Source organism: Akebia trifoliata, chromosome 8 (assembly GCF_017979445.1).
Source record: "Akebia trifoliata isolate Shusen 1 chromosome 8, ASM1797944v1, whole genome shotgun sequence".
In the NCBI taxonomy this organism is placed as follows: Eukaryota; Viridiplantae; Streptophyta; class Magnoliopsida; order Ranunculales; family Lardizabalaceae; genus Akebia; species Akebia trifoliata.
In genome coordinates this window covers 46,175,651-46,235,625 of record NC_141382.1, presented here as the reverse complement: position 1 = coordinate 46,235,625, position 59,975 = coordinate 46,175,651, and the positions used below count along the sequence as shown (strand labels likewise).

The 59,975-nt window shown below is 36.3% G+C and overlaps 4 protein-coding genes and 1 non-coding gene across 5 annotated transcripts; 4 read left to right on the top strand and 1 right to left on the bottom strand.

Annotated features, from left to right (window-relative positions):
- The first annotated feature begins 399 nt into the window (after window positions 1-399).
- On the top strand, window positions 400-2,494 carry LOC147397208 (putative Peroxidase 48). The gene is made up of 4 exons (XM_086451018.1): window positions 400-753; window positions 865-1,053; window positions 1,121-1,286; window positions 1,783-2,494. The coding sequence occupies exons 1-4, from the start codon at window positions 463-465 to the stop codon at window positions 2,202-2,204; spliced, it is 1,068 nt and encodes a 355-aa protein (XP_086307144.1). The 5' UTR covers window positions 400-462; the 3' UTR covers window positions 2,205-2,494.
- A 659-nt stretch (window positions 2,495-3,153) lies between these two features.
- LOC147397207 (protein ROLLING AND ERECT LEAF 2-like) lies at window positions 3,154-12,858 on the bottom strand. Its single transcript, XM_086452733.1, has 4 exons — window positions 11,813-12,858; window positions 10,682-10,851; window positions 7,441-7,664; window positions 3,154-4,131 (listed from the first exon to the last, which is right to left on the bottom strand). Exons 1-4 carry the CDS (start codon window positions 12,777-12,779, stop codon window positions 3,327-3,329), a joined length of 2,166 nt encoding a protein of 721 aa, XP_086308859.1. The 5' UTR covers window positions 12,780-12,858; the 3' UTR covers window positions 3,154-3,326.
- On the top strand, window positions 6,346-48,138 carry LOC147397204 (protein NRT1/ PTR FAMILY 1.2-like). Its single transcript, XM_086452734.1, has 5 exons — window positions 6,346-6,353; window positions 44,974-45,080; window positions 45,195-45,412; window positions 45,515-46,035; window positions 47,108-48,138. The coding sequence occupies exons 2-5, from the start codon at window positions 44,990-44,992 to the stop codon at window positions 47,994-47,996; spliced, it is 1,719 nt and encodes a 572-aa protein (XP_086308860.1). The 5' UTR covers window positions 6,346-6,353; window positions 44,974-44,989; the 3' UTR covers window positions 47,997-48,138.
- TRNAR-ACG (transfer RNA arginine (anticodon ACG)) lies at window positions 14,724-14,797 on the top strand. Its single transcript has one exon. It is a non-coding gene; the product is annotated as a tRNA-Arg (tRNA).
- On the top strand, window positions 23,164-36,283 carry VTE1 (tocopherol cyclase, chloroplast / vitamin E deficient 1 (VTE1) / sucrose export defective 1 (SXD1)). The gene is made up of 10 exons (XM_086452732.1): window positions 23,164-23,709; window positions 23,906-24,150; window positions 25,322-25,401; window positions 27,089-27,165; window positions 31,532-31,701; window positions 32,605-32,702; window positions 34,159-34,263; window positions 34,733-34,849; window positions 35,114-35,263; window positions 35,885-36,283. Exons 1-10 carry the CDS (start codon window positions 23,399-23,401, stop codon window positions 36,059-36,061), a joined length of 1,530 nt encoding a protein of 509 aa, XP_086308858.1. The 5' UTR covers window positions 23,164-23,398; the 3' UTR covers window positions 36,062-36,283.
- Window positions 48,139-59,975: the final 11,837 nt, after the last annotated feature.

Sequence of the window (59,975 nt, the reverse complement as noted above, 5' to 3'; positions counted from 1 at the left end):
GAATCATTGAAGATAGGGTAGGATTTGTACGGTCACAAATGGCTACTAAGAAAACTTAAAAAGCTAGCATAAAGTGGTAGGGCCCACACAACCGCACATCTTCTACCACGTATCCCGATGAAATCAGTCTATGGATCCGTGCCCTTGCAACGTCAGCCGCGTATCCAATCGCGTACCATGACCGCGTGCATGCATCTGAGGTCCTACATCCGTTACATTTATAAGGCAGCACCCTATTACAGTAGAACTTAAAGCACGGAATCAAAGAAGGGTAAAAAATCTCCTCGGTTGACTGTCGTCGTTTTTAAGTTAGTTATTTCAGTTAAAAGGGCATTTACGTAATTTACTTATCTATCTCCGGCTTTTCTGAGCTTGAAATACAACTATTTTACCATTTCTACCCTTATCGTTCTTTTTCGGCTCTGTAGCTCAGTTTTCAAATTTACAAGAAAGAGAAGAAAAATGTGGGAGATTGCAAGGAAATGGAGTGTTTTGTTGGTTACAGTCTCTGTAATTGTCTCTCTTGGCAACCTTGAAGGCCAACCCAAGAAGGATTTTGCCTCTGATTCCTCAGTTTCATCTTCGAAGATCACACTAATCGATCCATCATCCACACTCGAATATGACTTCTATCGGGATTCCTGCCCTCAAGCCGAGCAAATTGTTCGATTAATGATCCAACACTCTCACAAAGTCCAACCCAATGTGGCTCCTATCCTCTTACGCTTACTCTTCCATGATTGCTTCGTTCAGGTAATCAATCTTGTTCTTTTTTTTTTTTTTTTGGATTTTTTGGTTATGGGTTCTTGTTAATTCTTTCAGATTTTGATTTGGGTTTGTTGTTTTAAATTGGGTTTGTTGCAGGGATGTGATGCATCGGTTCTTCTTGACGCCATTAATGGTGTTCAGGTTGAAAAAGATGTTCCACCAAATGAAACTTTAAAGGGTTTTGATATAATTGAAACAATCAAATCGAAGATTGAAGAAGTCTGTCCTGGAACAGTTTCATGTACCGATATTCTTGTTCTTGCAGCTAGAGAAGCAATTGTTTTGGTAATTCTTGAGTTTCTTGATGGGTTTTTGATTTCTTGGAATTTTTTATAATTGTTGGAAATAATAGGTTGGTGGTCCTTTCTACCCTCTTTATACTGGAAGGCGAGACAGTATTGTATCGTTCCCTGAGATCGCTTCCTATGAGCTTCCTTCGCCTCATGATGATCTCTCAAAAACCCTTACATCTTTCGCTAGTAGGGGATTCACTGAAAGAGATACCGTCGGCCTATTAGGTAATTATTTTAATGGTCTAATCTTTTTTGAGTGAAGAAATCTCCTTTATGTATGTTGGATTGAAATGGGTTTTTGATTATGTGCTCTTTTCTTTTGTTTGGATGATTCTTGTGGTTTTCGGTCCTAAAATGGGTGTTTGATTAAATTATGGTTCTAGCTCAATTAAACTCTGTTCTCCACACTGGATTAAGTTATCTTCTGTTCTTGAATTTTCAACATTATCGATCTTTTTTTTTGTCTTTCTATAGAAATCATTGTTCTCAATTTTGGGATTCAGAAATTTCATTTTGTTCATGAATTAGTCTGTTCAGGATATTTCATTTCATTATTCTTGTTTCTGGGCTAAAAATGGGTGTTTGATTGAACTATGGTTCTTGGTTAAATATCATTTGTTCTTAAATTTTCAAGGTTATTAATCTTGTTTTGTTCTCCCCATAGAAATCTATTGTTCTTCATTTTGGGGACTAAAAATGGGTGTTGTTTGATTGAAATCAGGTGCTCACAGTATAGGAATAATTCACTGTCGATTCATCCAGAACCGCCTTTACAACTTTGCAGGGAGTGGTGAACCAGACCCATCTCTCGAACCTGGATTCCTCAACCACATGAGATCGAGATGTAATAACAGCAGAAGAACAGGCTCGAGACATTCAGAGGGGCAAAGCATGGACATGGACTACGATGGGACGGGATTTGGTGGACATTACTACCGTAGTCTGATGCAAGGGAGAGGGATCCTTCACGCAGATCAGCAGTTGATGAACGGCGAAGGAACTGCAAGTTGGGTCCAAGCCTACGCATCGGATGGCTCCTTGTTCCGCCGGGACTTCTCCCAGGTGATGATGAAGCTGTCGACGCTCCGAGTCCTGACCGGACAATTGGGTCAGATCCGACTCAATTGCTCCAAGGTTGCCTAAGATGAAACAATTAGAGGGTTGGGTTTCCTATCAATGCCACCCATGGTAGTGGTTTTCTGCTCTTGATTTGCATGTATCTTCTGTTAGCTGGATTTTAGCTGTTGAGCATCTATTCAATTTTTTTTTTTGGATTAGTTTATTTGTTGATTTGAATGGTAGTGATTTGTCTAAAAAATTGATAATAGATTCAACCCATGATACGGATCCAATCCATCCATTGTTGTTTACCATTTTTAAAGGCGTGTGAGGATTACATCTCGAGAAACGCCTCATATCGAGGTTAAAAATGTCCTGAGGCACAAGGAAGAAATATCCAAAAGGTGTGAATTTTCTGTTAATTTTTTTAGCAATAAAAATCCACATTATAGTATTTAAATTCAAATATAAATTATAGTATATGCTAAGTAACTTCTTGAATTGATTTGCTTCACAAATAATTTTTGTAGATTGTAATATTATGCAGAGAAAGTTATCATTGAAAAAAATAGTATTTAGTTATATTGTTAAAATAAATTTAAATATTATTTTATGAAATATTTTTTTTCTTCCTAAAATAGAAAATATTAATATTTTGTATTATTATTAATGCAGCAAAATAAAAGTTGAAACCCAAAAATATGTGGTGACTATCCTGACTTTTTAATATTCTATGATTAATTATTAATATAATATATATTAATTATTTAAATTATCTGTGCATGTGATACCTACACATCGAGGCATTGACCAACCGAACACCTCGTTTCATGACTAAACAATCCGATTGTTAACGCCGAGGAAATTTCAGTAATAGCAGTGATGCTCCTGACCTCGCTGTTATAACGATCCGCTTTTCAAGTCATGCTTGGTATGATCGGTAATAATTAACTTTTCGTCTCTTTTATATTTAAATTTCAATAATTTTTTTTAAAAAAACTCTCTTAACAATTATCGCATGTGCAACAATACCTAGAAACGATAACAAATTTATTAAAAAGATAAATGGATGATTAAAACAACCATTTTTTTTCATATACATCAATGTTTGTACAATAATAATTTATTTATACCATCACAAACAAGAACCACAAGAATGACATGTTACAGTAAAACATAGAATTTATTTATAAAAAAAACATACACTCAAGACAGACTTCCGGCCACGTTATCTGGCTGCGCAACGGACTGCAATTTCTTGTACATTTCTGAACAAGCAAAAGAAAATTCCGACAATGCTCGGAAGAGCTCGGGTAAGTGAGTTTTAAGACTCCCCAATGATTTCTCCCTCACTTGCGTGCATAGCTTCTGGTGGAGTTTCGCCTCCTCTTCCAACCTAATCTTCAAGCTCTCAATCACAAACTTCTTCTCGGCAACTGGATCCTTGTGATTTGGGTCTTCGGACCTCTCTGGATCCACATCACCAGATTGGGTCCTGCGTTGCAAGTACTTCTTATGCCAGTCCTCAAATGCCCGGGTCTTGCGTCTTAACTCATTGCTGAGATCCTCACATATCATCTTCTGTTCCAATTCTTCCTGCTGATTCTGCTTTATAGCGTCCATGATGGCAGCAAAACTGAATATGGCATTCCTAGCCAAATCATCAGGAAGCTTCTCGAGATAATCATTCCAGGTGAGGAGGAGGGGCTGAATTGGTGGCCTAGGAATCCTTGGTGGAGATGATACTTTCTCCTTCAAGTTGCTCTCGATGGGGACCAAGTTCTGTTTCAACCAGTTGTTGAGAACTTTTACGTACTGTTTTTTATACTTCAAGAGGTTCTCGAAATGAGAATGCCAATCTTTAACAACAGTCCACAACTGGATTGTACGCTTGTGGTGTTCCTCGGATGTTTCCTTTGGGGATTGGGAGGTATCAAGGGCTTTGAGGTGTTCGACGATCTTCAGCTTGTTGTTGTGTTGCATATTCATGGCTTCCCACATTTTGGCCATCCTGTGGTTTCAAACAATTATTTTAGAGTTATGAGCAGCAGAGTATATTCCACACTTTTGAAGCTATACAAGCATATAACCAAACTTGGGATATCCCCCACTAGAGATGATAATCTTTACAACAACAACAAAAAGCCTTATACCATCCAGTAAGTTTATATTGTAAAGCTATGGATCTTTCTTTAGTTTTAATGTCATGCCCTGAAATGGAATTCTGAATGTGAAAATAATTTCTAAACAAACATTTGTTACAAATATAACTTCTTCTTTTTACCCTTTTTGTAGGCAAAACATTTAATGGAACTAATACTACAATAGGAAATTGAAGAATTAAAAGGGAGAAAAAAGATTTGAGAAGAAGGGGAAAACATATTACTCAGTGATGGCGCTTGAATATTAGGTTTGATTCTGCCAGTGATCGTGTGCTCAAACTTTTATTTCAGAAGAGGGAGCTTTTTATCGACAAAAAAAAAAAACCCTAAAATATCAAACATTGAAGATCAAAGAGAAAAAACCTGCATTCCGGTCTGTTGAGATTGAATTTTTGGAGTTGTCATCATGAACTCCTGACTCGTTTCTAAAATCACAAACCCTAACCCTAAGATCAAACATTAGTCAAAAGGAGACCAAGAAAATCAAAAGAAACTGATAACAGAGGGAAACCCTAACCCTAAGATGCTAGATGAACTCTAATGCCACTTCAGCTTATCATAATATGTCGATACAGAATAGGCATGTTGAAATAACCAGACATCCTCAGCTGTAACAATGCTTTTACGCCTTGGCAGAATCTTAATATCAGCAACTTGCTTCCCAGTTGCTACATATGCTTGGATGTGTTTGGGTTTTCCTCTTAAGGTTTACTTGAACAGAGAAGCTTATGCTTCACGTCTTTTGCGAGTCAAACAGCCCATTATGTGAAGTTATGCAAACAAATTTGCCCTTGTACTCAATGACTGGAGAGGAGGCAGATTTGATATGCCAACCAAGAAACATGCACTATCAAGGTTTAAAATCTCGGTTTGATGCAATGCTTTGGTAGGGAGAAAATCAAAACGGTCTTGACCATGACATTCTTAAACATTGAATGTTCCAGGGATCGAATGATTCATTCTTGTCTCAGCTGGAACAGGGATGTTCCATTGACATATTCTGAAACAGCAAAAACTTTGAACAATGTGCACACTTACAACTACACAGAACAATCCTGGACACAAGAAGCTTGAATCTTTGGATGCCAACCAACTAGCATAACCCTAAAGCCAGAGGTATATAAGGATCTCAACATGTGACCCTAGAGCAGAATATTGGATTAAGGTTTCTATCGTTAAAAGAAAGTAAAAGGAAACAAGAAATAAGTGAGGAGATCCAAGGGATCCCACAATTGCTGAAGTGCTGGAATGCTAAGTGTTTTTCCATTGAATACAACCGTAGGAAAATCCCTCATCTGCAGATGCCAGATCTGCCATGGAAAGATTATCCTCCCATTTACCATTAAATCACATCACCTTCTAAAGGGCCAAGCCCAAAGCACCCATTCAGATCTCCTCTCCAATCCATCGTTTTAAAACTCAACTCGAATGTCCATCGTTTCATATGACTCACAAGTCAACTCTGACAAAAATCAATATAAATAAATAGAAATACTACAATAGGTTAAAAATACTTTAAAATTAGAAAAAAAAAACAGAGCAATTGGACATCATTTTTTATGAAAGTGAAGGGGGACAAAACAAACGAATGCACACACACACACTAACATACATCTTTACTATTATAATGAGAGAAGGCGGAGTAGAGGTGGTTCAACACACAAAATTTGAGTGGTCTCATAAATCCCCCCACTTTTATATTCAAATTTAATATAATCAGGGTCATTTTGGTAAAAAAACCAAGAAAATTGCAACCCACGACTAATAATCACCTTGCTTACTTTTCAAAATTACAAAAGTATCCTTTTTTACTATGTAATCTTCATAAACTTTACTCGATATTTTAAATTACAAGTAAGCTCTTTTGATACATGTACGTTGGGAAGAGAGAGAGAGAGAAAGGGAGGGGGGAAGCCTAGTATAATATGGTGATGTTTAATTTCCTCAGATATTTTGTTTGCAAATAGTATCCTCCGACCTCCCTAACTTCTCTCTTCTTCTTATACAATCTATATTTCCCCTCTAGGGTTAAATGTAATAAACATTAGAGAGACCCAAGTTCTGAAAGAGATGCACAGTCGAATAAATTTGACCGAAATAAACCCATCTTGTACATTGTCATTGATTCGGCCAAGTTACTGAGTTGACTTGCCAGGATCGTCCTAAACGAGTCTTAGTACCAAGACTCAAAATTCAATTGAGTCGAGGTGACTTGGCGAGTTTTAAAACTATGCCCCAATCGTCTACCGAGAGAACAAACCTTGATTTTCAGCAAATTGGCTCTACAGGAGTACAAATCCTAACTGATCAGATCAAGGTATCAGGTAATCTAAATAAATTTTAGGATAATGAAACTAAGAGTTGTAACACTACTTTAATATTAATAATATTTTCACCAAATTTTAAAAATAGTTGCATACTTCGTTAAATATTATTTTAGTATGGAATATTTTTAATATTTTTGTTGGCAGGTAAAGAGTTGGTGGTTAGCAAGTGAAGTTGGGTTTGAGGAGGCTTGAACCTAGGAAGTGAGATTAACACTCCACACGTCTTACCAACTTAACTAAGGTGGCAATTCTCATTTTAGAATGGAATATTGAGGTACAGCCAAACAATATCCAACACATGCCCATGGTCATTTCCTGCCGACACAGGTTTCCATGATCCAGGTACCAAACATTAAAACCATGTTTCTACGGAAAATAATAATTAGGTCCAAGTGGATGTGTTTTTAGGGAACTTTAGATCAACCCATCAAAAGCAGTACAAAGGAAAGAAAGTTAAAACAAATTTGCAACCACAAGCATGCAATCTAGTATGTGTTCAGGAAGAAGTCAGCTCTCTGTAATGAGATGGACAAGAAGGTAATTGAAGGCACATGAATGCAAATGATAAAATGATACGACTTATCAAAAATAAAAATTGATCAAATGACATGTGATCTAGATGTTCAAGTAAGTGTAAATAAAGTTGGCTCCTTGGGATAATGCAATAGAAATGGAAAGGTAAGCACTAAGCACACATTTAATGCATAAAAAATGCCAAAACATGAAGAAACTAAGCGAAGGTTCATCAAAGAAAGATTGCAGCAGCAGCAGAAAAACGGTCCAAGAGTCCAGAAACAGAAACATAACATGCTTAGCATTTCAGAAACTTACCCGTTAACAAGGTCAAGAAGTTTTGGGTACAACTTATCATCACGTAATTGATTTATTTCTGAGACAGTTGAATCCATAGACTGCATGTCAACTATGTATCTCGTGTGCAAATGATTAACCGCTGCTTTTGTTTTCTCCAAGGCTTCAGGATTAGTGCCACGATCCTTTTGTTTATTCAGCAAACCAAGCCTTCTTTGATACTCGAATTTCATAAGCTCGCCTGCCTGTTCAGCATAATGAAAACTATGGTAAGATTTAGATGTATCGCAACTCAATAGCACGATCATATACAAGATTGGCACTTTTATGTCAATTTAGGTTATATTGTGTCTCTAAGGGCCTGTTTGCAAAGCTTTGGAATTCAGGTCCTAAAAAGTCTTGGACCCAAACATGGCTAGGATTAGCGTAGATAATTTTCCATCTTTAACCAGTCCCATATATAAGTATTGTCAATTTTAGGATAAATGGTTTTCAACTAAGTGGTATGTTGTCATAAATACTGTAAACCAAAGTTCCGATGATCTCTGTATGAGGACAGCCCAAACTTGCTTATCATTCTCACTGTGTTACTGCAAAGTTTTGAGCCCCTGCCAAAGCGCCTCCTGAAATTCCCCCAACCAATTCCAAAAATCACACCAAAATCTCCAAAAATTAAAACCAAGATTCAGAAGATCAGATAGTGAGAGAAACCACAAAAAAAAAAGTCAACTGAGCTTTCTTGTTTATCATCTCCTAATACTAAATGATTCAGACCGGATTTAGACTCCATGGAATGTATCTTCTCTGCTTGTTTGAAAAGAGGAGGGAGGGGCATGTCCACAATCTTCCACACCCCATTCGATAAAAAATCAGGAAACATACATAGAAACCTTTGAAAAAAATTCACAGATTCAAGTGAATAATCTTATTGTAGTCTTTAACAAGATCAAATGAGCCATAACCCAAGGATTTGCTTTTATCTATCACTGAAAGCTCAAAGAACCAGAGTAGGAAATTGAAGAGGTGAAAAAGGAAAGGTAGAAGAGCAGTGGTGAAGATGACATGGGATTTTGAGTGTGGACAGCAAGAACAGATTGAAGAGATGTTGCAGCAGCTTTTCGAAAGCAAGCAGATAACTGGTTTTGAGAGCCAAATGTGCAAAAAGCAGGTCCCTCAAAGCTATCAAGCACCAAAAAGATGAAATTGAACTTGTCTTGGCTGGCCAAATTTTGGGGTTTTAAACAGGCCCTAACTAAGAAAAAAGAAAAAGAGAAAAAGGGGGGGGGGGTACAAATACAACATAGGAGAATCGGAGATAAGACCATACAAGTTGAATGTCAAAAACCACATGCACATAAACAGCCAGTACCAGTAAACAATCTTTTTATCCTACTTCACCATCAGGGATAAACATGGTGTTGGCATCCCAAAATTATAACGGCGTAGATCGTGTCATAAGAAGATATGGTACCCCTTTACTGAGAAACCATGACTTGACTAATAATTAATGAGTAACACCTGCAAATGTACTAACAATCCCATGGCTCTCTGCCTGCCACTACAAAGGCACAATAGTTATGAAAGTTCAACCAAGAAAGGAATGACGAGTGGCTAAGCTGAGGAAATATTGATGCAAGAGAGATAAGCAAGGGAAATATGCAAGCAGAGAAATTGTAGTTCCTTCGGTTGTACAAACAAGGAGTGGAAACCGAAATTATGAGAAAATTAGTGACAAAAACTCTTCAAGAGACAACTAACCAAAAATAAAAGTAAAAAAAAAACAATCAAGTATATAATTGAATAATGTTGTGGGTTGCTCATGTTGCTTTTGTAAACATGGTGTTAAAACTGTTAAATAGTAGAATTTTTTTACTTATTTTAATGATTTATGACCTGGTGAAGTCAAGTTCGCCCAAAAACAACTAAGAAGTATTTAAGAAGACCCCCATCACTGGTAGCACCTTTGAAACTTTTCATTGGCAAAAACTGTTGCTTTGTAATTTCATGTTTCTTCCTTTCTTGCTAAGCCAAAAACCCCAATTTCCTTTCTTTACACCCTCACATGTGTGAAAATGAAGATAAATTATGTTATTGTTTTATTTATTAATTTTATTAGCTTTAAAGCCAACCCCATATCTTTGGGATAATGCATTGATGTGATGATGATGATGAATTTTATTAGCTTTAAAAACTAATTGCAATTTCTTTCCTTTTAGATTTCCGTCAACAGGATGGTATTCGTACTGTTTATGAAACTCCATAAGGTTGCTCATTCTCATATAATATGTTAGGTATATTTATCACACTTTTACTAATTTCCAGTAATATCAGTGCACATTTCTAAAGTTTTATCTTTGCAGCAAAATTCTCTAAGTTGGTGACCTGCGAGTTTTACAAAAATTGTCGATGTTGAATAAGAAATCCATCCATCAAGATTATTGTGGTCTAGGAATCCATCTGCTAGATAGGTTAGGTTCATTTTGGTTGACCTCAAGTATTTTTGGCACTACAGGTCAACTGCATTTTGAGAATCTAAGCATTTGGATGGATTATTAAACCTTGTACCATGCACCATCAGCAAAATGCAAACTCAGTATCCAGAGAAGCCTATAAGCAACTTGGAAAATTAAAGTTTGTCTAGAAATGAAGAGCAAATCAGAAAAGTTGAAAATTTTCTAAATATGACGTGGTAGTTTTCTCATCTTTCAAACAATTTACAAAAGAGAAGTAGGGGAATTTTTTTTTTTTTTTTTGGATAGAAAAAGTAAATTTATCTATCAAAAAGGAAAGGAAGCCGAAGAAACCTCCCAATATAAGGCAAGGGAAAGAAAAAGAAAAAAAAAAAAAGAGCTTCACCTTAAAAAAGGACAATTATTTGTTTCTTATACAAGACAGCTTTTTTATTGAAAATAAAATTTGCGATAGACAATGAATGACTAGTTATTGATCTAAATCATCTAAGAAAATATAATTTATGAAAATTCCCATCGTCGGAATCTAGCAATATAAAATATTGTAAAGAAAAATACAAAAGCCCTCGAATCACACGCTTAAAAAGACATGTCCTAATAGGAAAAGAGGTTTACTTCACAGTAGTTGCTAGTAGATCTACTACTTGATTTCCTAGCACTTCATTTCGACGATGCCCCTAAGCAAGGTTGTGAGTTCATTAAATAATAATAATAAACAAATAAAAGAAGATGAATGAAAATTGACGACAGATGGATGAAAAACTAAATGTCAAAAAAAAATTGTGACACACCTTAACTTCATCATAAAGCTTTTTTTCCCATGCTAGCAACTTATCCAACACAGTGGCAAGAGTTTCATTCTTATCAACATCATCATCCACATCTTCAGGATTTTGTAAACCTTGGAAGGACCTATTCCAAGTAATAACACGCATGAGCTTTGCAGAATGATCAATGTGTCCTGCAAAATAATAGTACATAACACATGTCAATATAAAAACTATCACATACTAGAGCTCTATTACTAAGACAGTTCAAAATGGGAGCCACACCCTAAGCATAATCCCAAATATTTAGGGTTGGCTAAACAAATCATGTTCCTCAATTCCACTTTGTCCGCCACTATTATTGACAGTTAGCTCATATCTGCTTTCACTGTCTCCACCCACGTCACACATTCTTTTGGGTCTTCCTCTTTCTCTTATGGGACCTTCAACATAAATATTTTTTCTAACTAGGGATTGTAATCAACATCCATTGAATGTGTTTGTGCCTGACATTTCACTTTATTGTAAAATGCCATATCCACAATTTTCCAAACCAGTGTTTTTTCCTCACTTTCCCCCTTTATTCCGTTTCAGAGGTTTCTTTCAGTTTCTTAGTGACAATAGGCGACGGTATTCTGCCTAAATAGTGTATTTTCCACAGTGCCCGTTTTTCCAATTATGAATCATGGCTAAGCGATCCTACTCCCATTAGACCCAATGCTCAAGTAGTTTGGCCAATAGTGGGCCAAGAAATATTGAATGGTGATATGGGCAAGGGTTTCCAAGGAATACAAATAACCTCTCGTTTTTTTCAGCTTTGGGGTTACATGAACAAAACAAAACATAAAATCAAAATACCTAAATGTGTGATTTCACCCAAAATTAATACAAGAATACTTTATTAAAATTACACATTATTGCAAACACTATATTTGTTTCCCCATTTTAAGTTCTCAAATGTTATTGAAGATCCTTTATTTGTTGTTATGAACCCTTCCCATATGCAATGTAAATGAGATGCTTGCTTAAGAATGATGGGCAAGAAATACTTAAACAAGGCCACAATTATTATTTAGCTGCAATTGTAATCTAAAAGCATTTTTTTTTCTTTTTAAATCAATTTGAATGTTGGGTTCAATCCAAAGCGTTAGGTACCTCGATTATCAGCAAAATTAGAGTGATAATGCAATCGATTTGCCTCGAGCAACTTCGAAACCTCATGGGCACTCTGCGATGCCTTGAGAAAAAACTCATCAAGTTCGTTAAGTATTTGCAACAAACTTACACTTGAAACACCTATAACCACTCTCTTATTACCCTCCACAGGCACACTAACAACCTGTTTAGACCTCTTCGGTGTTTTGGCCACCGCAGCCGGCTGGATCACCTTCTCTGTCTTCATCTGAGGCTCCTCCACCACATTACTACTACTACTACTACTACCAACACTCCTAATTCCACCATCAACATTTAATTTCTCCGATATCTTCTCCACCCGGCCACCATCGTTCTCATCCTTATTAACCCTAATTTCATCGGATTCGTTCAAATATGATCCAGGCATGTCTTGATGATTCGGAAAGAAGAAATCGAAAGTGCTCTCCCCCACCTCAAGTGGTGGCGGCGGCGGCGCCTCTTCTACAATTGCTCCTCCTCCGCCTCCGCCGCCGCCGCCGTCAATACCACTTTGACGGCTTCGGTGACGGCGATGGTGAGAAAGATCATGGCTTTGGGCATCAATTTCATCGGATTCAAGTTGAAGATCATCATCTTCTTCTTCTTGGATCGTGTCAGTGGGTTTTGGTTCGGGTATGGGGATGGATAATTCGGGCATGGTTGCGGCCCGTTGGAGAGGGGTGAATTCAGGGAGAGGGGGAGGTGGACGAGGGAGCGGAGGTGGAGGTGGAAGTGGGGCAGGTTGGGTTGTGGGTCGGATATCGATAACTTCGCCATGGCCGTAGTCGCTTAGAGCGGCTCCAGTGTTCTTGAGAGCCATAGTGTACGAAGAGTGAGCAGCCGCGAAGGCGTTGCGGCTCCTAACGGCTTCTTTCATGAATTGTTTTCGTTCTTTGCATCTTGAGACTGCTTCTTCGTTCTCGATTTTCGATTGTGAGCAACCCATAAATGGAGATGGCGTCTCTGGTTTTGGTTCAGCGAGAGAGAGAGAGAGAGGGGTTGGTTTGCTTAACTGAGAAGCTGATGGAAACCTCCCGATAAGTATTGAGAGGAAATTTCTAATGTTAACTGTCGTTGGACTTTAGTGTACAACTAACGGATGAGATATTTTTCAGTAGTTTTTGAGGAACCCATCTCGAGGAATATGCGGTCATCGCTATGAAATGTTTATTAGTCTATCAGATTTGGACATTTCTTCGTTGGGGCCCAGGAACGGTCAGTAAACCGATGGCAGGACACGTTAGATTCCGCCAATAGAAAGATCTTTTTAACTATTTAGAGAGGGAAAAAAAGATTTTTGTAAGGGCCAGCGACGTTGGACACTGTATGTCTAGCTGAGACTGGAGCACAAGAGTTTCTAAGGAATTTCAACGGAATATATATATAAATACATCATCCAAGTTTTGGTGAATATTTGGGAGACCGCACATTTTCAAACTAATGACATGTCCTTGACCTTAGTCTTCTATACTAGATTATTACTGACCTTGTTGACTTGTTATGATAATCCGAAACTGTATAAGTCCCTCTTATGTTCATAATTAATATTTGTATTTTATTTTTTAATTTTATGTCTTCTTGGAGGTATGGCTGAGTGGGCCTAGCAATAGCAAAATTAGGATAGGTTCTCGGATGTTGGGTAAGTGATTGAATCATCACCTTAAAATAAAAAGGATTGGTGTTGGTGCGATCTGATCCATTGTTGGGGATCAATCCAGAAGTCAACTACATCAAGGTTGAGAGGGCTCTAAACGTAAACTCTACTCGCTTTCAAAGTCTCGCACATGTATTACGCTCACTGGATTAAACTAAGAAAAATAATAATTACACTAACTAATCTACGACCACCGTAAGCTGAGTTGACTTCTTTTGTGCTTTAAGACCCTGTGATGGATGATTCATCATCTAATCGACAGTGGGATGTACAGGTCGATGAGCGAAATACTTAGTCGATGTATCACTAGCAATGTTTTTAATATGATTTTTTTTCCTCTTTGTTGAGATGCAAAAGGAACCCAGCAAACAGAGGCAAAAACGTTGTTTTCTTTTTGTTTGTTTCGAGAAAGATATTGATCAATTCTGATTTTTTTCTTCTTCTATCGAAAAAGAATAATCAATGTAATTGATCTAAAGAGGAAGAAGATTGTACCATAAGAGAAGCAAGGACAATGATGTCAACTTGACTCAAATATACAACATAGATACTAGCAATGCAATGTAGTTGGGACCCTCATGTTGATCCCAATGAATCAACCTTTCCTCAAAGGTAAATTTGTTTAGGAAAACAAGTGCAATAGAAAAGTCCCCCACTTCCCCACCTTGTTAGCATCTTTGATCCGAGATATGGGATTACTCCGTTTAATCTTTTTTAGTCTGGAACCGATTGGTAATGACCTACTTACCTAAAGGTAGGTCAAATAGACCCGAATTTCTAGTCATAGCCTAAAACACATTGAAACATTGATCCAGTAATTCCAGTGGCACGATGAGCAGTTCCAAGAGCAGCAATTGGTTTAGTAAAGAATAAGCGAAACATAATCAACTTGAATTCGAGACAACTATTTGAAATCTTAGTGAAACACTGGATTTGTTATCTCATGTCTGTTTTTCATGAAGGATGTTGAATTTGTCAGGTCCTTTGAATGGGAACGAGAACTCTAATCAAAAGTATGGAGACTTGGTGGAGAAAGAGAAAGCTCTACAACTAGTTTTCTCGAAGCCTCTTGCTCGTATCTCTTATCAAAAGGTGTTATTCGGTAATGCCTATCTAGCAAATCCTCCGCTAACCTAAGCGAGCATTTAAATATATGCCCTACGTTCAAATGGCTGAGGAGAGGAAAGGTTCCTTTGTGAGGGTACTCCCGGTAACAGATCCAGTGGAGACGGGATGGGGCCTGTAGCTCAGAGGATTAGAGCACGTGGCTACGAACCACGGTGTCGGGGGTTCGAATCCCTCCTCGCCCACAACCGGCCCAAAAGGGAAGGACCTTTCCTTTACCTCTGGGGGTAAACCCTTAATGTACAAAACTACATTATTGATGAAGTAGAACGCTCAATAGCAATACGACTTTTTGACTTAGCCTACTTTTGACGGGGTTATTGCATGGAATCAAACTTCACTCAGCACCTTATGATCCTTATCTCTTCTATTTCTTTCATAACTCCACTAAATTATCTATGGTAAATCCCTGGGTTTATGGATATTTTTTTAAACGAAAAGTAAGGCTTGAAATGCTTATTCGTGATTTTGTAGATGATAAAAATACTAAACTGTCTTCTTCTTTTTATAATAAAATAAGAATGATAGAAAAATTGGCATTCAATGCTCCTTCCATCTCAAACATTATGTGCAATGCAATTGAGCTTATAAAAAAGATTGATGTGTCATTGAATATTTGACATAACATGTTTTCAAAATCATGATACGTTGACGGAGTTTTATATGAGAGGTTGTACATAAAAATGACAAAATACCATCACATTCACAAATTCGCGCAAGATCTGTTGATTCACACAAGTGCGCACACACAAAAATCAAAGTATTTATTGTTAAGCATTGGTGGTAAATACTTATAGCGAATCTTATTATAACTAGATCAGTGGTGCCGGAAACATTATTTACGAAGAAGGTTACGAGCCAGTTATTGGGAGGTTTGGTAGTTTATACTTTTTGGTGGAAAAAGCTATTCGACTTTGTTGGGACAAATGAGTTGGGTTGGATAGACGTACAAGGGTTGTTCTTTTGGTAGTTTGAGGGACCACCTCTTTACCATCAAGAATATTTATCCATCTTAACCATACAGTTGATAGTTTAATGCTTGTATGTTCATTCTTTTTGGTGACTATCGGACAAGTTGTCTTGTTCTCATGACACCTAAGATATCTGTCATCTCGATTTTCTCTAAGAGACAATAACTTAAATACCCTCATCTTCAATCTTTATACAAAATTATTTGATTTTTCTCTCCAAAACTCATTATCTTCAACCTTTAGTGTGAAATTTTTACCTTCACCTATTAGTTTAAGATCCTAACTACTTCAACCTTCAAAACTCGTCAATTACACAATGGAGATTGGTTAGAGCTCATAATCTAAGAGGGCCGACCAACAAAATAACTAGTACTTGACCAAATGAAGAAAATAGAAACCACCTCTTCTGCTCATGTCCCTTCATCAAATAGATTTAGATCAATGTTCTCAAAAGATCCCTTACTTCTAGAGATCCTTCCTTGTAAGACTCCGAAATGGAGTGGATTATAAGAAATTGGAAGAGTAATAACTCAACCATTATGGTTAAAAAAAATAATTTTTGTGCATTCTTTTATCACATATGTACAAAAAGAGATCAAAGAATCTTCCAAAATGAATACTTGCTAGCTACTCGGGTAGAAAGATTAACTACCAATGATGTTCAAATCAGATTCTCTTACTTAAGGTTAAAGGTTGAAGACATGCCTTATTATAGGAAATTTTTTTATTCTTAGGCGATTAATATGGCATTCTATCACAAGGAGTGTATTAGATGTTAGTGGAAAAAAAGCCCCCTTGGAATTGGCACACTCTTAATACGGATGGATCTTTTAGAGGACTCCATGGGGGCCAAGGGGCCATTGTAAGGGATGATCAAGGGTCTCTTTTAACAGTTCATGCTAGCTGCATTATAGGAGACAATGTTCTAATGCATGAGCTTTGGGTTATTCAAGAAGGATTGAAGTTGGCTATCTCCTTACAAGTTAACAAGTTGTGTGTGGACTTTGATTTCAAACTTGTTGACCAATTTATCTCAAGTCAAGCAGTGATGTCTTGGTATGCAAGGAGGATGATCAACTCTATCATGGAGCTCTCAAGTTCTTTTCAATAGGTCAAATTCACATTCATCTATAGAAAGAGACAAACAAGACTACTGATTTCCTGGTGTCATGGTTTCGATCCTTTTAAAGTTCAACTTCGTTTCCTTCTAAGTTCCTAACTTAGTTTCTTACCATTGTAAATAAAGGTGCCTTGGTGTCACGGCCCTATTCTTTCGAAGCGGGGTCGTGCGGCGCAAGGGGGTCAAATCTACTTGCAAGCCTGTAAAATGATCGTACACCACACACACGTAGCTAGCAAACAAGTAAACGAGGCAACACGAGATAAAGCCCGAAGGCAACTTTGTTGATATAATATTGATTACACGGTGTAACGCGGTATAAAAGCAAATAGATGCGTTACAAGCAATTGATGATCCTATGACACGCGGGACCTTCCACGGAGCTGGGCTTCAAGGGCTTCAACAACGTGGGTGTAGGCCGGGGATTGGGACAGCACTGACACCCTTCCTACAAAGTGTATGCTAAGTCTTTACTAGATTTTCAGAAGGGAACATCAAAAGTAGAGGCCGGTCATACTCCCTTATTACTAAAATGCCACTAAGCTAACAAGGATGCCCTGGCACGGGGCTGACACGTACCCTAAGCTAACAGATATGCCCTGGTACGGGGGCTGACATGGCTTCATAACGAGCCTTACATAGTGTTACATAGGGGCTCCCGGGTGACTCCGGGGCGAGCTACACCTAAACTCTAGGTGTCAGAGTACATGGCCGTTACAGTCTCCCCCACCTATTCTGCAGACGTCCTCGTCGCATTGTCCCTGACAAACTCTTCAATCTTCTGCTTGAATGGTTGTAGGTTCTCTGCTCTTTCCCAGGTGGCTTCACATTCTGGCAAGTTCTTCCAAGTGACAAAGTACTCCATGTGCTGCTGCTTGCTTGAACTGCTGCTGACTTGACGCTCGGCGAGAACTTGGTCGACAACACGTTCCGGCTGGATTGTTGAACGAGAAGGTGAACGTGTTGGAATGCTGCGTGCTGGATCTGCTGATCTGCATGGAATGGCTTGAGACAGCTGGCATGGAAGACAGGGTGGATGTTGCGTAACCAGTGCGGTAACTTCAGCTTGTAGGAGACCTTGCCGACTCGAGAGAGGAGGAGCATTGGACCTTCATAACGCTGTAGTAGACCCCTGTGTGCTCGCTGTACTCGGTTGAACCTTCTCAACTGATCTGTCTTGAGTAGAACTAAGTCACCAACTTTGAAACGATCTGGTCGACGATGTTCATCAGCCCATTTCTTCATCCGCTTTGACGCTTTTTCAAGGTAAGATCTGGCAATTTCATTGTTGTCCTGCCAAAACTTAGCAAACTTGTACGCCCTTGGACACTGTCCCTGATATCCTGAAACAATAGTATGAGGAGTTAAAGGTTGTTGGCCAGTAATAAGTTCAAAAGGACTCTTGTTGGAGGAAGAGCTCTTCTGAAGGTTGAAACAGAACTGTGCGACATCAAGTAGATTCGCCCAATCCTTTTGTTGGCAGTGACAAAATGCCTAGGTATTCCTCCAACATGGCATTAAATCTTTCAGTCTGCCCATCTGTTTGTGGATGTCCACTGGTCGAAAAGTCAAGCTGAGACCCAAGTAATCTGAACAATTCGGTCCAGAATCTCCCGTAAATCTTGAATCTCTGTCGCTGACAATGTTCTTGGGCACACCCCAATACTTGATGACATGCTTGAGGAACAAGTGCGCTGTTTCTTCTGCTGAGCAATATGTCGAGGTCGGTATAAATGTAGCATATTTGGAGAAACGGTCCACAACCACAAGGATGGATCCCATACTCCGCAACCTTCGGCAAACCTGTGACAAAGTCCATAGAAACACTTTCCCAAGGCCTTTGGGGGACTGGAAGCGGTTCCAGCAGCCCATAGGTTTGTCGCGCTCGATCTTGTCTTGCTGGCAAATGAGGCAGGTCCTCACATAGTCTAACACATCATCACGGATGTTCGGCCAGTAGTATCCTCGCTCCAAGAGAGCTAATGTGCGGCGCCAGCCCGGATGGCCAGCCCATGGAGTGTCGTGACACTCCCTCATCAGTTCTCGTCTTAGCCCGTCCGCACGTGGAACAAACATGCGGCTCTTGGTGGTATATAACAACCCATCCCGAAGCCAGAAACGGCGTGCTTTCCCCTTCTGCACCATATCCAATATGGCCTTCGCCTGGGGATCACTGTTCAAACCATTCTGAATTCTCTGCTGTAAAGTGCTGGTAACCTGAGAAACTTGTCGCTGAAGTGCTGCTAGCTCTGCTTTGCGACTCAAGGCATCGGCCACGTTATTGTTCTTTCCTGGCTTGTAATCCAAGGCCAAGTCGAACTCTGCGAGGAATTCTTGCCAACGAGCCTGTTTCGGTGTCAACTTCTTCTGAGTCAGGAAATGGCTCACAGCCACATTATCAGTCTTCACATGAACCTGTGATCCTAACAAATAATGTCTCCAAACTCTCAAACAGTGGACGACGGCTAACAACTCTTTCTCCTGTGCGGTATAGCGTCTCTCAGCATCATTGAGCTTCCGACTTTCATAAGCAAGCGGATGCCCATCCTGTAACAACACTCCTCCAATAGCAAAGTCAGATGCATCTGTCTGAACTTCAAACGGCTTGGTGATGTCGGGTAGAGCTAAGACTGGGTCTTGCATAACAGCAAGCTTGAGGTCTTCAAACGCCTCATTACACTTGTCCGACCAGGACCAAGTGTGATCTTTCTTCAACAGGTCTGTGAGAGGTGCGGCTCTTTTGGAATAACCTTGGACGAAACGTCTATAATAGTTCACAAGACCGAGGAATGACCTGAGTTCTGTGACAGTAGAAGGGGTTTTCCATTCATCAATAGCTCGCACTTTCTCCATGTCCATCCGGATCTGTCCATTTCCCACAACGTGGCCAAGAAACATAATCTGCTCTTGGGCGAATGAACACTTCTCTAGCTTGACATACAACTGATTGTCGCGAAGCACTTGAAATACCTTGCGTAAATGTTGAACGTGCTCTTCTAAGGTAGAACTGTATATCACAATGTCATCAAGATATACCACAACAAACTTGTCGAGGTACGGTCTGAAGAGGTCGTTCATCAAGGTGCAGAATGTCGCAGGTGCGTTCGTAAGGCCGAAGGGCATGACTAAGAACTCATAAGCACCATACCTGGTAGAACAGGTAGTTTTCGGCTCATCACCATCTGCAACCCGTACTTGATAGTACCCTGATCTCAAATCCAACTTGGAAAAGTACTTGGCTGCTCCAAGTTGATCAAACAAATCGGCAATCAGTGGAATCGGATACTTATTCTTGACGGTAACCTTGTTCAGCGCTCGGTAGTCTACACAAAGTCGCAATGACCCATCGTGCTTCTTCTGGAATAAAACAGGCGCCCCATAAGGTGCCTTCGAAGGTCTGATAAATCCAGACTCCAGAAGTCCATCAAGTTGCTTGCGTAGCTCAGCTAGTTCCGGAGGACTCATCCTGTATGGCCCCTTTGCAGGAGGCTTGGTACCAGGTACTAGTTCGATTTGATGATCAATCGGCCTACGTGGCGGTAGGGTCTTCGGAAGCTCTTCCGGCATAACATCATCAAATTCAGTCAAAACCTGTTTAACCAATGGGGGAGTTGAACTATGGTCCTGATCATCAGGTTCAACTCGCAAGGTAGCAAGAAACGTTTGCTCACCTTTCTTCAACCCTTTCTTCAGCTGAAGGGCTGAGATCATCTTTCCCTCTTCTTTACCTGTAGAGAGAGGAATGAAGCTTGGACTTTCACCTAGCAAGCCCAAAGTGTTGGCAAATGGCATCGGAACGGCCCTGTTCTGTCGCAGAAAGTCCATCCCAATGATAACTCGAAACTCATCGAGTGGAACTGCGAGAAGATCTAGCTTACCCTTCCATGGACCCTCTTGATGGCCACGGACTTGGCCGACCCTTGTATAGGAGTGGCCTCGGAGTTAACAGCTTTCATACGGCTTGAATCCTTTTCGAGCCGGATATTGAGGCGCTTCGCCTCTGCAGGGGAAATGAAGCTATGCGTAGCTCCCGTATCAACCATTGCCTGGGTGGTCTTACCACCAATCTCCACATCAACATACATGAGACCCTTACGCTGACGGATCGTCTTAGTCTCAGAGGTCTGTTTCATTGCATTCAACAGATGCATAGCTCCCATATGAGAAGATTCATCCTCATCTTTCTCACTTGAACTCTCGTGACTAGGGTCACTCTGGGAAGCTAACAGTGCATTCAACTTGCTTCTCTGCGGGCAATTGAACGTCTTATGAGGACCACCACACAAGTAACACTGAATCTTGTTGCGGTGATTGTTGGACTGGGTACCGGTGTTCTTCGAAGGGGAAATCCCGATGGGATCTCCTGCTTGGACTGTGTCTAGATCCTCCATTTTTACCTTTGGAAGACCCATGGGTGCGTTCACTCTGCTGAGAGTACCCTTTCGACTGATTGGATACCTTCTTCTTATTCCCATCCACGGGAGAATAATCCGTCAACCGCTCAGCTGCGGCGATAGCAGTCGTGAGGTCTTGCACACGTTGCCTCTGTAGTTCTGTCTGAACCCAAGGCTTAAGCCCTTCTGTAAACGAGAACAGCTTGTCTTTCTCTGACATATCACGGATATCAAGCATCAATGCGGAAAATTGCTTGACGTAGTCGTGCACGGTACCAGTATGTTGGAGTTGCCTCAACTTCCTGCGGGCAATGAACTCCACATTCTCGGGTAGGAACTGATTCTTCAGCTCCCTTTTGAGGTCTTCCCATGTATCGATGGAGCATTGGCCACTCTCCATCTCGGTGTACTTTGTTCGCCACCATAGCTTAGCGTCACCTGCAAGATACATAGAAGCAGTTGTTACTTTTACCTCTTCTGAATCCGGACGAGCTGCACGGAAGTACTGTTCCATATCAAACAGGAAGTTCTCGAGCTCTTTCGCATCGCGTGCACCACTGAAGGCGCGTGGCTCGGGGACTCGCAAGCGCGAGGGAGGAGCATCACCACCGGTAGGCCGCTCGTTACCAACGGCTCTTACCAGGAGGCCTACCTTAGTAGTGAGCTCCGTGATCTGTTCCTGTAATGTAGCTATGGATCCTCGGGTATCTTCCTCGAGGTCAGTCACTCTGGCTCGGAATGTCTCGGATCTTTCCTCCAGCGTGTTCTGTCGATCATCCAATTGCGCAATACCATCAACTATCCCGGATAGCATACCTACCTTTTCCTCTAATACCTCATGCGTTCCTTGTTTGTACGTGGTGCTGGTGTGTTTGGAGCGGGTTGATCCGCGGTACTAGTAGTTCCTCTTACCATCGTTCGCGTGAACTAATGGAATCTCGGGAATAGCTAGGGGGAATACCAACTGTGCTCAAACAACTGCTGCTCTGATACCAACTGTCACGGCCCTATTCTTTCGAAGCGGGGTCGTGCGGCGCAAGGGGGTCAAATCCACTTGCAAGCCTGTAAAATGATCGTACACCACACACACACGTAGCTAGCAAACAAGTAAACGAGGCAACACGAGATAAAGCCGGAAGGCAACTTTGTTGATATAATATTGATTACACGGTGTAACGCGGTATAAAAGCAAATAGATGCGTTACAAGCAATTGATGATCCTATGACACGCGGGGCTTCCACGGAGCTGGGCTTCAAGGGCTTCAACAACGTGGGTGTAGGCCGGGGATTGGGACAGCACTGACACCCTTCCTACAAAGTGTATGCTAAGTCTTTACTAGATTTCCAGAAGGGAACATCAAAAGTAGAGGCCGGTCATACTCCCTTATTACTAAAATGCCACTAAGCTAACAAGGATGCCCTGGCACGGGGCTGACACGTACCCTAAGCTAACAGATATGCCCTGGTACGGGGGCTGACATGGCTTCATAACGAGCCTTACATAGTGTTACATAGGGGCTCCCGGGTGACTCCGGGGCGAGCTACACCTAAACTCTAGGTGTCAGAGTACATGGCCGTTACACTTGGGCAAATCCCATGTAAGAATGTAACTTGTTTTCGTTGATTGGGAATCCGCTAAATACCTCCTATTACCTATTAGAAAGAAATAAAAAATTGGAGAACACAAGCAGTTCCCCCAAGATAGGAATAAATAGTTATCATTTGAAAAGTAAATGTTCATATTCTTGAAATTGAAAAGGAAAAAAAAAAATACATTGAAAGAGGACAACTTAACAAATAGTGAAAAATAAAATAAAAAGGGTTTCTTTACAAAAACTTGAAGATGTCAGATTTTTTTTTTATTTTTTTTGGAAGAAAAATCAATGATTTTGACTTAAGAGGTTGAAGTAAAGGTATTTAGGTAATTTTCATAAGTCGTGTAGAGTAGTCTAAGGTCAAGGGGTACGTAATAAATTTCAAGACAAAGGGTATCTCAAATATTCACCAAAATATCAAGAGGTATGTCTAAATAAACCCTTTATTATCCATACCATTCTTTCTAACAAGCTTAACCGCCAAATAGAAGTAATGCACAGAGAACTCAAGACCTCATGTAATCTCAGCCACCTGCCTTTCGATTCCTGAAATCCAACAAAACCATAATTTCCCAAATCTGAAGTTTCCTCATTCGCTCTATAAACAGATCATCATCATCTCCTCTACAACAAAACTCTAACCCTAATCTCTTCATTCGTTTCTTCGTCTCTGCATCTCTCACTCGTTAAAATCGAGTGATTTTCAATGGAACTCACAATTTCTAGTCTCTTCGAAAACCATATTTCTCGTCTTCGTGTTTTTCCTGATCATCTGAATTTTCGATCGTGTTTTTGGGGTTCCAGAACTGTAAATTTGAAGGAAACTGTAAGTTTTTCTCTGTGTTGGAGTGATTCTTCGAATGGAGCTAGTTTTCGAACAAGGTCTTCTGTTTTCGCGGCGGATTCGATCTTAGAAGAAGAGAATTACGGTTCTTTGATGACAGAGGGCAAGGTTTCTGCGACTCCTGTTTATAAACGAACGCCTTCAAACAGAGACCTGCGAACTCCTCATAGCGGGTAAATGAGTCTAACGGTCTGTTTGGATCCTCAATTTTATGCCGTGACGTTTTTTTTTTAAAAAGATTTTTTTGTTGGTACGAAAATTGCGATCCAAGCAGGTCTTAAGTGTTCAATGTTTGAGCTTAAACGAGCTTTCAGTAGCTATTACTTTGTAAATTATGTGATTTTAGGAGGTTTTTGGTTCTTGTTTCAGCTACCACTTCGATGGAAGTACGCGGAAATTTTTTGAGGGTTGGTATTTCAAAGTTTCAATTCCAGAACAGAGGCAGAGCTTCTGTTTTATGTATTCAATAGAGAATCCTGCCTTCAGAAAGAGACTGAACATGCTGGAACAGGTGATACATGGGCCTCGGTTTACTGGGGTCGGTGCTCAAATTCTTGGTGCAGATGACAAGTACATTTGCCAATTTTCTGAAGAATCTCAGAATTTTTGGGGAAGTAAGTTCTCAATACTATTCTACTACCACATTGCATTTGCTTTCAAGAGGGTATTTAGTTATAAATATACTAGCTTTTGTGTATTTCACTCTTCATTAATGCAATCTGATAGGTTTAAGCTGAAAAATGATAATTTTTTTATATTTATTTTTGAGTTGATTTATTATGAGAATCAATGAGTTTGTTACATGTTTGGATCAAAATGAAATTATTACTGTGATGCAGTTATAGCCCAAAGCTCCTACATATCAAATTGATAGATCTAGATTGAGTCGGGTGTGTCTTCAGGCATTCATCAACAATTGGTTTGAATTACTTTCTGTATTATGTCATTGAATCTTTCGGTAAATGTGGTGTGTACTAGACATACTTATTCCTCTTTTCAGGCATACTAAACATTCTATTGGGAGATCTGTAAACCATAATTAGGCTATGGATTACAGGAGAAAATGTAGTTGAATGGGACAGCAGGCGGGTTACACGTTCCACTGTGCCGAGATGTGAGGTGCAGGTGGTGATGATCACCCCGGGGTATGCGCTAGCGCCCTTGACGGGCACTCCAGGACCCGCCAACGCTCGTGAAAACCCGGGTCGGTCGGTCCTCCATTCATCCGACCGGAGGTGTGGATAACGAGGCCACCTTCACAACCTTCTCCCTTCTGTCCCTATTAAGTAGTAAGGTAGGGCGGTTCGCTTGAGTTGCTCAACCGCCCCGCCTTTTGCCCGGTGCTCATGACGCGCTACGGCACCTCCACCGTGCCGGGGGACCAAGCAGGGCATAGCTAGCGGCATAGGAGCCGACTTGGCAACAGTTGCTTTGTGCTACACCGGAGTGATCCTTTTCTGATGTATTTTTGTTTTGGGTTTTGCTCTTAGTTGATGGTAGATTTTTTTTTTCTTGAACAATTCAAGCTAGAATTCCACCACTATCCATGTTATTTGTTGGAACACTTTTTTATACTACAAGGCAGTTGTGCTATTTTATAGGAAAGGATGCAAATGCTTAAATGGAATTTTTCTGCTATTATAAAAATGCAAATTTTTTCGTAATCTTATAAGATCATTTATTTATTTGTTTTTTTTTTCTCTTTCACTTCAGCTCAAAGAGATTTAAGATTTTAATCTCTCATATTTGTCAAATCACTTTATTTGATCATTTACTGATGGTTAGGTAGGCATGAGCTAATGTTGGGGAACACCTTTACAGCAGGGAAAGATTTGCCGCCTCCAACTAGGGAGGTTCATCCGCAGGTCAATACATTATTTTATTTTTTTTGGATCCTTACCATTTAGCATGCAAAAATCATTTATTTATTTTCCATCTGTTCCTTAAACCTTTGTGATCGTGTGCAATTATCATTGTAGCTTGCTTGGGTAACATATATGTGACAGATTAGGGAGTGACGTGGATGTGTTTGATATGTTGCAATTTGTCATTAGTTTGGAGCTTTCACAAGTATCTCTTCAAGTTACCATCTTCAAGTATATCCTTTTTGGGAGATTAAAGTAATATTGACTTTGGTTCAAAACTATTAAGGAAAAGAAAAATCTTAAGTGGCATTCATGTGTCAAGACAGCAAACATCCAGACAAGGACAATGTGGCCCATAGCAAACATCCATTTTTGACATAGAGAAAGCACAATATGCTTCATGCATATATTCCCTTTTGTCGTTGTCTGTTTCTCTCTCATATACACATTGGCATTCATCATCGCAAAGCCTTATCCCAAATTGGTTAAACGAATCATTTCCCTCTATTTCTCTCATGATTATCGGGATTGTTTTTGGTTGGAGAAAACTGTCTGTAGTGCTGATTTACTATAGAGACGATATTATATACTCTTAAAATCATTTTTCTCATTACAAATAGCCTACTTCTAGACTGCTTACTGAAACATTTGTAGTGGGACCCCTAACCATGGAATTACATTTTGTGTGATTCTATGTCAAAAAATTGAGGAGCACCTGATGCGAGTTGGATCTTGAATAAGTTCCTATGAAGAAAGTAATATAAAATTTGGCAACTCCAACCCTCCGTTGTGTTTTCATGTGTCATCCAGAGCACTAGGATGTTTCATATATAAAGTATCGCCCTTTTCTTTCTTTTCTTTTGCCCCTTCTTTGGAAACAGAAACTACATTCTATTCTCAAAAATTTCCAACTACCATGTCTGCATAAAGCAGGGGAAAAGCACAAATAGGCAACTTCCAAACGTTCTAATGCTAGCCTAGTTCCAATTTTGATGTGCATCTAAACAAGAAACTAAATAAATCATTAACAGAGCCTTTAAAATAAACGATTTTATTCTCAACTATTCTATTTTTATGATGTCATCCTGGCCCCTACTTTTTTACCAAAGCATGGGATCTTTCATTATGGAGAACATGATTTGGTGCTCTTTGGTTGTACTGTAATTTGATTTTCTACTTTTAGCAGTGCTCCTCTGGTGGGCACATAATACGATTCGTCAACCTGTAACCATTGCTGCATGAAAGCCTCATGTGGTCCACCTATGACTCATAATACAATAATGATTTGCAGCATATAGCAATTGCTGCTACATTTCAGTTGCTAGATGCCTGCATTGCTGCAACGAAAGACATGCTGATTGGACTTCTGATTTTTTTTTTTAATTTGCTAATCTTGTCACTTCTGATTTCATGTCATAGAATTTTTCAGCATGTCCGCATCACCCCATGAAAAGATCATGGCATTCTCCACTCCCCCTTCCCCAAATGATAGCCGATAAGCATGAAAATCAAAATCTTGCGAGTTTTTTTGTGTTTTCTGTCAAAAAGTTGTCAATCAATTTCTTTCAAGGTTTTGAAAATCTTGCAAGACATTATCACTTATATTCTTTTTCACATAAACATTATATGTCATTGATGCTAACATTTACTAGGTTGTTATACCATTGTCTGGGCTTATTTTTGACAGGAATTTCGTAATCGAGTGGTTGAAGGATTCCAAGTTAGCCCACTTTGGCATCAAGGGTTCATTCAAGATGATGGGAGGTATGCCATCAGGATCTAAGTCATCTATAATTTGCAGAAAACGGATATGGTCAATATATTTGTTTTACTTTTCAATGCAAGAAGTAAGGTTTCTTTTAGATAGCTAAATAATGTTAATAATTGAATGGAGGAACATGATTTAGACAGAATTGGACGTAGGAGTAGGATTCGTTCTGCCTAACCCAACTTATGATGATAAGATCAATATAATGGATTTCCAATCTTGCTTGTACTTTGGGTTGCAAATTTATTTAATGAGTTCTGTCTTGGATCATATCTAAAACTAATATGTGTAGTCTTTCTTTGAATTCAATTTAATTCGATGAATGTTAGTAAGTTGTATTCTTCACAACCAGTGAGTCATGAAGAATAGGAATTGGAACACAATTGGTTGGATGAACAATTAGGTGATTTAGTGCAAGGGGCAAAATATATAGTGGGACTCACCATGGAGATTTTCATGTGACAGGGGAAAGGACCATTCACATGAGGCAATAATGGACAAGATAAATGGTGGTCTTCCTGCAAAAGGCCATCAAGGGGTGCCGAATCTATGGCCGGAGCAAGAGGATGCGACAAATCATCTCAGTAGCTTGTAATAGAAACCCTAAGGCTACTACTTGAATAAAAATAAAATTAATTGAAGCTGTAGAAATCTAGGTTAATGGAGAAGAGGAAAGAAGAAGAAGAAAAATAGAAGAGAAGAGATCATGGAGAGAGGCTTCCTCTCTCCCTATTTAAATTAATTTGGTCAAAAGATCAATATACCCTTTTTACAATAATATGAATTCTAACACTCCCCCTCAAGCTGGAGCATACAAATCAAACATACCCAGCTTGTTACAAAACTTACAAAATAATCATATCACCAATCTGATTATCTGACCTTAAGTACGAAGTAGAAATCTGATTACTCATAACCAAGTCTCTAATGAAATGACAATCCACTTCAATATGCTTAGTCTTCTAATGAAACATTGGATTATTGGAGATGAAGATACCAATTTGGTTATCACAGAACATATGCATAAGTGTAGGCATAGAAAACCCCATCTCTCGAAGCAATGACCCAATCCATATCATTTCAACTACAGTATGAGCCATAGCTCTATACTCGGCCTTAACACTAAAATGAGCTACTACAGTTTGCTTCTTACTCCAAGTAACCAAATTCCTTATACAAAGGTACAGTATCCCAAGGTAGATCTCCTGTCAGTACGATTACTAGCCCAATCTGCATCTGAAAAACCTATAACTGTCAATTCTTTAGATGGTTTATACAATAGCCCATTGCCTGGTGCATTCTTGAGATATCTTAGAATCTTGATCACAGTGTCCTAGTGTGACTGGTGTGGAGCATGCATAAACTAGTTCACAACACCTACTGCTAAGGTAATATCTGGTCTAGTCACTGTGAGATAAATGAGCTTACCAACTAAGCGTCTATCTTCTAGGGTCATCAAATAGCTCTCCCTGTTCACCATCAAGCTTGATAGAACTGTCCATATGAGTATCCACAGGCCTAGAACCAAGCATACCAGTCCCAAACAACAAATCCAACACATATTTTCTCTGAGAGAGATTAATCCCAGATTTAGATCTGGCCACCTCAATACCGAAGTACCCCCCAAATCCTTAATATGAAAATGCGCAAGATAAATTTTCAACTTAGCTATCCCTGCAGAGTTACTACCAGAAATGATTATGCCATCAACATACACAATAAACACTATAATTCCATGTACTGTCTTCTGAATGAAAACTGAGTGATCAGAAAATGATCTCTGGAAACCATAATCCAACACCATAGAGTTGAACTTGTCAAACCAAGCTCTAGGAGATTGTTTTAGTCCATAAATGGACTTCTTCAGTCCGCATACCAATTTTGACTTCTCAGGAACTACATATCCTGGGGGTTGGTCCATATAAACTTCTTGCAAATTTCCATGAAGAAATGCATTTTTGATATCTAATTGATGAAGAGGCTAATCACAACATGTAGTCACATATAATAATATCCTCATTGAGTTGAGGTGAGCTACTGGGGAAAAAGTTTCCACGTAATCAATTCCATAAGTTTGAGTGTAGCCTTTAGCTACTAACCTTGCTTTTAGCCTTTCAATCGACCCATCTGGGAGATATTTGATGGCATAGACCCATCTACAGCCCACGGTTCTCTTACTAGGAGGTAGAGATGCAGGCTCCCATGTCTGACTATCCTATAATACCCTCATCTCATCATCCATAGCCAACTTCCAACTAAATGAAACTAATGCATCTGCATAAGATGGAGGAATAGAAACAAAGGACAATGATAAGGCAAAGGACTTCATTGTGAATGAGATATGATGAAAAGACACAACATTACTTATATGATGTTTAGTGCATCCTTGAATACCTGTTCTGTGAGCAATTGGCTAGTCTAAATTAGCTGGTCTTGGAGCCTCAAGACTAGAAGACATTGGATGTGGGCTTGGTATCCCTGTTGTTGCTTTTCTCATATTGTTTCGTCGATTAACTTGCAACAGTGTCGGAAAATCATCTATAAATGAAGGAATAACTGGAATAGAGATAGATTGAAGAAGCTTCCTAATGTGAAACGCAACCGATGATGAGAATTACTACAATTTTATTTTTCCGGTGGTGAAATCTTCCCATTCAAGGAGAATTGATGGTGACATCAAATCTTAAAGGGTAGATTTTAGTTTTTTATTTAGATATCTGTTTTAGAGTTTTATTTTAATGTTTAGGATGAGTATTTGAGGTTATTTTCATGTTTTATTAGCCTATGGTGTTAGTATAAGTGTTTAGGAACAATTTGATTACTTTATATTGATTTGTTAATGGGTTTTCATAGGCTGAAAATTCAAGGAAAATAAAATTACTGGATTGAGACATAGATGATATTTCTATTTTTGTTTTATTTGAGTTGTTTAAAGTTTATTTACAACCATTGGATCTCTTTATTTTAATTGGGTGGTTGAGATTAGATTTAGGGTTTACAGAACATTATAAATACTTGCTTCTTGCTGTAATTTTCTTCAATGATGAATAAAATTGAGATTGATGCTTTGATATTCCCATTAATGATGTGGTGTGAGGCCATTTTGGAGTGAGTCCAATATATCTTTCTTCTTCTAATTTTTATTATTTTCTTGATTTTCTTGAATTCTTAATTCTTGAAATCCCTTTCTTGATTCTTGAAACATACAAACCCCATTTTGTTTTACCCTTTAATCCTTCCCCACTTTCTTACCTCATTAATCGCCTAAACCAAATCTACCTTATACCTAAATACCCTGAATCCTTTTTTTTTCCAAAATCAAATTCCATTTTCTTATCTCTCTTATTGTCGCCCAAATCCTTAACCCAATACCCAACCAAATTTTCCTAAACCCTTATTTTGCAAAAATCAAATTTTATTTTCTTATCTCCCTCATTGTCCTGCATCACTTCATTCAAATGATGTTTTTTTCATTGGATGCTATACCTTCTTAAAGAAACTCAATTTTATTTATCAAAGGCTTTGCAGAAGTCTACCTTCATTAATATGCTTCCTACTTCTTTCTGATTATAAACATGTTTGAAGTCTTGAGTAATATTCTTCAATGTGATCTTCCTGTTGAAAACTCACTTGGTCATAAACATCAAGCTTTGGAATCAGACATATGACACTCCCATAAAAATGCTTTAAAAAATTATCATATAGAAGATTACAAAGGCTACCAGGTGAAATTACTTTTAACCTATGTAAAAAGGATACTGTCAAGAGTTCGAGGTGCCTTACATGGCTCCTTTGAGAAGGCCAAAATGCTCACATGCTTGCACACATATATTATAACAAATATTTTAATTATATTTAACCCATATTTTAGATAAGAATAAATAAAGAAATATATGAAAGTAAAAGAAAATATTTCTATACACCTTAACTTTATAGAAATAGGTTTCTACTGTCAAACCATGGTTGTGTTTGACAACTTAATGACGGAAGGTGTGGAATATGGATTGCACCAACCCTCTTTTACAATTAAATATTTATTACAGAAAATGATTATAATAAAGAGTGACAGTACCTTATGTATTGGGATAGGTGTCGGTTGGTGCCCTAGTACCAATGCCTGTCCGACATGGAGAAAATCCTAAACTTGCTGTCCCCTTATTACATGGCTTTGCAGTGATACAACCTAGCTTGTGGATTTGAATGTGGAGGTTCCTTACCTTGAGGATTTGGCTTATCTTTTTCCCTTGTGAACCATTTGAATCATGGCCTAGCTTAAGCTTCACCAAAATATGCAAATTCATGTAAAAATAAATATTGGTATTGGCTGCATTTATTTTGATCTGGCTTGGCTTTGAATGATAGATCGACTTACACGAAGACTGTAAAGACTGCACGTTGGGAGTACAGTACCCGTCCTGTTTATGGCTGGGGTGATGTTAAATCCAAACAGAAATCCACAGCAGGCTGGCTTGCAGCTTTTCCTGTATTTGAACCCCATTGGCAAATATGCATGGCTGGTGGACTGTCTACAGGTATGAGCCAAATTCCTTGTTTCTGCCCCTGTACATGATTAAATTGATTTGGTAACTAGCTGCATTGTTCTCTAGCATGTGAGATTGGTTAAGTTTTGGTTGGATCTGAATATTGTTCACTGGAGTAGGTTGTTTTTATTATTTTCAAATCAACAACCATTTAAAACTTCTCTACGTATAATTCTGTTGCTGGAGCATTTGTTCATTAAAAAAATAAATAAATAACATAAGTAATGCCTCTCCCTCAAGTACATGCAATTTGCATGGATTGCCTATTAGATGCATGTGTAAGAAAGACTCCTAGTCAGAAAAAGATATGGAAGGAAATTCAGAAATCTTTTAAAAGTGCTAATTGTTGATGATCTTAAAGCCATGTTTGTTTTGGATGTCCAAATAATGATTAACTGAAGAGGGATATTTATGCGAGACTTAAGAGATGTTTCACAGAACAACTTAGGTTTCTCACTGTAAGAACAGAATCAGTTGGATTTTATGAATATTTGACAATTCTTAGTAGGACCTCATATACACAAAATTATCAAATTAGTGGCCTGGACACTTAATCTAATGTCTATTTTCACAATCCTGCACGGAAAAATGCGTCAAACGTTTGAACTGTCTACCTAAAGTTTTATTGAGACTGGTACAAACAGCCTATGCTACTGGTGAATATTCTCTCAGTGAATAAATCTCATTTCAATTATGTTCTAAGCTTTGTGTGGAACTTTACCTTCTTGAACAAATGCTATTTTCAAAACAAGCTGTAGCAAATTGCTTATTTTATACAGGATAACATGTCTTTCGTCCAGTGCTGATATTTGATTTTGAAGCTGAAAGCCTAAAATTGTGACTTGTGTACGTTGTAATCCATAAACTATCTCAGGCTCTGAATTTGGATTCCAGGTTGGATAGAATGGGATGGAGAACGGTTTGATTTTGAAAATGCGCCTTCTTACTCTGAAAAGAATTGGGGTGGAGCCTTCCCCAAAAAATGGTTCTGGGTAATATATGTTTCCTTTACATGCTGCCAGCATATGTAGTTGGACTAATTTTATTGGTTTACCACGGGCTTTACTCGGAGCCTCACAAGAACTAACACAAAATTCTCCGAGTTTTCCAAAATATTGAAAAACTTCACCGAATAAGGAACTTGGCAGAATTTGGAACTAGGTGAGTGCAGCTCCATCTAGGCTCGCTAGGAAAACTGTGTGGAGGAAAGCATTTTTCCCTTCCTCCAGGGCCATCACTTATCTAAAGTGGTACAAATGCTCCATTGGGTCTGTTGCCCTTTTGTATTGGTTAAACTTTGGATTAACTTACGTTCGGGGCATTTATTCTACTATCATAGCCATTGTGAATGGAGAATCCTTCATATCATGGACTGCAAGGCAAGGTAGGTGCTCAACTGTCTTGCCTTTGTTGAGTTTCCGGTGGTCAGGATAGCTTCAGATTCTTCTCGGTGATTTCTTAAGAAGACATTGAGTTATTCCTAACCAATGAACTCTGTAGAGGTAAAATCTCAAATGCCGTCGATTCCTCGAGATTTACCCTTAACAATCGATTTCCATTGTTTTTAATATATACGAACGATAAAAAATCACATAGAAAAATAATCAAAGAAAAGGGAAAAAGAGAGAGAAGACAAAATGCAAGATTTTTTCATGGGATTCGTCCCAAAATCGGACTGCGTCCCCAGGCTCTGAAGAGCCATTCCACTATTCTTGAAGCCATTACAAGATTTATAAAAAAACCTAGCCTCCTATGTTTTTTTCCTCCTCCCAAGAGTCCTTTTCTTTTACATAGTAGCTCTTCTCCTTATATAGATACAAAAGATGAAACTAAACCTTAATGGAATGAATCAATCTCCCCCCAATCAAGGGATTCTCAATCAACTATTCAAATCTAATTCAAAATATATCAATTGAAGCCTCGAGATACACGTTAAATCGTCCATGTGACCAATATTCGCCTTATTTACGTCACGTTTCTAATATCGATTTTACCCTCTACAAACCCTATGCCCAAAGCATGGTAGCCATTCGTTCCAACCTATCCTTTGGAGCCGTCATCGTTTGAGCTTCCCTTAGTGGTTGAGGATTTGGGGTGACCTCGGCTAGAAGAGCAGACCTGAAAGGTTCTCTGTTGATGGATTCTGAGTGGACCTCAGACCGACAGTAGGCCGAGGTTTGATGTTCTCACATACCTAGATGGATCACAAGGTGACAGATGGATGACAAATTAGGGTTTGAAAAACTTTGGCCCCACAAATCACATTAGTAGGGAGTTAGTTTCGTGGTATATCGCATATATTTTTTTGTCTATTCAAGCCCCTATTGACAATATAAATTTCCTTGTTCCAAATTCACTGATTGATGACTCTTCTGATGTTGAACAATTTGAACTTTGTCATTATCCTTGTATTTATTGAGAGAATAAATGGTTGGTAAATTATTCCAGGTTCAATGCAATGTTTTCCAAGGTTCTGATGGAGAAGTTGCTTTGACGGCAGCTGGTGGTTTGAGGGAACTTCCTGGATTGAACACTTACGAAAATCCTGCATTGGTACACCATCTATCGTGTTTGCTTTATCAATGTCTTTCCTTTTTTGGCTCCATCGATTTTATTTTATTTTTTGACTAGTTAGTTGGCTCCAAATTTTCATCTGCTTACAATTAATTATGTCACTCCCTATAATGCAACAGAGATGGGGGTTAGCATTTAGTTAGTAAAAACGATTTGAGAAGTTAATTTTGTGTTTTGGGTCTAAGGTAGTTTATTTGGTTTTACGAATAGGTTGTTTCCTGAAAATTTCTCTTATGGTTGTTGGAAATGGTAATAATATGGGAAAGAGCAATTTATAACGCTGTAAAGCTTAAATCACTGCAGTGTTCATACTCTCTCTAAAAGAGGATTCTCTTCTCCATTACGTTCACTTTTATATGATTCGTCAAGTTCAGGATGTTTTGGGTTGCTTATTGTAGCTGATGTTTTTATTTATCAATGAGATATTTACTATGAAGCGTTCATGCAGGTTGGAGTTCACTATGGTGGAAAGTTCTATGAATTTGTTCCTTGGAATGGTGTCGTTAATTGGGAAATCGCTCCATGGGGTTACTGGTACATGTCTGCAGAGAACGAAACACATAAGGTGATTGTATATTTTTAATTCTATTTTTGTCAAATCATCTGAATCTACATGTGCTATTAACTCTTCTTTAGTCATCTTTCGTTTACCATAATCTGGATAAGTGGGGCCAATTTACTAAAAGAAGTACAAGCCGATCCTATGCAAAATCTATCAAATGAACTTGGCTGTGCCTTTCTTTTTGAGATGACGGCACTTTATCCGTCTTTCCAAAAATTAAGTAATTTATTTTGAGGCTGTATGAGGGAATTCATTTTTGACGAGCAGGTGGAATTAGAAGCAACTACAAAGGATCCAGGCACTGCACTGCGGGCTCCTACAATGGAATCTGGGCTTTCTCAAGCATGCAGAGATACTTGTTATGGTGAGCTAAGGCTAAAACTGTGGGAAAAAAGATTCGATGGGAGCAATGGAAAGGTATGCTATCATTCCTCTCCGTTTAAATGTAACATCCATCTCATTTTTTATTTTATTTTTTCAATTTAGATCATAGAAAAGCCAATCTGTTATAATTCAAGAGCACTAAACAGGCTCAGTTCAATTTTTTTCTGGCACGTGTATGATTAACACCTAATGTACTTCCTTAACCCTGTTCACAATTCTTTACCAGAAGCACAATTTCTAACACCTATCGTGTGGGTGTCAATACGTATTGTGATTCTTGGGATGATACCTAAAATTTTATTTACAAGTGAGCTGACTATCTCCCTGTCATAGTTTGATCTGAAGCTCTTTTGGTGCCACCATGCTGTTCTAACGGCTTATTTAACCGTGTCAAAAAATATTCAACCTTTCCAAACTAGGCCATATCATCAAAGATGTGTTTTCAGTGGCATTTCTCATTTATAACATTTAAATTTGGTTATTTCAGTAGTTTCTCATACAGTTCTAGTTGAGGCTCCATTTCTGGTTTGATGGCTACTTGTGTTTCTGAACATTCTTAGACTGGATGAATGACTCCAAATCATACTGTGCTTCATGTATTGTTCGGTGTTTGTTAGTTCTGGTTATAATACTTCCATCCTGAATCTCTTGTAGATTGTACTGGATGTTACAAGTGATATGGCAGCATTGGAAGTCGGTGGAGGGCCATGGTTCAACACATGGAAAGGAACGACCTCTTCACCAGAGCTAGTCAACCGAGCGCTCAATGTTCCAGTTGACATGGAGGGACTTTTCGGTTTGGTTCCAATCTTTAAACCCCCTGGGCTTTAATCAATTGGGTAACACGTGCTCCTTAATTTGTTGGGGTGAGTTTTTACTCTCTTTTTTTTCTTCTCTTTACAAGTGGTAGAGTGAACTGGAATGGCCCAAGTTAATCCTAATCACAATATGGGTCTTGCCAACTCTTTTAAACTACAGGAAGAGAACATTAGATTTCAGTACTCTCAATACTGAGCTTTCATTAACAATTAGAAAATAAAATTTCTTCTGCTATTTGTTTGGTTCTCGGTTTTTTTTATTTTTTTTTTTTCTGAAACCCACTCAAATGTAAGGCCTGAATGAAATTAGAAAACCCTACATGATTATTAAAGACTAAAGAGAGTAGGCGCCTACACTGAAGATGCCGGTGAGTGTAACTTTGGTTTAACCATCAACAATCCTTTTCCACTATTAAGTGCAGGAGGAACCAGCCCTACTCTATGGTGCAATTAGGGTAACAACAAAACACACGTTTTGTCACCAATTTATTCACGGTATGTCAAATGTAGAACACGAATGCTCTCATTTATTGATTTGCACGGAACGAGACCTTCATAATGGAAAGAGGATTGTAGTAGTACTATAACTTCATGTCCTTTGGGCTTGTAAACATAAAATGATGACTTGTTTTCCGGAGGACGATGAAGGTCTACATTGATGACATGATGGTTGGCAGTACAGAGAAAAAACATCACTTTGGCTGATTAAACTGCCACATTTTCATACTGCTGTAGCTTGAAGCCAACATGGACCATATGATATGCGGGCCCTCTTATCGACAGCTGATTTGAAAACTAATATAGATGATAGCCTTGTTGAACGGCTTCCATGTTGAGATCAAAAGACAACAGCAAACTGTAGTTTCATCTTTTCGAGCAGAAATCACATATTGGTTTGGACCTTGGACAAGCAGATCTGGTGCAGTACGTGATAACGGACTAGATTTCAACTGAAGATACGAAATTTTGATGTCAAACGTACGACTGTCAATGGGCCAGGCTGGACTACAAATGTCCCAATTCAAATTGGGCCTCACAGGACGAAAGACCTCAACCCAAGAAAAAAGACCATCTAGCCTCATTAGTAGATTAGCATAATCAAATACCCTCAAAATAACTCTCTCGTGCTACAACTACTTCGGTAAAATTCTCTACCTGATCTTCAACCTTAAGATTATATCTATTTTATAAGGCTTAAAATGGGTTGGATTTTATCCGAAATTCAAGTGATGCGAATCCAATTTTTAATGGATTTGATTTTTTTCAAGCATATCTGAATTAAAATATGGGTCAATGTCCCTTGACCCAAGTCGGATTTGGACTAAAATCAAAAATCTGGATATGATTATGGATACACATATTCGGCTGAACCCAACCCGTTTTAAATCCTACTATTTTAACCTTCAAACCTAAGATATGGAAATTCTTTTTTGCCAATGAATAAATATGGTGAGATTGAAAATGAGATACACTAGATTAAAAATAATTTATCATAGAGATTGAAGAAAACAGATTAGATTTTTGAAATAAAAAATCGGAGGTCAAAGATGAGGGCATTTATGTCATTTAATTAATTTATAAGAGAAGACCATGGTCAAGAAGGGGCAATGCCACCCACTTCACAAAATCACCAAAGGGTATTTTCGGTACAAAATCCAATTTTCAAAGTGTATTTATTACATTTTAATGTGTGCCCTTAGGACACGTTAAGTCGATCGTAATATTTTGTACGATAAGTCGGGATCAAATACGGTGTCCTATTCCTAATATTATATTGGACCGCTGGCTATATGACACGCATGACACGCTTGAGTTGGAGTTTAAAAACGCCTTGGGCTTTTAACCAAGCCGTCCACGCAGCCAGATATGGTTTCAACTTTCAAGTACATTGACAAGTCATCACCTAACAAGGTGGATGTAGTCGACATCTAACCTACCTTACGTGAGTCCAAATATTCTCTTGTTGTTTTTTCCACATCTAACCTACCTTACGTGAGTCCAAATATTCTCTTGTTTGAGTTCATACCTACGTGGCCTAATTTGTCGGTTAAAATTTGGATTCACAATTCATCACAGTTTGAAGGGATAAGTAGAATGATTTATTTATTAATCCACACTTAGGTATCTTTGGACATATATATAATTCAAGCATGCAAACTATAAAAATAATTATAATGATAAAATAAGTAATATATAACAATTCATGTGGTAAGAAAGATGATGGGACATATAATTGAACTAGAGTTTGCCAATAATTATGATAAGGACATTTATCTTTAAAATTAAAAAAAAGTAAAGGATAAAATATAATAAAATTAAAAGGGTATTATTAAAAAAAATGGGAAAAGAGAAAAAATATTAAAATTAAAGGAATATATGTATAAATACATGGCCCCCTCAAAAAGTACTACATGCAACTAGTCGAGTCGAGGGTTAATCAGACCATAGATTGTGGCCCAAGGAATTCATTACTTCGTGGGATTTTGCCCTTAACCTACTCTTCCTGAGTAACTTATCAAGGCTCAACTTGCCACTAGTCAATTCATTGGAGTTAAAATTGAAAAAATATATATTATTGAAAGATGGGATAAAATCGATATTTTTTTTTTCAAAAATGGAGAGAAGAGGAAAGACGATAAAATGGGATTGTGTGGATCTCATTCTTTTAATTTAATCTTTATACCCACAAATCTAATTAGAGTGGAATCTACCGTTGTGTTTTATTATATAAATTTCTAAAAAATATACTTTATAACTTATTAATTTGATTAGTTGAATTCAATAAAAAAAATTGGATGAATGATAATAGTTGGAAAAATAATTTAATCTATGTATTAACTTACATTTTTCTAATTGAAAATTATTATTAGGCAAATTTAACCTTTTTTTTATTATTATTATAAAAAGGAAAAATTATTAGGAAACAAATCTACCAAATTATTAACAAAAAAGAGACAAATTCTATGAATTTATCAAATTACCCCCTAAAAAAGCACCAATTGAAGTGGCGGCCTATTTCAAATAACGTGAGAAATGCAACTTGACCTGAAAAAGTCACTTCTATTTGCGTTTTTTCACTTTATTTTAAATTAAAAAATTAACTAAAAAAGAACTCTCAATATATATATATATGATTAGGATCTATCTATGCACATATCTACTCATATATCCACAATGTATTTTTTCCTATGTGAGCTAAAAAATTTTGATTGAGCAAAAATCAGCTAATTCTAAAACTTTTAACCTCATATTTATGAGTTGAAGAATTGTCGACCATCCATTTTTTATAAATCACTTTGGACGAGGTTAAAAATTTCGGATTGAGCTGATTTTTGATGAGGATGATCTCCTCATCATAGAGATCATCCTCACCAAATCAGCTCAATCCAAAACTTTTAACCACTAGGACAAAACACGTTGTATATATATATATATAGACATACGTAAAAACAATGATTTTTCAAAATATGGGTTAGAGGTTTTGGATTGAGCTGATTTTTTTACGAAGATGGTTACTATGATGAGAATATCATCCTCACAAAAAATCAGTTCAATTTGAAACTTCTAAATCCATCAAAAGTGATTTACAAATTATAAATAAAAAATTGACGATCCACATTCTAAATCACTTTTAATGGGGTTAGAAGTTTTGGATGATCTTCCCATCATAGAGATCATCCTCACAAAAAATCAGCTCAATCAAAAACTTCTAACCCATATTTTGAAAATTTATTAATGTTACATTGTTTTTACATATGTTTTTTCATATGTCCTTATATATATATATATATATATATATATATATATATATTGAATAAAAAAGATAATTAAATAAAAAATTTAATTAATGTTTTTTAATTATTAAATACAAATAATAATATATGAGAAAAAAAAAACCTCCCATTCCTCATGCCTTTACCAATATTTAGCAATTTTTTTGTACATCCTCTATCCTTTATGTCCTTAAAACAAAACTACTATTTTTTTTTTTTTTTACTTTTATATGTATTTTAGATTTTTTGACAAAAAAATAATAATAATTAAAATTAAAAAACTAACACTACCTCTTATTCGCACGTCTCTACATTTAAACTTAACTAGAGGGTTACATGTACAAAATTACATTTATCAATAAGTCTTATTTGTAAATTTTTTTGTTAAATGATAAATTATAATTTTGAATACTAGGAAATGTGTAGTTGCAAATTTTTGTTTTGTTTTGATTTTTGATCAAAATGATCTTGATTATATTAAATGTAATGTTAAAATGGGAGTAGTTTTAGATTCCATATTTTGGTGTCGACCAACTTCAACTCCCCATTCTCTCAATATAATAGTAAAAATATAATCAAGGTCATTTCGATAAAAAATGAAGAAAATTACAATCTAACGAACCTATAATCACATGGCTTAGTTTTTGTAATTATAAAATAGATAAACACTCTCCTTACCTAAGATTTTAAGTCTTAATAAGGGTCATTTTGCTAGTATGCATTACCCAACGGGCAATCCAACACCACAAGGTTCTGAAAATGGATGATTATTGAATTTTCATGGAGCTCCCAAATTTTAAATTACAATTCAACAGTAAAATATCATATATATATATATATATATATATTTGAAATTTTATATTTCTAAGTTCATAAAATCTTGTCATCTACAACTTTGTGGGATCGGATCATGTTTTTGGATGTCACAAGGTGAGGTCAATAACCCTTAGTAAGAGCTGAAATTAGTAAGATTAGATTCTATCAAAAGTCGTGATAAACATACACAATTTGTAATAGGCAAAGGCACAAAACCATAACACTTTTTCTTAGGGATACACAAGAAAAAAAAACTACGATTTTGTCCTCTTATCATGTCAACCACGTATAAATTATGTATGTCGACGCATGATTTTATCATTATACCTTTATAAAATATCCTATCATCATATATTCATGTTTGTTGGTTGAGTGTTGATTTTGTATCTCAACTTGACAGGACAACTCAAAAACTCAATTGATGTATACCTTTCAAGAATTGTAGATTTTTTCCCTTTGGATACAAAACCATAAATATTTTATGGGGATGTGAAAAATGTATAGTTCTTGCTGGATACATGTCAATTGACTTTTTGACTCACCTTGTCAGGCTGAGCTAAAAATTGTTACACATTTTTTGTGTCAAATTGGAGAGTTGACAAATGTCATTTTCATTGGTATTTTTCTGATATCCCAACAACCATTTGACATAAGGTATGAATGACATTTGCAATAGAGAGAAAATTTCTCTCTTGCTTGTACTTCCTTTACTCACAAATTTATTTTTTAAGATTTCAAATCTTAGAAGGAATCAGTTGGCTTGCATTGATTATCACATTCACGGTCACACAACCTTCTAAATTTTCAAAATATTCATAAAATATATATATAAGATAGCATTCTGTAGACAACGTTTTATCCTAAATGACAAAATAATTTTAGAATGAATTAATTTTTTGTGAGAATGATTTCTATGATGAGTAGATCATCCTCACAAAAATCTATAGATTCTAAGACTTTTAACCCTATCAAAAGTGATTACAAACTAACAATCAAAATGAATAGTCTATGATTTTTTAACATGTAAATTAAGACTAGTAATTTCAGAATGGGTTAATTTTTTGCAAAGATGATCCTCTCACCAAAGAGATCATCCTCACAAAAAATCAATTAATTATGAACTTTTTACCCATATAAGATAAAATATGTTGTTTAGAACGTTGTTTATGGATCCCGACCCATATATATAAATTATTTTTTGAGCTAGATCCGAGGTGTTGAATATGGGCGGTTATCGAGCACCTAAATTTAATACTGTTCTATTAAGATTTTTTAATAATTTTTTCTTATAAATTAAAAACATTTTTTTTAGTGACACGTGGCTAGAGAAAAGGTGCTTAGTAACCCACCACGGTTTGCTTCGAAACAAAGTTTTGTCAGTCGTGGAAACGTGTGGCTGTGATGGTAGTATGGCAGTCAATTTTGAAAAACTTTCAATCACGCGTTGAAAAAAATAAAATAAAACACATATTTATTATTTAATATTTTCCGGATGTATGATAAGAACCACTGTTACATCACGTGGGCCCCGTAGTACTCTTATGTGGACCATTAGTCGCTCCACCACCACCCCCACTTTGTAAAGAAAAGTCTCCACGTAGACTTCAATGTAAAACGTCTTTATCAAAGTTTTCTGATAATTACTTAAATGACCCTCACGGGACTTCTTTCTATAAATAGTCCCTAAGTTTTGGGGGGTCTTTTAATAATCAATTTAATAAATTTTTCTTAATAATTCAGACTTCATCTCTTATGTTTCTCACGATTGAATATCCTAATCGTTTGAACTCATAGTTTTCATCTCAAAAATTGAATTTTTTATATCTCAATTGAATTCCAGAGACTCCATTTCGTTGGAAAGAATTTAAGAAGAAAGAAAAAATTATTTTTAAGGATTTTTTTTTTTTACTTTTCTTCTCTTAATTTTTGGATGAAAATAAATCAAAAGTAAATTTTTTTTGGGTTGAAATCATCTAAACAAGTCATTATTTGAATAAAAAATTAAAAAATGTGTGAGTTTTACCAATGTCGACTTCACCATTTTTAAAATAAAAAATTGTGAACTCAATAGTACTAAATAGTGATGAGTTCGACAGTAAAAATTGAGAAATCAATAATAAATACAAGCATCATGTTTGACAATAAATAAAAGTGGTGAATTCGATAGTAAATAGTAGTGAGTTCGACAATAAATAAAAAAGTTTCGAGTTCGATAATAAATAAAAAATGGTGAACTTAGCAGTAAATAAAAAAGCGATGAATTCACCAATAATGAGGCATCATTTAGAAAATAAAATTTTATTACCAAACTATCGTAAAAAATTTAGGGATTATAGAAAGAAGTCTCTCCATAAGGGTCCTTTAAATAATTTTTCCACAAAAATATTCCAAAATTTCAAAGTAGATCTGTGAGCTTAGGGGACCCATTTTATTGTCCCGTATTCAAAACCAAACTCTGAATTTGGTTGGTTGCATCTTTTGTAATTGTAATGTGTTCACATTGGAGTGATCACACGTGAACATTGGAAATAAACCTCCTTCACTTGTATCAATCAACCTGTCCCCACACGTTCTTAACTCTTTCGGAAGGAGTCGGACTTTGCTGCGGGACTCGCGCTTCAAAATTTTGTCGATAGACACTCTTTTTTACTGACACGTGGCAGTCATATTTACAAAACTGATGATATGTTCATTTATCTTCTAAATAATTGAAAATTACTTAAAAACCCTTGATGTTTCTTTTTTAAAAAGCATCTACAAGACAATACCTTTTACCTATACTCATAAATGGACTTTTTGAGTATAATTGGTTGCAATTATGGGTGTCCATGTGACATGCACTTTAATCATACTACCCATAAATTATTTAATAATTTTTTCCTCAGTCCCTTGATTTGTGTTGGATTGAATTTTCTATATTATAAATGATGAATAAATAACTAATTTTTTTAACTTTATTTTCTATATCCATTGATGAGATTGAAATTTACTTTTACTAAACAATAGGTATTCATTCCATCTTTAGCAAAAATGTTAGATTTATGAAATTCAAATCTTAGAAAGTTAACCCATTTGTGAAATTAATTTTTATAACCTAGTTATAATAGAAGTTTGATGATTTTTATATGTTGGAAACGTATAAACTTAACGTACATTTACAACTCATTTTCAACCAACACAGAACTGAAGTAATGAAGACACGAAAAAAAAAATGAAACCATCACACTTCCGTACGTTTTAAAACATCATTAAGATATTATTGTTTGGAAAGTAGGAAAAAAATAATAATAATAAAACCTAAGGAACGAGGGTACTTGAAATCTTACAATTGAGGGAAAGTAGAAAATGATGATTTAATAGAACTACGTGGGGATATTCCACTATTTAACTCTCTTTCTTGAGATATAGTGACATATGAGAGAGCTCTAAAGAACTCTAACTAGGCCATGGTGAAAAGAGAAATATGTTCTCTCTTTTGTTTGATTTGTTTTGGGTGAAAGGAAGGATGAGTTTACAAATAAAGAAAGAGTTAAACTGAAATGTTGAAGATAATGGTATTTTAGTCCATTCATATAAATTATTGTAGTTTTTCGGCATATTTTACGTATTAAAAAAAAGTGGCCCGATTTTACAAATATGTTAAACCTAAGAAATTATTTGGTAAAGTTAAAATAAAATCAAAATTTCACAATTAATCATGGTTTTAAATCTAGTCTGAGATCAAGATGACGTATTGGAATTATCTCGGTATCGTCCAAGAACGGGACAGATAGACAAGGCGGCTCACATGTGCAAAATTTCGCAAGAGGAATGAGATGACTCAAATGATATTTTATAAATCTAGGAGTAAAACTCATTCGTGTCAGTTAGGATTGTTATTTATTTTAATTAAAATAATTAGTTTTTAAAATTTACGTATTTATTATCTAAATAAAATATGTTTTTATGATTAAACATCTTCTAATTTACATTATTTTATATAAAAAAATATAATTATTTTAATATAAATAAATAATTATAAAACGAATTAAATGATTTATCTAGTCTGATTTGAGTTGACTCGTCCGAGTTCAAAACCATGCAGTTAATTCACCATCACTAACCCAAACAAAGTCGCACACTGCAACCACCTAAAGACAGGACCACATGCCCGTACCACGCGGCTATGTTCACACGTTATATGACAACCATTTTTTTAATTTTAATTATAAATAGGATTCCAACATATCTTCTTCAACCTTTATCTTCCTTCCAATTAAACAACTAGAAGAAAATCTCAATCTCTCCTCTACTTCTTACTTCTCTTTCTGTTCTTAGAGTTCTGAAAGAGAAGAAAAGAAAAGAAAAGAAGAATGGATCAGATAGATGCAGAGGAGAAGATGGTGACTTCTTCACCTTCAAAGCTTGTTAAGGGTGGTCTTAGAACTATGCCCTTCATCATAGGTAAATCCATTGTACAATCTTTTAAAAAAGAAAAAAAAAAAAAAAATCTATTTGGGTTACTTTTTTTGTAAAGAATTATCTATTAATTCTTTGATTTTTAATCTTTGTTTATAGCTAACGAATCATTCGAAAAGATTTCGAGTTATGGGTTACTTCCCAATATGATATTCTACCTCATCACTGGTTACAAAATGAGTATTGCTGATGGGCAAAATGTTTTGTCATTGTGGTCTGCTGTCACCAATTCCATTCCCATTTTGGGTGCTTTTATCTCTGATTCTTACTTGGGTAGATTTCGAGTGATCGCTTTGGGATCAATATTTAGTTGTGTTGTAAGTTAAATCTCTCTCTCTCTTTAATTTTCCCCACATTAATTCATCAATAACTTCAATAGCAATTCAATCTTGACTTGTAATTTTCTTGATAATATATAGGGTGTGACTTTACTATGGTTAACAGCCATGATTCCAAGTGCCAAGCCTCCTATGGGTGAGTCCCCGACGCCGGGCCAACTCACTATGTTGTTGTGTGCTTTTGGATTAATGTCAATAGGTGCTGGTGGGATCAGGCCATGTTCTATAGCATTTGGTGCAGATCAATTGGACAGGAAAGATAATCCAAATAATCAGAGAGTTATACAGAGTTACTTCAGCTGGTATTACGCTTCCATCGGAGTATCGACAATTATTGCATTAACACTCATCGTTTACATTCAAGATAAATTAGGATGGAAATTGGGTTTTGGAATTCCAGCAATTCTCATGTTAGTAGCTGCTGTTATGTTCTTCTTGGGTTCTCCTTTGTATGTCAAAGTGAAGGCTGATAAGAGCTTATTTACTGGACTTGCTCAAGTGATTGTGGTAACAGTTAAAAATAGGTCTCTTGCTTATCCTTCTGATGGTCACTATCATTGCTCCAAGGACTCCAACCTTATCTCTCCATCCAAAAAATTGAGGTATCATCATCATCATCATCATCATCATAACCATCATCATCATCATTATGGGCCCACTAAAATAATACTAAGTAGCACTATCCCCACATCTTCTACTCTTGGGCTAGACTTTGGTGGACCTACTCAATAGTTCAGAATTATTGGTGATTTTCTAATTATTGGGTTTGAGTGATTTCTAGATAAATCTTGGAAGGGTGAATTACTATTTCTTGAGCTGAAAATGAGTTATTAATGATTCCAGCTTACTGTTCATTTTAATTACCCAAACGTGAACAATCAAGTTTTTGTTTTAAAAAAAATCAGAACAAAGTGACTATTTCACAGGTTTAAAATGAAATTGTCACTTTAAACCTGCAAAATAGTCACTTTAAAAACCTCCGAATTCGTTATCATTCATGTTTTGGTAATTTAAATGAGTAAATTCATCAAAAGTTGATCACTTTTCTGTAAATATCTCATCTTTGAATCCATATTCTATGATAAGATGCTTAAGAAGCTATAAAAGCACGTTGATCATGATGATTTCTAGTGTGTAGGTCTACTAAGTGGTGTTTTAATTATATTAGGAGTGTCAATTTTGGTCAAAGCAAATTGGGTGTTTGGTTGACTGTTGCCACAACAGTTGACCAATTCTTCACATATTGTGTTCTTGGGACTTCTCTTTTGTAGGAGTCTAAAACAATTTAATAGATTGAATGGTTATGATCATCAAAACCAGCATCAATCCCACCCACACATCAATGGGTGGGTGCTCTTTTGAATCAATGTAAGTCATTTTTCTCGTATCATTTGATGCTCTATTCATCTATCTCGAACTCGATCCAAATAGTCCAAGAAAATCCCGAAATATTAAATATTTTGAATTAATATTTCATTACAATTTCTTGGAAAAACCAAGACCTCTTGATTAATACATCTCTCGAGGCATTTTCTCAATCTCGAGGGATCGGTGACTCAAACCAAGACTTCTTGATCAACATATACATTTTTTGCTTTATAAATATTGCTATTTATATTTTGAACTTAAAAGAATGGTTGATCAAATACATTATTATTGATTTTTATTGTGTAGGTTTCTAAACAAAGCTTGCATAATTAGAGACCCTCAAAGAGACTTAAACCCTGATGGCTCAGTTTCAAAACCATGGAATCTCTGCACAATTGAACAAGTAGAATCATTAAAAACATTGGTTAGAATCCTCCCTATTTGGTCCACAGGCATCATAATCTACATGAGCCTAACACAAGGCACTCTTTCAACAATCCAAGCAAGCGTCATGGATAGGCGAATAATATCTGACTTCAAAATCCCAGCAGGAAGCTTTAGTGTGTTCACAATCATCACTCTGACGATATGGGTTGCCTTCTATGATCGAGTAATGATCCCTTTACTTGCTAAGTACACAGGACGACCACGTGGGCTTAGTAACGAAACGCGAATGGGGATTGGATTGGTTCTAGCGTGTTGTGCCCTAGTGGTGTCGGCTATAATAGAGAATATTAGAAGAAGAAAAGCAATCCATGAAGGGTTGGGGGACAACGCTCATGGTGTAGTAAGCATGTCTGCTTTGTGGTTAGTGCCACAGTATTGCATTGGTGGCCTAGCTGAGGGTTTCAATGCAGTTGGGCAAATTGAATTCTACTACTCTCAGCTTCCAAAGAACATGGCTAGCCTTGCAATGGCTCTATTTTCTCTAGGAAACGCATTTTCGGGCTTGTTTGGGAGTATATTTATAGAGACTGTGGATCGAGTTACGAAACGTGGAGGGAAGGTGAGCTGGGCTGATACTAATCCAAACAAGGGTCACTACGATTATTGTTATTGGCTTCTTGCCGTCTTGTGTTTCGTCAATTTTCTGTATTTCTTAGTTTGTTGTTGGTTTTATGGGCCTTCCGACGAGGAAATAATTAGGGTGGCGACCGAGGAAGAAGTTGGGGAAAGAGGACAAGTCTCGAGGTAACTAATAAGCAAAAATGGTGGATTATATATGTTTATTACGATGAGCAGCTTAGCCATGCCCCGTATTATTATTAGAACAACCGTTGATATAAGCTATAGTGCATGTATTTGAAATGTGTCTTGAGGATTTTTTTTATTGCTCTTCATTAATTTAGACAAATTTGAAGAGGGTTTCAAATATTTTTTTGTCGATGATTTGTTCTTTTGATAGATAATACAATTTCATTAAAGGAGAACAAAAGAAAATGACAACGAAGCTCCAATGGAGGTCAAAGAAACCTACTAAAGGAGAGGCAAAATTCAAAAGGGCAACAAACCATTCAGTCAACAAGCCTTGATCCAAAAATAAACCAGCCTCTACTAGGGATATTTCACCACGGTAAGTTGGTGCATAGATATCTATTCATCATGTCTATGAATAGGAGTAAAATCTATAAACATTCATCAATGGCACAGCTCTATGAAATCATTACTCTATCTAATTGAATTCTCTTTATCTATAAACATTTAATATATTATTTTTCATCCTTAAATTTTAGAGTTTGGTGGGATTAACTAGCAATCCATTTTCAGAACCTTAAAAAAATTATTTCTTTTATCCAAGGGCTTGTTTGATTTTAAAGAACATATTTCCTACCAAATCATTTGCCAGGTAAATCATTTTCTTCCATTTGAGCACAACATAGAAAATTTCACAGAAATTTTTGTTTTTGTTAGAATAAATATAAAAAAATCACAATAAAATCATTTTTTTTGTGAAAAATTTGAACTATTACACCACAATTTCTTCAATTATTTATCACGTCCCAATTAAAGATTAAAACGCATTCTTTAAACATTACAAATGTTTGGTTCAAATTATAATCTCAACAGTATAATACTCGTTCAAACAATTTTAACAGTTGTTTACAATTATGATTAGGCTCCTATAAAATCCTAAACAAAAAAATATAAATAATAATCTAGCAAGAAACTCTAAATAGATAATAATTTAGAAAGAAACGAACCTCATATGATTAGGGTTTGGACTTTCGCGGATAAAGCCCGTGATCTAGACAAAATCAAGTGATCTACATATTAAGTGTTGGGCCCTATACCCAAATAAATGAGTTCGGCCCACCAATAATACATAGAATCTTCAAAATAGCAAGAGTATAGTTGAAAAAGTAATTGGACTTAAGCCTATAAATATCAAAGTCTCCCTCATTTGGGAGGGACTTGAATCACTTTCTCTTATAAGACAAAAGTTCTCCTTCTAAAGAAGAAGAAATTCACAAACCCTCATCCAGAGACGAAGCAAAGTTCTTCAAAAGACTCAACTCCGATTAAATATAAGATCAAGCCTAAATCCTTCTCCGAAAATCAATAAATCATTTTAGCTAATAAAGCACGAAATACTAAGAGAAGAAATTCACACAAAATCTTTACAAAAGATCAAGCATCAAAAGTAGTCATCTACACATCAAAAGTTGCTTTCTCAGTTGATCACACGCGAAACTCGAAAAGAAGAAAGTTACACGTACGTCACCATCTTTACTTTTGTATTTGATTGTTAATTAGAAAAAAAATACTGAGATCTATATATCTACTTTTTATCAAATCAAAAAAATCATTTACAATCTTATTTCACGAATCTCAAGGTAGATTGTGAAATTTGTTATCAACAAACCTATTAGCTATGTATTGATCATGATTTTGATCATATTTAAAAAAATAAAAACTTTATTTTTTCTTTTTAAGCTTGATCAAATAGATTGAAAATGGACTGCTACTAAACTCCAACACTCCAATGATGGGATTTTGGTCTCTATATCACATGGCACTCTCTCAACTGTCAATCCAAACTACAGGGAATTGCAAGAAAAAAAAGTACCACAAAGGATCTCGGCCGTAATTTTAAAACTCGTTTTGGCATCTCGGCTCGTCCATAAAAGTGACCAAGTCATCTCGAATAAGATATCCGATTTATTTGAGTTGTCTCGAACAAGATTTAAGGACTAAAAAAGCTTAGAATTAGAACAAATCATGTCTTTGAGATAACTTGTCAACTCGTCTCGTTGGTGGATGATAGCACGACAACTTGGACAAGTTGTGTTGGTCTCGAACTAGATTTAAAACCATGATCTCGGCCCAAGACATTGAGATTTGAGAGGCGTTTCTTTATTCACTCGTCAACTTCAAATTTTTTAAAGATTTCTTTTTAACGCATGAGTCATGACTCGTTTTCCTAGTGCTCTTAACTAAGTTGCCGTTATTATTTTTAAATTTATGAGCATACCCTCCATGTTTAATTAAATATTTTAAACATCCTATATTTTTCAAGTGAAGAAACGACCAAAACCTCCATCATCTCTTCTACATTAATATAAAATGACGGTAAACTTTGACCCTGAATAGAAGTTTTTACCCTATTCTATGACCCAATAATTATATCTACTTCCAACATTCAAAACTTTTTTTTTTTTTTACCATCCTTATCCATCCTAAGGTTTTATCTATTTTGTCCTTCAATTCTTATAGTAACTTTTTAAGTATACCTAAAAAAATTATAGACTGAAAATCAAATGTTTTCCACCAAAGATAAGAACGAGGTTGATATCGATTGATTGAAGGTTAGTTTTAATAAATTAAAAATAATTACCAATAAGTGTCTAATAGTTTTAAGTTGACAATATTTTGAAAAAAAATAAATAAATAATTTTTTACCTAAGGTTGAAGATGAGGGCATTTAAATCATAATTTTTATTAATATATATTAAATGGGGGTAATTTTTTTTTTTTGCTAGTCGAGTGTCCGGGCCAGCTTGCGCACACCACGACTAATCTCGAGGAGGACTACCATAGCAACCCACCGTCATGGTCACCCAGTTAAATCATGAGAAAAACCCAAGAGGAGAATCGAACCCGTGACGTGCGCCTAACCCACACTTCACGTGCTCGCCCTTACCACTTAGGCAACCCATGGGTGCGTTTAAAAGGGGGTATTTGCAAACATACATTTATCAAAACACTTATTTATAATTTTGTAGATACGTGGATTTCGTCATTACGACAGTCACATCTACTATAGTTTAGAGTCGCCACCATTCATATTGTAAGTGGGTATGAATGGTCACCCGATGTACATTTTCCAAAAATGATATTTTTAACATTTTAGCAACTCACGATGGATAAGGGGTAATCAAACTTTGAGATTCGGGTAAGCGACTCGGTTGGAGAAAATGGAAGGTGTTAGGCACCCCTTTCTCCCCCCCAAGTGGCAGTAACCTCACATAATTCGATCATTTTATAATAAAAAAAGGAGAAAAATAAAGTACAACGTGGGTGCATTTGTATTATACATAGGGGTTGTTTTCGGCTTGATCATAGGGTCATTTCATTGATGAAAATGACCCTTATAGACCTTTAGCCTTATGGTCCATTCGTCATAAACCATTTAAAATAAAATGAAGAGGAGGGGGATGATAGAAGAGGGAAAATGAGAGGGTAGAGATAGAGAGGGAGGGGAGGGAGGTGCACTTTGAACCCACCTTGTATCATTAACCTCATTTCCTTCTTCTTCTCCTTCTTCTTTTGACTTCTATATCCTCTTGAGTCCTTAGTAGAATGTGAAAGAGTGTGTATATCTTATCAGAAGGTTATTGTGAGAGTAGGAGAGTATAAGAGAGATGAGTAGAGATTAGATTTTCTTTTTTTCTAGTAAGACTTGGTAATCATTTTTGGAAAGAGGGGATGGGTATTTATAGGTGTTTGGGGGTATAATGGGGTGAAGAATTGAGTGAATAGAGAATGGCATGGGTTTTTGAAGTGAAAGGTATGAAATTTTGATTGTAAGTGAGGGTAGTCGTGTAATGAGGGAAATTTGTAGTGTTTTAATCCAAATGATTTGGATCTTACCCAAATCCATTTGGGTAGAGTGTTTGGTGGGATGAGATGAGTGATGATTGATGGAGAGAATGGAGGTGTAAGGTGTTAGGTGTTTGATTGAGTGTTGGGTTGATAAAAGAGATAAGGTGTTAGATTTGAGGGGATGGGTAGTGTAAGAGGTTGGTAGATTGGTTTTTGGGAGGATTGAGGGAATGATGACATGTAACAAATGTAATGAGAGAATGAGGTGGTGAGATTGGTTGATTGGTTGATGGTGGTTGTTTGATTAGAGAAAATGGTATGGGTTAGTTGGTTGATGATGAGGGAAGTATGAGTTGAGGTGATTTTATTGGAGTGTTTTAAGGGAAAGTGATGGGTTGAGATATAGGAGATATGGGTGGTGATGTGGGTGGTTGATGATGTTAGAGAATGGTGATGGATTAGGGTATGGGTTGAGGTGTGAGTAGTTGATGATGTTAGAGATTTGATGATAGGTTAGGGTGTGTAGGGTATGGGTTGAGGTGATTTTGAAGGAAGTGATGTGAGTTAGATGAATTGTTTAAATAATAGTGATGGGGGTAGGTGATTAGATGAGAGAACTGAAAGGTGGTGATGACATGTGTCACTTTTTGATGTTTGAGAAGGTGATTGGTTGATGTGGGTAGTGGTTAATGGGTTAGGGTTGTGGGTTGGATAATGAATTGGGTATGCATAATAGTTAGTGGGCTTTTAATGTATTGGGCTTGGGTTTAGAAGGGTTGTGGGTTGGATAATGAATTGGGTATGCATAATAGTTAGTGGACTTTTAGTGTATTGGGCTTGGGTTTAGAAGGGTTGTGGGTTATTTTGGCTTGGATAGGGTTTGTTTTGGATTGGGTTTTTTAGAGTAGGTTTGTTTTAGGGTTTAGGTGGTATGAGATTGATTTTGGGTTAAGGGTAAGGTTAGAAATTGGTTTAGGAAAGAGTTGAGAGTTCATGGGCCTTGAATTGACTTAGGGTGTTTGGGGTTTCGGAGGTGGGGCAGTGAAGGTAGATGAGGAGTAGGCATCCCAAGTCTCACATTTTTATTTTTTTTATCTTTTTAGGATTTTTAGAAATTATTAAATTGATTAAAATGCCACGTGTTGGCGAATCGGGCTTTTTGGGTCCGTTGGAGAATTTCATCGAGCGTTCGGTTATTCTTAGATATAAAGGCAGAGCGGTGATGTTGAATACGTGTAGGATGGGTCACAACCCTTTTTGTAGGTCCCCTAGACCATTGAGAGGTCTTAGGGGCCTCGATTCAATTAAATTGCAACTTTTTAACTTTTTGGGCCTTTGAGGCCCGTTGGCCTATTTTGTTGGAAAACTGATATTTTAAATGGAGCGGAGCATGTCAAGCTTTTTGGTGGACCTGCTAACCTATTGAGAGGTTTTAGAGGCTTTGATTTGACAAAAATGTCAGGTTTTAATGCTTCGGACCTTCGAGGTTTGTAGGCCCAGTTTATTGGAAAATTGCAGTTTTTGGACCCTTTCGAGTGAGGGCCAATTCAAATTGGGGTGTCTACAAATTTAAAATATTAATTAAAAGTTTTTAAAAAATATTTTTGTAATTTCAAAGACTAAACAATGTGATTATTGGGTGGGATCGCAATGTTCATTGTGTTTGACCAAAATGACCTTGATTATATTAAGTTTAGATGTAAATGTGAGATTCCAAATTTTTGTGCCGAATCACTTCTATTCCACCTTTCCTCATTATAATATTAACTAGAAGACGGCATGTGCAAACACACATGTATATGAAGGACCTATTTCTAATTTAAAATATTAATTTAAGGTGGTGTTGAAGACTGCATAGTTAAAAAGGATATGTTTTGTAATTTTGAATACTAGCCAACATGATTTTAGGGATGTCCAATTGCAAATTTCTTTGTTTTAGATCAAAACGATATTTGATTATATTAAGTTCAAATGTTAAGGTAGGGTCATTTTCAAAATCCAAATTTGGGTGTCAACCCTTCTACTCATTGTAACGCATTTAAAACATGTCTTGTGCCTTTAACGAGTAAAATGATAACAAAAATACAATTTTATGAAAAAAATCTAGTGTTTTTTAAAATATCTTGTTTTTTTCATTTTATTCTATGTTTTTTCAAAAATAAAAATAAACAAATATTTTATTTTTTTAATGTGGGATTTGATACATAAAAGGATTTGGTGATTCATAAATGTAGAAATATGAGATTTGATGATAATATATTGATGTTATGGTATTTTTCATTTTTTTAAATAATATATTATTTTGATCAAAAGATGTGTTGATGAATAAACTTTTACTTTTGACATCATAACATGTACAAATATGTTAAAGAACATGTAATTGGATATATATACAATTTTCGTATATTAGATATATATATATACAATTTTCCATAATTCGTAATATATTATTTATGTTTTGTGTTTCATCATTTTTTTTTCTCTCTTTTTTTTTTTCTTGTCGTTTTAAACTCATACTTTAACTTTGTGTGACTATGTTTCTACTCCGTCTTTATCCCTTTATAATTGTAAAGAAAATAAGGTAATATTTTAAGTTTGAAATAAATATCCACCAAAACATGGTGGGACTCGTCATCAATATGAAAAGAAAAGAAGCCACGTTGGGCCCATCTAAATAAAGGAAACCGATTCTTTGAATTATAGGGTGAGTGGTGGGCCGCCCACTTTGAACTTTTTCCAAGTGGACCTAATGCGTTATATATTGACTTGATAGGGTGTTGATCTATAATGATTGAATTTTAATTTAAAGCATTTAATGATGATGGTGATGATGTCATCATGTAGTATTGGTTACGGTTAAGGTAGACAAAACCTGATCGTACACGTGTCATTCAAACAAGTGCGATGTTCAAAGTAGGGATTGGGTAGTGGGAGCACACGTAGAGGAGATAGAATACATAATTATTGCATGATTGACTATTCCCAAGTCCTAGGAGATGTGGCTCAAACTTCCAAGTTGTTGACAACCTCACAGATTTTGTATGTTGGATGAGAAAGATAGGAATATTCGACATCTCACCCAGCTTATTAGAATACGTGGATTTTTGTATTTAACTAGAAAAATGTTGGAATGATATTGGGTATTTACTATGATTCTCACAAGTCTGATGTGGGATGTGCTCATAATCATAGATATATTTTCTTGCGATACGAGTAAAAATCATCTACGGTTATGTATGCATCTCCACATCAAAAATATGAGAATCACAATAAATCCTGTATCACCCCAGCACGACTCATGTAATTAACATCCCCATATTCGAAATACCTCCAACAAGACTTGGAGTGTTAATGGGTGTTGGGTTTAGGTCAATTCCTTGTATACCTAGAATTGGACCTGAACTTGAACTTCAATTTCAATTTCGAATATGAGACCTTTTGAATTAGAACTGGCTCAACAAATCTTAGATATGCTTGGATACCCGTTGAGTATGCTTTAATATTAAAAAAAATTTACTTAATTTGACTTAATTTCTAAGGGTCGTTTCGTTCAAATGGATTACTACATTAGCAATCCAATACTACAATCCTCTAAATTTCATTAAAAAAAATAGAAATATTAATTCAAAATGCAATTTATTTTGAAGTTGACCCAAGGTTTTGAGAATGGATGGGTACTGAACTTCCACTTAACTTTTTAAAAATTTAACAGTGAAAAATAATTTTTTTTTTGAATGTTTTTGTTTTCAAAGTTCATAAAATTTTGTCTACTAAAATCCTAAATCATCAGATCATGTTTTTTTTTATGTTACAAGATGAGATCAAAGGACCCTTAGTAAGGGTGAAGTCCTTACTAATTTAATAAGACTAGTCAGACTCTTCTATTTGTTTGTACTGTTTGAACTTTGAATGAGATGTTTTAATCTTTAAAAAGGTTAAAGATGAGAAAAATCTAACTTATAAGTATGTGAATACATTTCTATTCTTCTTTGAGGTTGAAACTTGAGAAGGAGAGAATGGAAAATGGATAGAGATTTAGAAAATAGAAATGGTTGATACTTGAGAATTAAGTTATTTGCTTAAGAAGATATTAAACATTGAAATATCTCTCCAAAATTAGTTATTACTATTAATTGGTGCACTTTGGAAATTGGAATCTTAGGGTATTTTGGTAAAAAAATAATTTTTTAAGGGCATTTTAGGTATAAAATTCAATTTTTAAAGTGCATTTATTGCACTTTAAGGGCACACGCTAACAAAATACTTAATTAATTATACTAATAAATAATAAATATAAACATCCTCTTAAATAATTTTTTTATTTAAAAAAACACACCTAATTTACCCATTTTCCCAATGGGTACTTGATTGAGACCCGATTCTTAATAGGTCCTTAAAATTACTATTTATAACCGGTTTGAAAATTAATTGGGTCTCTCATAGTGGACTCAATACCGATTATTTGATTTCGGGTACATTAGATAATCGGGTAATTGGGTACCCATTGACACCCTTATTCAAGATGCCACACACAATCCATGGAAAATGGTTCCTTCAAAATTTTGAAACAGGCCACCCACTTCAAAGTTTTTTCCACCTTGTTAGGGCAACTTTCCTAATACAAGTAGCTCCCTATTGTGGGGTCTTTTTCTTGGTTGATTCTTTACCATACAAGTGAAATCCAAATTTACTCCAAACTTGCATTGTAAACGAAGTTTCAACTTGATAGTCAGTAATCAAAACTAGGGGTGTAACTTGGTTCAGTTTGTGGCTAAATCGAAACAGAACCAATGTAGGTCGTTCCACTAAATTATCTTATTTGTTGGGAAACTAGATATTTTAATAATAAAAAAATAAACATAAAATTTGATATAATAAATCATTGATTTATTCATTAAAAAAATCATTTATTTATTTAAAAGAAGTCATTAATCTATGACCTAATTAATTTCTAAAATAATTTAAATGAATATATTTATATGTTTATTTATTATATAAGGTTCGGTTCTATAAAGGCCTTGAATCGAGAATTGAACTAAATTGATCGATTCTTCATTTTCTAACCTAAAACCAAACCAAATCAGCCTAAAGCCATTGGTTTGGTTTGGTTTTTCGGTTTGAACTGGACCAAGTTGCACCCCTAATGAAAACGGATTATAGAATGTTTGAATTCAAATTATCTCCCTTTGCTCTTCATGATGTGGTTATTTTTAACGTTGGCTTACAATTGTTACAAGTTCCTCAAAGTGCTGTGTTAATTATGGAGTTGATTGAGAAATGCTAAATAAACGTTGTTTTTGACATGTGGTGCAATGACATCAGCAAGAGAGAGATAATTTCTCTCTTGCGAGATGTCCACATTAATTTTTTTAGAATTCAAATCTTAAAAGAGTCATTGGGCCCACATTGATTATCATATTGACAATCCAACAACCCTGCCTTTTAGATTTTATGAAAATATTCATATTCAGAAAAAGAATAAAAAAAATATTATTTTTCGATTTTGATCTAAGGTGTTGAAAATAGACAGCCACCAAACACTCAAATTTAAAAATAAAATTCAATGATGAAAAATAATTATTTAAATATTTTTTTTAAGATCAAATAATTTTGTCCTCCACAACTCCATTGCATCAGATCATGTTTTTGAATGTCACAAAGTGATCAAATAAAAAATTTACTTTTTTTCACCATGGACAAGAAAAAGAAAGGGGCGTTAGCCAAAAACAACATGCATTTAGTATCACTCGAGTTGATTTGATAATTATAGATGGTTCTCAATGATCATGGGTAATTATCGGTGATCTTGAGTAATCATATTATATCAGATCTAATGCATGTTCAAAATCTTGTATCATTAACTTTGAAATCCCTAAGAAACATTCCCCGTTTTGTATGGGCCATGTAAACCTTTGGGTCCAGATCGACAACTTCTCAGGATCAATAGGTCATTTTAATTTGCTTAATAGTTCTGCCTAGCTCTTTTCCCTCCAAAACATTCCACTTGCCTTTCTTCCATCTAAAGTTTACTATCTATCAAAAATAATAATGCATTTGCTTCCTCCATTACAGTGTGAAATATGTTAAATCATAGTTGAATGAGAATTTATTATCTACACTTACATGGTACTAAGCATGGTTTTAAAACTCATTTTTACATCTTGTCTCGTCCATGAACGAGATCGAGTCATCTTGGACGAGTTTTCCAATACGTTTGAGTCCTCTTGTTCAACAAAGGGAAAAATGAACCATGGTTTTAAATCTCCTCTAATACGTTTGACTTGTCTATCTATCTCGTTGATGGACCGATATCGAGACGTATTGGACAAGTCATCTTGGTCTCGGACTAGATTAAAAATTATGGTACTAGGTGAAGGTAATTCATTTCTTATTCCCCTTAGGTTCACTTGTGTATATATAATTTAATTATGTAAGTTACAAGTACAATTATTATATTAAAAATTTTAAATTTCATATAATTAAACAAAAATAAATATCCATAATAATCTATACGTAATAAGGAAGATGAAGAGGCATAATCGAATTTCTCAACAAAAAAAATATATATATTTATATTGACCATTTGGTTCATTGTGGGACTATAAAATTCACAAACAATAATGATTGTATTCGCAAATTGGTTAGTACATGATTAGTTGTATTTAACTAACCTCATATGCACCAGGGTGTGTCAGCAGGTCATTTTAGTTCAATTCCATGTATACCCAATGTCGACACCCCAATTTGCACGAACCCGTTAGGAAAATCCAAATTTTCTCAAATTAATTCTGATTTAGAACTCAAGTTCTTCGACGGACCCACATTGCTATTTTGCATCATTTTCATGCATACATGCATCATCTCATATCATCGCATGCCCATACCTTGTCCCTAATCCACCTAAACCTATGCCCATCACCCAAATCCAATTCCATATCCCAAACCCAAATCCAAGTCCATGTCCTAACCCAAAACCAAGTCCATCCTAAGCCCAAATCCAAGTCCATATCCCAAACCCAAACCCAAGTTCATTCTCTCACCCCTTATATGATGACACATGTTGATACCTCATAAGCCCCCAATACCCAATGCATCATCTAATTGGAGGGTCAACTTTCCCTTTGTGAAAACTCAAGAATGCCCTTCTCAAAAAAGTTTAGTCAAACCAAAAAGGTTATTTGGTCTTTGGTAATAATCCATAAAGGTGAGGGAACTTCCCATTATGCCCTCAAAAGGTGGGAATCTTCAAGTACATACATGGAGTTCTCTCATTGGTCCATTTCAAAATTATACTTCCACCCTTGCTTTATTTGTTATTTACAAATGAACCAAAGTCTACTTTTCACCTACCACTTCACCTTTACACATGTCATCCTCCTATTCACCCTCCCAAATGTACTTTTGTTTTCCCATTAGTCAATTTCAAAACTACACTTCCACCCTTGCTTTATGAGTTATTTACAAATAAACCAAGATCTACTTTTTACCTACCACTCCACCTTTACACATGTCATCCTCATATTCACCCTCCCAAAAGCACTTTTGTTCTCTCACCTCTATTTACCAAAAAACCAAGGATCAAAGCATGCTTTTAGGGTTTCATCACAAATGTCATCTTTACCCCCATACAAATGAAAAATCAAAAAAGAAATAACCTAAATCTCATGTCCATTTTCTTCATTTTTAGGGTTGGACCACTTTATCCCCAAAAGTCCTCCAAAAACTCTATAAATACCCTCATTTTCTATGAACAACTCATGCTCTCAAGCCCCCATCTCTCAACCTAAAACTCTACCCAAATTTCTACTCACTCTCTCATATTCTAAACTTCAACTCACTCAACCCTCAATCATCTCACTCAACTCTCAAGTCTACCTCTTAAGGTTCAAGACCACCAAGGGACAAGGTGGGGTTAAGATGTAGTTTATTTAGTTTTAGCTTGCATCTTCTTCTCCTAACCCTCTACTTTAATTTCTTTTTCTAGAAATCCTTTAGGATGTAATGTACACCCTCTCCCATCCCCGGTAGATTGGACTAAGGTTCGATCGAAAGGATGGGAGTTGAAGCCTTTTTAACCTTAATCTCATGCATCATATTGTACACAATGCACACACTCACTTATGCATGGCAA

What these genes read in the sequence shown, in the direction of transcription:
- LOC147397204 (XM_086452734.1), top strand. Translation starts at nt 44,990, where the DNA reads ATGGATCAGATAGATGCAGAGGAGAAGATGGTGACTTCTTCACCTTCA. An exon ending in AACTATGCCCTTCATCATAG is followed by an intron (nt 45,081 to 45,194) that starts GTAAATCCATTG and finishes CTTTGTTTATAG; the next exon opens with CTAACGAATCATTCGAAAAG. An exon ending in GATCAATATTTAGTTGTGTT is followed by an intron (nt 45,413 to 45,514) that starts GTAAGTTAAATC and finishes GATAATATATAG; the next exon opens with GGTGTGACTTTACTATGGTT.
- VTE1 (XM_086452732.1), top strand. Translation starts at nt 23,399, where the DNA reads ATGGAACTCACAATTTCTAGTCTCTTCGAAAACCATATTTCTCGTCTT. An exon ending in TTCATTCAAGATGATGGGAG is followed by an intron (nt 27,166 to 31,531) that starts GTATGCCATCAG and finishes TTTGAATGATAG; the next exon opens with ATCGACTTACACGAAGACTG. An exon ending in GGCTGGTGGACTGTCTACAG is followed by an intron (nt 31,702 to 32,604) that starts GTATGAGCCAAA and finishes TTTGGATTCCAG; the next exon opens with GTTGGATAGAATGGGATGGA.
- LOC147397207 (XM_086452733.1), bottom strand. Translation starts at nt 12,779, where the DNA reads ATGGGTTGCTCACAATCGAAAATCGAGAACGAAGAAGCAGTCTCAAGA. An exon ending in TAATTTTGCTGATAATCGAG is followed by an intron (nt 10,852 to 11,812) that starts GTACCTAACGCT and finishes ATTATTTTGCAG; the next exon opens with GACACATTGATCATTCTGCA. An exon ending in CTTCTTGACCTTGTTAACGG is followed by an intron (nt 4,132 to 7,440) that starts GTAAGTTTCTGA and finishes TTGAAACCACAG; the next exon opens with GATGGCCAAAATGTGGGAAG.
- LOC147397208 (XM_086451018.1), top strand. Translation starts at nt 463, where the DNA reads ATGTGGGAGATTGCAAGGAAATGGAGTGTTTTGTTGGTTACAGTCTCT. An exon ending in TCCATGATTGCTTCGTTCAG is followed by an intron (nt 754 to 864) that starts GTAATCAATCTT and finishes GGTTTGTTGCAG; the next exon opens with GGATGTGATGCATCGGTTCT. An exon ending in CTAGAGAAGCAATTGTTTTG is followed by an intron (nt 1,054 to 1,120) that starts GTAATTCTTGAG and finishes TGGAAATAATAG; the next exon opens with GTTGGTGGTCCTTTCTACCC.